The sequence below is a fragment of the Glycine max genome, chromosome 9 (assembly GCF_000004515.6).
Source record: "Glycine max cultivar Williams 82 chromosome 9, Glycine_max_v4.0, whole genome shotgun sequence".
In the NCBI taxonomy this organism is placed as follows: Eukaryota; Viridiplantae; Streptophyta; class Magnoliopsida; order Fabales; family Fabaceae; genus Glycine; species Glycine max.
The window spans coordinates 49,765,698-49,833,070 of NC_038245.2; the positions used below are offsets into that span (position 1 = coordinate 49,765,698).

General features: G+C 32.0%; 7 protein-coding genes and 1 long non-coding RNA gene across 11 annotated transcripts; 3 read left to right on the forward strand and 5 right to left on the reverse strand.

The window, feature by feature from the left end:
• The first annotated feature begins 4,659 nt into the window (after positions 1–4,659).
• On the forward strand, positions 4,660–17,725 carry LOC100777178 (regulatory-associated protein of TOR 1). 2 transcript variants are annotated; one of them, XM_003533623.5, is made up of 23 exons: positions 4,661–5,346; positions 6,642–6,744; positions 8,006–8,088; positions 8,171–8,329; positions 9,040–9,156; positions 9,276–9,433; positions 9,962–10,116; positions 10,246–10,390; positions 10,478–10,556; positions 10,727–10,828; positions 11,494–11,577; positions 11,682–11,792; positions 12,677–13,030; positions 13,131–13,317; positions 13,767–14,357; positions 14,511–14,840; positions 14,929–15,043; positions 15,469–15,593; positions 15,678–15,823; positions 15,971–16,072; positions 16,303–16,388; positions 16,670–16,754; positions 16,873–17,725. In XM_003533623.5, exons 1-23 carry the CDS (start codon positions 4,981–4,983, stop codon positions 17,209–17,211), a joined length of 4,122 nt encoding a protein of 1,373 aa, XP_003533671.1. In that variant the 5' UTR covers positions 4,661–4,980; the 3' UTR covers positions 17,212–17,725. The 2 variants fall into 2 exon arrangements, with proteins under 2 accessions (XP_025979669.1, XP_003533671.1); XM_026123884.2 differs by having other exon boundaries at positions 4,660–5,346; positions 15,469–15,823.
• A 1,194-nt stretch (positions 17,726–18,919) lies between these two features.
• Positions 18,920–24,453, reverse strand: LOC100777702 (TOM1-like protein 6). Of its 2 annotated transcripts, none has more exons than XM_041005214.1 (10): positions 24,182–24,453; positions 23,929–24,080; positions 23,291–23,369; positions 23,052–23,150; positions 22,128–22,241; positions 21,499–21,662; positions 21,298–21,379; positions 21,126–21,211; positions 20,726–21,013; positions 18,920–20,277 (listed from the first exon to the last, which is right to left on the reverse strand). In XM_041005214.1, the coding sequence occupies exons 2-10, from the start codon at positions 24,048–24,050 to the stop codon at positions 19,101–19,103; spliced, it is 2,211 nt and encodes a 736-aa protein (XP_040861148.1). In that variant the 5' UTR covers positions 24,051–24,080; positions 24,182–24,453; the 3' UTR covers positions 18,920–19,100. The 2 variants fall into 2 exon arrangements, with proteins under 2 accessions (XP_040861148.1, XP_040861147.1); XM_041005213.1 differs by having other exon boundaries at positions 23,929–24,083.
• A 7,213-nt stretch (positions 24,454–31,666) lies between these two features.
• Positions 31,667–32,990, forward strand: LOC102660509 (uncharacterized). Its single transcript, XR_416158.4, has 3 exons — positions 31,667–31,947; positions 32,164–32,246; positions 32,391–32,990. It is a non-coding gene; the product is annotated as an uncharacterized lncRNA (long non-coding RNA).
• On the reverse strand, positions 31,835–32,474 carry LOC121172791 (uncharacterized). The gene is made up of 2 exons (XM_041005215.1): positions 32,393–32,474; positions 31,835–32,248 (listed from the first exon to the last, which is right to left on the reverse strand). The coding sequence occupies exons 1-2, from the start codon at positions 32,472–32,474 to the stop codon at positions 32,160–32,162; spliced, it is 171 nt and encodes a 56-aa protein (XP_040861149.1). The 3' UTR covers positions 31,835–32,159.
• A 2,755-nt stretch (positions 32,991–35,745) lies between the features above and the next one.
• Positions 35,746–36,944, reverse strand: LOC100778236 (protein LURP-one-related 15). Of its 2 annotated transcripts, none has more exons than XM_006587874.3 (3): positions 36,608–36,944; positions 36,205–36,435; positions 35,746–36,067 (listed from the first exon to the last, which is right to left on the reverse strand). In XM_006587874.3, exons 1-3 carry the CDS (start codon positions 36,806–36,808, stop codon positions 35,906–35,908), a joined length of 594 nt encoding a protein of 197 aa, XP_006587937.1. In that variant the 5' UTR covers positions 36,809–36,944; the 3' UTR covers positions 35,746–35,905. The 2 variants fall into 2 exon arrangements, with proteins under 2 accessions (XP_006587937.1, XP_040861150.1); XM_041005216.1 differs by having other exon boundaries at positions 35,753–36,061.
• A 1,441-nt stretch (positions 36,945–38,385) lies between these two features.
• On the reverse strand, positions 38,386–47,363 carry LOC100778777 (DNA-directed RNA polymerase II subunit RPB1). Its single transcript, XM_041005217.1, has 15 exons — positions 47,265–47,363; positions 46,920–47,183; positions 46,350–46,649; positions 46,086–46,244; positions 45,745–45,906; positions 45,394–45,614; positions 45,162–45,303; positions 44,743–45,078; positions 44,372–44,658; positions 43,674–43,932; positions 40,651–43,577; positions 40,308–40,379; positions 40,123–40,176; positions 39,904–40,011; positions 38,386–38,765 (listed from the first exon to the last, which is right to left on the reverse strand). Exons 1-14 carry the CDS (start codon positions 47,361–47,363, stop codon positions 39,921–39,923), a joined length of 5,373 nt encoding a protein of 1,790 aa, XP_040861151.1. The 3' UTR covers positions 38,386–38,765; positions 39,904–39,920.
• Positions 47,364–52,755: 5,392 nt separating this feature from the next.
• Positions 52,756–54,725, reverse strand: LOC100817983 (protein LURP-one-related 10). Its single transcript, XM_003534612.5, has 3 exons — positions 54,262–54,725; positions 53,216–53,443; positions 52,756–52,993 (listed from the first exon to the last, which is right to left on the reverse strand). The coding sequence occupies exons 1-3, from the start codon at positions 54,535–54,537 to the stop codon at positions 52,850–52,852; spliced, it is 648 nt and encodes a 215-aa protein (XP_003534660.1). The 5' UTR covers positions 54,538–54,725; the 3' UTR covers positions 52,756–52,849.
• A 6,207-nt stretch (positions 54,726–60,932) lies between these two features.
• On the forward strand, positions 60,933–63,331 carry LOC100818520 (cytochrome P450 71D11-like). Its single transcript, NM_001253178.3, has 2 exons — positions 60,933–61,772; positions 62,627–63,331. The coding sequence occupies exons 1-2, from the start codon at positions 60,942–60,944 to the stop codon at positions 63,260–63,262; spliced, it is 1,467 nt and encodes a 488-aa protein (NP_001240107.1). The 5' UTR covers positions 60,933–60,941; the 3' UTR covers positions 63,263–63,331.
• The last annotated feature ends 4,042 nt before the right edge of the window (positions 63,332–67,373 follow it).

The following is a 67,373-nucleotide window of genomic DNA, read 5'->3' on the forward strand; positions in this document are numbered from 1 at the left end:
AGAATATTATTATTACTGAGGTAAAAAAACACATATCAAACGTATAAAAATAAAATAAACAAATAAGCAAATTAAATGAGTAATAATAATTGTCAAGGAAATGACAAAGGAAGATGATGATGCAAAAAAGAGATCTTGTATTCGATAATTTCAAGCTATAACTTGGTGAGGTCATTTCAAATAGCATTGATGATATGTTTTTCATGATTATTTGTGTGTTTCACAAGAGCGTTGAAGTGTAACGTTCTCCACTTGTAATTGCATTTCATGATGGTAATTTCAAACAATAACTTGGATTGAGACTAAAAGCAACTCTTCCCTTTTTTTTCTCACCAACAAGAAAATCAACCAAATCCCAATAATTAAATTGCTTTTTTTGAGAAATATCATACATCTAAATCATCCAAGTAAAACAATCTATTCCTTGAGTCCAACGTTAAAGATTGACTTTCCAAAAAAAAAAAAAGAGTGGATAGTTGTGATGTGAAAGAAAAGTTAAATAGTTGGTTGTACGCTTAATGTTGATTTCTTGGCAAGTATATCAAGTCACGCAAATAGTATAAAATGAAAGTTCAAGTAGCGTATCCACAAGGACCTGTGTAATATTTGACTAACAATGTTCATTGACTATGTGCTAACTCTTTGACAAACGTACTCATTCATACAAGTAGTAATAAACAGTAAGATCGAATGTCCACATGAACTTTGTTTAGACTCATAATTTGTATAGACCAAATTTTAAGCAATGGAATGAAGGGAAACTAATATATTTTAAGATAAAAGTGCAAAAGTGTAAAGTTCAAGAGTAATAAAAGAGATGAAAAAACAGAGCAAGGTTCAAAGACACGAGGTGAACAAACACTTTGGGTGCAAAAATGACAACTTGTGGAGATTTTGGAGAAGTGTTGAGTGTTTGGCTTACCAAATGTACTCTTGATGTGATGTTAAAGATTTTTCACCATTTAAAGTTATTCTAACTATTATCATTAACTTTCACTCTTAATTCCTTAGAAAGCCAAACCAAGTAATTGCTTTAAGAATAAAGATGCATAAATAAGACTAACAAACACATTACATCCATAGATATGGGTTACTTAAAAGTTCCTTCAAGTTCTTAGTTAAAAATATTTCTCAATGATTAAAACACTATAACATACATGTATATAGGTGATCAAACCATAAACAAAGCAATAAACATAGAAAGGAAGTGATAATATTGATTTAACATTAAATGGATAGTAGAGATCATTACATCACAAAGTTTGTGGTATCCAAGCCCTTAATGATGGGTAAATTAGCCTCTCATGATCATAAGAGACACAAAACAAGAATAAGAAACAAAGAAAATGGAGAACATTGAAAAAGAAGAGCTCCCAAAGTGATTTCAAGCTCCAAACAAATGCCATAGATGGTCTCTCTTTGTCCAATGGAACAATGTCCTTTTAAAACTCTTAAAAAAATGTTATACTATGACCTAGTGTGCTAAGCCTAAATGTGTGTCAAACGTCATGTACAACTCAATTAACTTAAGTGACAACGTGTTAATCACACATATAAAGCATATCTTACTTGAATAACCATTAGATGTTTAACATGGTCTCGCTTTGAAATTTGAATGTTATTAATGAGAAAATATCTCTTCTTTGCATGCTTCCTTATTTTTTTGAAATTTAAAAAGTGAAAGTAAAAATATAAACAAGTTATAATTATATGATAGTTGAAAGAGTGGTATATTATCATCTAATAATAATAATAATAATATCTGATTGATTCGCAATAAAACTGACAATTATTACTCATTTTTTCATTTTAAAAAAAATTATCCGTAAGCGACATTAGTCATTATTATTATGCAATAAAAATATTGCAATATATCCCAAACAAAACAGAATTTCGATTTGAATTTAATTTTATTCCCGTGCCTAAAGGGAAAAGTTTATTACTACATTGAATACATTTAATATTATTAATATTAATAATAATTAGTGGAAACACTTTTTTATTTCGCTATCACGTTTTATGTTATTAAAATTAATTTATTTGTACAATTTATCATATTATCAAAAAAGTAAAAAAATAAAAAAAGCATATAAATGACATGTATTTGAAAAAATAAATTATTAAACTCAAAATTATTATAAAAGTAAATTTTAATAAGAGAATAGTTACAATATATAAAATATATAAAATTTAATGTATTAAAAATGTGATAGAACAATATATATATATATATCCATATACACATTTTTATTTCGCTAACATGTTAATTCTAATGCGCTAAAATAATATATTGTGACAATTTTTCTTATTGTGCATTAATGTTTATGTTAGTTTTAGTTTAACATGCTTTCTGAATTACAAATTATTTTACTTCTTAAGCTTCTACTGATACTCTCTTTAATTTTCTTCTTTATTTTTTTAAGTTATAAAATTTAAAACAATATATAAAGGCAAAATAAAGTCTTTTAGTACGTGCATTTTTTTAGCATTTCACCCTTCAACTACCCTTTGATCACCTACTAAACCTTGAATTTGTATTTTGTAATCAAATTTTAGGTTTCATATTACAGTATAAAGTATTTTGTAAACATTTGATTTGTATTTATCATTTAGTAAAACCTGTTACTCCTTATAGTGTAATTATAAAATTTTATTTGATAAAGATATTATTTAGTGAAAATTATGTATACTTATTAAATATATTTAATCAACCATATTTTCAAAACAATAAAGTATTCCTGACAAAATTTAGTTTAAAATTATAAACTATAAAAGTAAAAGTTTCAACACAAAAAAACTCAATATATTTTGTTTAAAAACATTTCAATTATTTATCTCGGTCACAAAGTGGCAGACGAAAAATAAAAAATGCCTGAATTCAACTATTGTATTTTTATTTTAGAATAATCCAGCTATGGTATACCATATGTCTCATACCTTATTGTATTGTACCATCACACTATACTACACTACACTACAAACACAAATACCATACATCTAGTTCAAGCACCTTTAAACAATTAACAAAGTATTCGATCCTTTAGTTACGTATTAGTAATCCTTCAAAAATATTTTTTTTTTCAAGTGAAGAATGTGACCTCAAATTGTACATTGTAAGTGGATTGTTAATTGCAAAACACACACTATTGAAATATAAATATGAGGTGAAGTCCCATATCAAATAACAATAAAAAAGTTAAATATCATATAAGTGAAATTTTTTTTTACATCAAATACAAATGTGAGGTTAAATTCCTTATTCATGACTCATTGATATAAATGAATTTTAAATAAATTACAAAAGTGCATCATCATCATCTAGTTTTTCAATTTCAGTCCCACTTTCACAAATATCTTGAAGAAGATTAGTTTGGTCTGCCAATCCCTACAGACCAAACCCTTGATATATGCCATAGGAATTTCAAATATAATCATAACAACATAAAGCTTACCTTTTCTTACTTGGCTTTGTAAAATTCCTTTGATGCTATTTGCACATCCCTCACTAATTTTTCCAATGGGGAGAGAATGAGAAGAAGATTTTAATTTTTAAAATTTGATTTTAAAAAATAGACGAAGCAATGAAAAAATTAAAATTATAAAAGGCAAGAAAAGAAAAAGGTTTTCTAATAGAAAATCTAAAATATGAGAGTATTTTAATTTTCTTCTTGAATTGAGCATGACTGAATGGTAGGTTATTCTCTCTGCAACAAACAGGAAAATTGTGATAAGAGAAAGAATGAATTGTGGTTAGCTTTTAAACCTAAAAAGAGAACCAACGGAATGCAAAAACTTACTTAACCCAAAAAGCCATGTCTTTCATACATGCAGAAAATTTGATATGCATAGGTATGAGGCATCCCTACTTCATTCCATTTTCCTTTGTTAACCGAGTGTTCTCTTCTCTTTGTTTTGGAACTTTTGACTAAGAGAACAAAAAGAGAAAAGAAAAATACTAATTGTTAAACAGTGTAGAGGCCAAAATAAAATTAAGGGAATACCCAAAATAAGTATGAATTGAAGAAGATAGAAAGACGTTGCATGCCAAGAAAGACCAAAAAGAAAAGGAAGATATAATTTGCAACTCACATATGTCATCTCCAAGTATGCCTCCATGATTGTTGTTGTGAAAACCATACAAAAACCCCATCCCTCTCTTTGATGCTCAAGCAGTGTACAATTTGTAGATGCATGAACTTGAAACAAAGAATAATGACTCAACAACATTCGACCTTATGAAATTTGTTTTGTTATAAATTAGAAAGACATGCAATAATAAACAAATTAGCAAAGGATATATTGAAAGGAAGAGGACATGTACCAAAATCTAACTCGTGTAGCAAATCCATTTCATTGTGCACAAAACATACGTTGTCAGGTATTGAAGAACAATTATGCTAAAATGTGGCCCAAGCAACTCCGATGTGCTAAATACGAAAGATTGTACGGTTGCCATGATATGAAATTAACTTCTCACTGAAAAAAATCTTTTCACACACAACAATTGCTCCAATTTTTTTAATCCTTTAATTGATGCATACACAACTGCAGCAAGAGATTGCAAAATAATTAAAGGAAAAAAAGTTTCTAGGTAAACGTGGACACTGAAATATTCTTTTTTATATATTGTCATAGATTATTAATAAGTCCCATTATTTTTAATTTTTCTCGTTTGGCTTTACAAACTCGCTATTTCGTATCGTATCACTCGTTTCGGTTTTCCCTTCAAGGAGAGACAGTGCCTGCCGCCACTGTTCTATGCGCCCCCTTCATCATCATCATCATCACCATCCCCATCCCTACCATCATCAACGCCAACACCATAACCATCACCATCGCCATCATCATCACCTTCACCTTCACCTTAATCTTCATCTTCATATCCCTCACACTGCGAAAACCTAGGGTTCCTTCTTTCCTCAAAACCTTTCCTATTATTATTCCATGTACGATCGCCACTGAGGAGGGTTTCCGATTTGGATGGCATTGGGAGATTTGATGGCCTCTCGCTTTTCCCAATCCACAGTTCTCGTCGTTCCCACCTCTCACAACCACCTCGACGATTCCACCACCGCCTCCTCTTCCTCCTCTGCTGCCGCCGCCGTCGCCGCTCTTAACAACAACAGCAGCAGCAACGACGACGCCGATTTCGCGCACCGCCGCGACTCTGAAGCCGCCATCGCCATCATTAGCAGCGGCAACTACGCCGGGAATGCCGCCACCAGCATGGCCTACCTGCCCCACACCGTCGTCCTGTGCGAGCTCCGCCACGACGCCTTCGAGGCCGCCGTCCCCGCCGGCCCCTCCGACAGCGGCCTCGTCTCCAAGTGGCGACCTAAGGACAGAGTAAGAACTTCAATCCAATCACTCTGCTGAAAAGAAAAATTCGATTCAGTTGTTATATGTTAAACTTGTTTTTGTTATCTGCATTTTGTTGTCACGAATCGATGATTTGCGATTTGCGATTTGCGATTTGCGTTATCGTGTGCAAGGAAGATAGTGTAGGACTGTGAATCCACTGTGCCACGAGTTCTGCGTGATAGGAATTTAGAAAATGTAGAAAAAAGTGGGCGTAAAGGTCAATGCAGTGGCAGCAGTGGTGACTGGATGAATGACTTTCGGTGTGTTTGGAAATCCGTTGGAAGCATTGTAAACCCAAAAATCCTACTTTCCAAAGCACTCAATGTAGAAGGAAGAGAGGAGGTGGATTGTCTTTGCGTATGTTATGCTATTAAGGACTTGTTGAGGATGTAAAATGTTTGACCTGTTAAACATGAAGTTTTGTGAAGATGGGTTTGGATCCTCTGAAGTGTAACAAGTGAAATGCTAGTGGTAATGGTTGGTGAGAAGATCGGCGAGTCAGAGTGAGTTCTGGGATATCCTTGGGTTTTAACGCAGCTTCTCGCTTTACTATTTATTTAGAGTGCATTTTATGTTTTAGCGGGTCTCCAATTCAAATAATGATATGAAAATGGTCACGAACCTTGGGGATATTTCTTATATTAATCGTAACCTTTGTGTTTGTGGAATTCTTACTTGGCTAAAGAACCATCTGTATAAATGGATAAATTATCCTGGAATTTGCTTCATTGAATTAGTGATTTCTGAATGGAGGTGGGGGAAAAGATTGCTTACATTTGCTTCTTTAGGATAGTAGGACTTGTGTAAATCCTGGTAGCTTGCATTAGGAAGTGTGGCTTGTTTACATGAATTGGAGGTTGCTAACTTGTCAGATTGGCTGCATGGTGGAAATTGGTTGGCACGTGACAGAGGTAGAATTTGGTCTAGTAAAAATAAGTATATACGCTTTGTGTAAGAAGCATTGGTTTAAATTCTAACCATCAGTAAAAATGTGAAATAACCAAGCCACTCCCGCCTAGTCTGATTGTATCAACTGGAAATTGTGTGTTTGCAGTTTTGGCTTCTTCAACATAAGCAGCTGATTGACAGTTAATGGTCTGAAGGTGTTGATAGCATGAAAGTTCCAAACATGAACTTATATTGGCATTTCACATTTTTTTTTCTCATAAGTGTCTGTTTTTTCCTCTAAAATGTTCTAATGATTGTTTCTTTAAGATGCTTATATATTATATCTTTGGTAAGAAGTATGCTCTATTTTAACTCTTAACTTTGTGGTGCAGATGAAGACAGGATGTGTAGCTCTAGTATTATGTTTAAACATTAGTGTCGATCCACCAGATGTAATAAAGATATCCCCTTGTGCCAGAATGGAGTGCTGGATAGGTCTCTCGTTACCTTTAATCTCATTTATTTTAATTTTTTTATTTCTGCAGTTTGTACTCTCAAGAGCTTTGTGTTTCTTAATAGTATTAAATGCTTATATTTTGTTATTAACTTTTTACATGTTCATGCTTCATATTGCTCATCAATTCTAAGTGATTGTAAATGCGTTTCTGGGAGTAAAACGCATAGTGTGATGTTCTGCATTTTTTTCTTATGGTTGGACTCTTCAATTCATACTTGTCGTATCCAGATTTTTCTTCAGTCAGTAACTTTTTGATCCCCGGTGTAATTATTTAGAGTTAATTGCAGCTTTGTTAGTGAAAAATGTAGCTAAATTGGTTTAGTAGAATCTTTGTGATTGTACACTCTAGTTGCTTCCTGGATTTGAGATTTTTTGCACTTTTTGGCTATTAATGTTTGGAAAGAGCTTTGGGTTTCTTAATAATATTAAATGCTTATTTTTATTTACTAGTTTTTACACGTTCATATTGCTGATCAATCCTAAATGACTGTAAATGCATAGTGTGCTGTGTTGCATTTATTTCTTATGGTTGGACTCTTTGATTCATACTTGTCGTATTCACTTTTTCTTCAATCATTAACTTTTTGATCCCCGGTGTAGTTATTGAGAGTTAATTGTGGCTTTTTCAGTGAAAAATGTAGCTAAATTGATTAAGTAGAATCTTTGTGATTGTAGACTCAAGTTGCTTCCTGGATTTGAGATGTTTTGCGCTTTTTGGGTCTATTAATGTTTGGGAAGAGCTTTGGGTTTCTTAATGGTATTGAATGCTTACTTTTATTTAACTATTTGTTTTACACGTTCGTATTGTTGATCAATTCTAAGTGATTGTAAATGCGTCTTCTGGGAGTAAAACGCATAGTGTGCGTGTTGCATTTATTTTCTGAATAATATTAACTGCTTAATTTTTTGTTATTTACTATTTGTTTTCACAAGTTCATATTGCTGGTTGATTCTTAGTGATTCCAAATGCATTTTCTGGGAGTAAAACGCATAGTGTGCTGTGTTGCATTTATTTCTTATGGTTGGAGTCTTTGATTCATACTTGTATTCAACTTTTTGTTCAGTCATTATATTTTTGATCCCCGGCCTAATTATTTAGAGTTAATTGTGGTTTTGTTAATGAAAAATGTAGCTAAATTGATTAAGTAGAATTTTTGTGATGTATCAAAACTGTAGATGCTTGCAAACCATGGTAACAGTGCAAACAGTTTTTTATGCTTACCTTTTTCAATACCGCAGATCCTTTTTCTATGGCACCGCAAAAGGCATTGGAGTCAATTGGAAAAACTTTGAGCAGTCAGTATGAAAGATGGCAACCAAAGGTGGGAGTGTTTAGGCAGGTAGCATTATCCTCGTATTAACTTTGAAATTGATTTTTAGTTAACCTTGTTGGCATGTTTACAGGCCCGCTATAAATGTCAACTTGATCCGACAGTGGATGAGGTGAAGAAGCTTTGTACTACTTGTCGTAAATATGCAAAGTCGGAAAGAGTTTTATTCCATTACAATGGGCATGGTGTGCCAAAACCAACTGCTAATGGTGAAATTTGGGTCTTCAATAAGGTCAATGTTCATTCTTTTTAGTTCTTGATGTGAGGTAGTTATTTGATAAATCAATTGTTGTTCTCTTCATCCTGGAAATGTAGTACTAGTTGACAAAGAAGTGTGTGTGTATATAGATTCCGCCCTCTCTAAAAATGTGCTGTGTTCATTAGAAAACAAGTGTAAAAAATGAAAATGGGGAGAATGGAAAATGAGTGACTGTGAAAGTAGGTCAAATTCAAATCCAAGAATAGAAGGAAAATGGGGTGGCCAAAGTATGAGCAAAAATGGGTAAGAAAGCAATTTACTATTTAGTCCAAGCACAATGAATATAATGTATTTTACTTGTTATGCCTGGTATTTTGCTCAGATTTTCTTCAACAAGCGCAATAGAGATGGGGAGGGTGATATTAAATTAAATATTCATAAAAAGGAGGACCAGGAAATAACCCTAAAAAATAGGGGCAGATTGTTCTGTTAATGAGAAAGTTTACAACAATTATTATGCTGGAAAGGGCAAATTTTTGTGCTCCTCACTTTACTATGATAATAACTGATGAAAAGTTAAAACTAAACTAGAACTAAATCTTTATTTATCCGAGAAGCTTGATTAGTTTAAATCTGGCTACTAGATATGGGTTCCAATTGAGTATAATTCCCTCATTTACAATATTATGATGAAAAGAGCTTCATGACATTCTTATTCTCATTCTGCATCACATCTTGTTCAGAGTTATACACAGTATATTCCCTTACCTATCAATGAACTTGATTCCTGGCTGAAGACCCCATCAATTTATGTTTTTGATTGCTCTGCGGCTGGGATGATTGTGAATTCCTTCATTGAGGTATCCACTCAAAACCATGTTGTTAAATACGTATAATAAAACTGCAAATGTATTTGTACTGACTTTGTCTTTTTTGTAATTTGGATGCCAAATTTGTTACTGGACTTGTTATTGATAAGCTTCATGAGTGGAGTGCTTCCAACTCCTCTGTGTCCCAAAGGGATTGCATTCTGCTTGCAGCATGTGAAGCACATGAGACTTTGCCTCAGAGTGCAGAATTCCCAGCTGATGTATTTACATCTTGCCTTACAACACCTATAAAGATGGCATTGCGATGGTGAAGCTTCTCTCATTAATTCCTGCTTATTTTATCCTGTGCATGGATTTCTAAAGCATTGTGCATGGTCTTCTAAATAATGCACACTTTTGTAACATGAGTGGTTTTAGTTTACCCACCCAATATTTTACCTTATTATATGTTTCCCATATTGAAGCTTTAGTTAACTACTCCTATCTAATAGCATTTAATGATGGCTGATTGTATACATCATAATTCACAATCATTGGCATTTTTTATAATACAGTTTTCTCCTATGGGGTATTTTTGTTTGTTAAGTGATCATATTATTTTTGCTGTAACTTTTGCAGCTGGTCTTTACGTTAACTGCAGTAGTGATAGAAAAAGACCTGTGATTAATATGTTTTTTTACTATGAAGTTGATTTTATGCTCGATACTTACATTTGCATTACTAACTTAACTGTCTTCATTTTCTATAAAACCTGAACTTTTAAGTTGTGATAACTAATTAGTGCATATCTCATAGTAAAATGGCTATTAAGTTTTGTGATGTAATTTGTCTCTAGGTTTTGTACTCGTTCATTACTTCGTGAATCACTTGATTATTCACTTATAGACAAGATCCCTGGCCGTCCAAATGACCGAAAGACACTTCTGGGTGAATTGAATTGGATCTTTACAGCCGTAACTGATACGATTGCCTGGAATGTTCTTCCTCATGGTAGGTCTCAACCCTCCCCATCCTTCTGCCGACTTACTAAATTAACATGGTTTTTTTTTCCATCTCCAGTGATTTAGCATGCATTTTTGGTATCTTACATTGATCATTATTTTGTTCTGCACTCTGCAGATCTTTTTCAGAGACTGTTCAGACAGGATTTGCTTGTTGCAAGTCTGTTTCGAAATTTTCTACTTGCTGAGCGAATCATGCGATCTGCAAATTGTTCTCCTGTCTCTCACCCAATGTTACCTCCGACCCATCAGCATCATATGTGGTATTGTTGGTGATTATTTTTATGATATTTTTTTCTAAACGTGTTGTCAAATTTTGTCAACAGTTTATGTTTTTATCTGCACTGCAGGGATGCATGGGACATGGCTGCTGAGCTCTGCCTCTCTCAACTTCCGTCTTTAGTTGAGGATCCTAATGCTGAATTTCAGGTATCTGGATTTTTTTTTGTAATAACTCTGATGCAAGTTCTTTCTAAAATTGAATATTAAATAATAAAAATTGGCTAAGGTATTCTGGTTTGGCAAGGAATAATAGTAATACGATGGACTATTTTATAAGTTTTGAGCTTACCTGATGAAGTATGTGGTTGTTCTTTCAGCCTAGTACATTTTTCACTGAGCAGTTGACAGCATTTGAGGTATGGCTTGACCATGGTTCTGAACATAAGAAACCACCAGAACAGTTGCCTATAGTTCTTCAGGTGCGATCCTTGTCTTGGTTTTTGTAACCATTTGAGCCATTATGTTGGCTCATAATTCTCGTTAGGTTGTAGGTTTCGTGATTTTTGTGAAATCAGCTGTCAGGTGCTGTTCCTTAATTAGGTTTTTGGTTGGCAAGATTGAATTATGTTTTCTTAGCTGAAATTATTTCAATTTGGTTGGTGTTCATTATCATCCTTATGATGGAATTTGTCAAAATGATTTATTTGTTGTGAGCATCTACTCTCTTGGCAATGTGGCTAGCTATATCTAGTTGTGGCAAGGGCATTTCTGATTTGTTCACTCATCCTACAGTGCATGGATTGTACTACAATGCTTCTCTCAAAGTGTGTTGTGATCCATTATTGTCTCAATTATTTATGCATTTATTTCAGGGGCTTTCTTGCAATTTGTTTGACTTGCAATCATCTTGTTTTTTCTTGATTTTGTATAGGTTCAGAAATTGTACTCTTAGATGTATGGTGACCAATTGTGTTGTATAATCTCATTTGCAAAATGACCTTTCAACCTTTGTTTATGCAATTTTGACTCTTTAGTTTTTCCTATTTTCACAATATGCATATTTATATATTGGAAAATTGTTTGTCAGACATCAGTTGTTGATATTTTTTGCATGCATTGATAAGTAGCATTGTTCCTATTTTAGGTTTTACTTAGTCAATGCCATCGGTTTCGGGCTTTAGTACTCCTTGGAAGGTTCCTTGATATGGGGCCATGGGCAGTAGATCTGGTAATTTTTCTCTCAATTCATCAACTTTTGTTGCTATTGTTTTACCTATTTATTTATAAAAGGTTTATGGTGTGATAACTTGATACCTATTTTTTTATATGTAGGCATTATCTGTTGGAATATTTCCATATGTTCTAAAGCTGTTACAAACAACAACACCCGAACTACGCCAGATCCTTGTATTCATATGGACAAAGATTCTTGCACTTGACAAGGTACTTTTGGAGGAGAATAATTTGACTTAAGATAATGTAAATTAGACTATGTTTGCTTAAAACGTATGTGCATGTTGTTTAGCTTATTTTAGAGAAATAATTGTTTACTTTTGTTAGCTTCCTAAGATGATTTTTGAAAAGTATTTGGTTATTTCTCAAAAATTAATCTTGACCAAGCATGCATTAAATCATATTGAAATTGTCCTTGACAGTTAAGGTTGCTTTTACTATAGTTATTGCAGTATATAAACATGCTGAGTTGCATGGTGCTGGACATGCCAAGAAAAGTAGAAAAAATAGGGACAGAGTAGAAGATAAGAAAAATAGAGAAAGAAACATTTACCCTTTGTTTGGATCAGAGGAGAGGAAAGAAAATAAGGGAGGAGAGACAATTCTAAGTTGAGGGAAGACTTGGAAACATTTTGATTTTTGAAGTTCTTTTTCATGAATTTTCTTTCCTCCCTATTTTTCTCTTCAATCAAACAATACATTTCTTGAAATTTCTATACATATCTTTCTTTCCTGTTTTCTTTCTCTCCATCCAAACATAGGTAGGGCTAATATGCTATTCCTCAATTATTCAATATCCTACTAAAAGATCTTTATAATATGCAATCCCATTATACTTTTTTTGAATGAAACATTCAATTGGCCGTTGGTCATGCTATTTATGAAATTCCTAAGTTAATAAAAAACACGAACTATGTAATCATATCCAAAACTTAATTAACTGCTGAATAATTGTGAATATTACATAAGTTTCTATTGTTTGCTCTTAAATTCTTATGACCTTTATTATTTTCTACTAAAATTTGGTCTTGAAACTCTACATGTTGCATGTCTACTGTGTCTGGCAATGATGATGTTCCATTTCTGGGTTATAGTCATGTCAGGTTGATCTAGTGAAGGATGGCGGTCATATCTATTTTATTAAGTTTCTTGATAGCATGGAAGCATATCCAGAGCAACGTGCAATGGCTGCTTTTGTTTTGGCTGTGATTGTGGATGGTCATAGACGAGGCCAAGAAGCTTGTATTGAAGCTGGTTTAATTCATGTCTGCTTAAAGCACCTTCAGAGTTCATGTCCTAATGATTCACAAACTGAACCCCTTTTCCTTCAGTGGCTTTGCCTGTGTCTGGGGAAATTGTGGGAAGACTTTTCAGAGGCACAAACAATCGGTTTGCAGGAAGATGCCACTACTATATTTGCTCCTCTACTGTCTGAACCCCAGCCAGAGGTTTATGCCCTACTTATTGGCTCTATTTCCAGTTGCCAGATGATTATAATTTTGGTGTACTGATCAAATAAATTTAATCATGTAATTTATTGTTTCACAGGTTAGGGCATCTGCTGTTTTTGCACTAGGCACCCTTCTTGATGTGGGGTTTGATTCATGTAGAAGTGTTGGTGGAGATGAAGAATGTGATGATGATGATAAGTTTAGGGCTGAAGTTAGTATAGTTAAGAGTATGTTAGATGTTGCTTCAGATGGGAGTCCATTGGTGAGGGCAGAGGTAGCAGTGGGTAGGTTATTAAGCATCTAATTTATATTTTTTATTTTGAATGTTCTGTGAATAAATTTTTTGTTTTTATGATTATGACAAATGGGAAAGACTCAGATGCAGCTTATTTTTTTAATGAATATCATCCCTGCAAATTCTTAATCATCTGCAAACAAATTCCTAATGGCTGGTTGTTTCTGAACTTGGTACAACGGAAAAACCTTTGAATAAAATAATTGTTGCAAATGTAAGGAAGAAAATTTCAACAAGAAAAATGATTAAACTTGCTTCTAAAATCTTTATTTTTTTTATTTTATGTTTCTGTTTGTTATCTCTTAATTTGTTAATATTGACTGCTAATTAGTTTGTAGTCCATGACTACCTAATGTCTATATAGTATGAGGGTTGGTATACTTTAGGGTGAGATGGATCTGAGACATCTTTCTGACTCTCTTTTGTTCCAACTGTCAGCTCTAGCACGATTTGCTTTTGGCCACAACAAGCACCTGAAATCTATTGCTGCTGCATATTGGAAGCCTCAAGCTAATTCTTTGATTAATTCCTTACCTTCGTTGACTAATATAAAAGGTTCGGTTGGTGGATATGCTAAACAGAACCAACACATGCCTCATGGAAGTATTGTTTCTCCTCAAATTGGTCCTATCAGGGTTGGAAATGACAACTCTCCAGTGGTTCGAGATGGCCGCGTCTCTTCTAGCAGTCCTCTCGCTGGTTCAGGAATCATGCATGGGTCCCCATTGTCTGATGATTCATCTCATCATTCTGATTCAGGAATTCTGAATGATGGTTTCAGCAATGGAGTGGCTAACCACACTGGACCAAAGCCCTTTGACAATGCATTGTATTCACAATGTGTACTTGCTATGTGTACTTTGGCAAAGGATCCATCTCCACGCATTGCAAATCTTGGTCGCCGGGTACTGTCCATAATAGGTATTGAACAAGTGGTTGCAAAACCATTGAAGTCTAGTGGTGTTCGGACTGCTGAATCTACAGCTTCTCCACTGGCTCGTTCATCTTCTTGGTTTGACATGAATGGAGGTAGATCTCTCTTTCCATTTTACTTAATGGTTAATCTTTTGGGATAATTTCCAATGCAATTTGGTAAAGTGTATCTCTTAACATCAATTTAATTTGTGACAATTCCTGCTGCTTTGTTGTTGGCTTTTTGTTTATTGCTTGTTGCTCTGGCAGGACACTTGCCTCTGACCTTCAGAACTCCTCCAGTCAGTCCTCCTCGCCCAAGTTATATAACTCGAATGCGTCGAGTTTGTTCATTGGAGTTTAGGCCCCACCTGATGGATTCTCCAGACTCAGGATTAGCTGATCCACTCTTAGGTTCTGGTGGAGCTTCTGGGACTTCAGATCGAAGCTTTCTTCCACAATCAACTATATATAGTTGGAGTTGTGGGCACTTTTCCAAACCACTTTTAACTGCTGCAGATGATAGCGAAGAGGTATCAGCCAGAAGAGAAGAGAGGGAAAAATTTGCATTGGAGCACATAGCAAAATGCCAGCACTCTGGTTTGAATTTCTTTTTTTATTTTTTATATTTAGTTAAGCATGTTCTTTACAGATATCTGGTTGACAACATACTATTTTATTCTGTCAGCTGTTAGCAGGCTAACAAATCCAATTGCTAAATGGGACATAAAGGGTACACAAACAGCATTGCTGCAACCTTTCTCTCCTATAGTGATAGCTGCTGATGAGAATGAACGTATCAGGTATTTGAAGTTAATCAATACTATTTTAGTTAAATTGTGACTATCAAGAAGCTGGGCATGGCTTTAGACAAAGGTTGATGGTGCTTTTGTGTTCAGAGAATGTTAGGACAATTACTTTACAGGCCTTGAAGGCCATCTGTTGTGAATCATTAGAAGTTATAAATTTCCAATCATTTTTGTATTCAGGATTGGTAGTACTTGGCGTTGGCAATAATGAGTGACATTTGTTAGTTTTAGAGACTTTAGCAAATAATGGACCATCATTTTTAGCTTAAATTTATAGACAGTCATGTTTATATAGAATGAATTTTCTGTATTGACCAGGGCAGAATATCTTTCTGGTCTTGATGAATGTCATTGCTGTTAGTCTTTGTATTGCCCAATTTGGATTTTTGTTGGCTAATGTTCTTTGGAGTTTTCCACAGGATATGGAACCATGAGGAGGCAACACTACTGAACAGTTTTGATAATCATGATTTTCCTGACAAAGGAATTTCTAAGCTCTGCCTTGTAAATGAGCTTGATGAGAGCTTGCTTCTTGCTGCTTCATGTACTTCTCTCTACTGTTTAATATTTTTCATTTTATTCTCAAATTATTGTCAGAATATTAATGTTAGGGAATCTTTTGATGCAGCTGATGGAAACATTCGGATTTGGAAAGATTATACTCTGAGGGGTAAACAAAAACTTGTCACTGCATTCTCTTCAATTCATGGTCATAAACCTGGTGTGAGGAATCTGAATGCAGTTGTTGATTGGCAACAACAATGTGGTTATCTGGTATGTGGTTGTCTTTGATTATTCTTGGGAATGTGGGATATCTCCCTCTACCCCAATGTCCTAAAATAGAAACTGTAATTCTTTCCTCATATTGTGATGCCAATGCTTTTCTTATTGTGTTCCATGTTACATTTATACATTTACCAGTATGCATCGGGTGAGATATCATCTATTATGCTATGGGATGTTGATAAAGAGCAGCTTGTCAATTCTAAATCTTCATCATCAGATTGCAGTGTCTCAGCATTGGTAAGCCTCATCTTTGAGCCAAATATTGTCATGACAACTAACCAGAGGTTATACTTTTAAGTTGTTTTCCAAGACATTTGAGCCAAATACTGTTTGAGGTTTGCTAGCATATCTTTGAACAATTTTGGCGGGATTTTCTTTCAGTATTATTTTATTCAATCTGTAACCAGGTAACATTGAATAAACAAAATTGACCCCTTGGTTTATAAACAAGTTATCATATGTTTCAGGCTGCATCTCAAGTTCATGGGGGACAATTTACAGCTGGTTTCATAGATGGTTCTGTCCGACTTTATGATGTCAGAACACCTGATATGTAAGCGCCTCATTAATTTCTTCCATCGTGATGCAAATAAGAAATGGTTATTGGTTCACCTTTATTATGTGATTGAATCGAGCAAAATTGTTGTTTATTACCTATATGTTTTGACATGGTTTCTGCATGCATCTAATTTGTATTTAGATTTTCTTCCTCCAAGAATGCTAGTATCTTAAGTTTTATCTAAAGTATAAACCTTTCAAGGTTCATTTTAGAAGCCTATCTGTCTCTCAACTTTCAATATCTCTGTAATCACTAATGACAATGCTGCTTCTTAGGCTCGTTTGTGGATTAAGGCCTCATACACAAAGAGTAGAAAAGGTTGTGGGGATTGGCTTTCAGCCTGGATTAGACCAAGGAAAGGTAAAAAGAGCATCTTGCTAGGTTCATTTTTTTTTCTTCAGTGACTTGAAATTCTTAGATCTATGAGGTTTATTTAAAATGGATGATGCAATTATGTCTCATTGTTGGTTTCCTTCAGATTGTTAGCGCTTCTCAGGCTGGGGATATCCAATTTCTTGATATAAGAAATCATAGCAGTGCCTATCTTACTATTGAAGCTCATAGGGGTTCACTCACAGCTTTAGCAGTACATAGACATGCCCCAATTATTGCCAGTGGTTCAGCGAAACAACTCATTAAGGTCTTTAGCCTGGAGGGTGATCAACTAGGCACCATTCGATACTATCCTACCCTAATGGCCCAGAAAATTGGTTCTGTAAGCTGCCTCAATTTCCATCCATACCAAGTATTACTTGCTGCTGGTGCTGCAGATGCATGTGTTTGTATTTATGCTGATGACAACACTCAAGCTAGATGAATCCGCATTTTTTCCAATGATTTCATCGGTTGTCTCCAGCTTAGAAGAGTGCATCAAACATCTCTCAGGATTACCATGCATATTTTCTTGTAGTTGGATAATCCCGTGATGATGCTTTAATCCCTCTCCGCTGTGAATACATCTGAAAATATTGGTAGGGGTACATTCTGCTGATAGTGTATGCAAGATATTCATTAGCCTCCATGCTTAGAGGGTTGCACTCGACAGGAAGAAAGTCATGCTTATTGATTGGAGGCTTCGGCAAATAATGTCAATTCGTAAATGTGTAAATATCATTTTCTCCATAATTATTTTTCGTTCCTGTTTTGCGTGCTATTCCCATCCTTCCTTGATTTGTAAAATTTTTAGTCAGAATACATAAGCTAGTTTGCTGACAAATATGGGCGACTGGCTCCTGAAAATGAGCCATGTCATGATTGTAGTTTCTGTTGAATCGGGGGACCCTTGTTTTTAACCAACATGTAATTAAATTCAAGTTTGTCCAAGTGTGCAATTTCTGTCTCAAATCAATCTAAAGGTATAGCTTTATTGGACTTTTGACAGTCTGCGTTAGCCTTTTTTTTTTGTATAACAACGATAACAAGGCTTTGAATTTAGCTTTTACTTCCTGCACTCCTATTTTTTTGCTTCCTGCACCTCCAAAAGTACTCCAATGGACGAAAATACCCCTCATCCTTGGCACCCTATTCCAGAATGGCCTTTCTGGAGGATCCTATTCCGGAATAGGATAAGTAGTCCGGATTTTGATCTATGAAAACTTTTCCTAGCACAAGGGGTTGTCCTTTGTACGATGTTAAAGGCCTCCTGTGTATCTGGTATCCAAATACCTTTGGTGTACAGATATGGTCTTTCTTAATGGCGGTTTCAGTTCAGTACCTCGTGATATTTTCTCGAGATTGCCCAGGAATATGACCGAATGAGTTTGAAATTTATTCAACTTCTCTGCCCGTCTATGGTAAAAGTTATCCTGGTAAATTAAAATACGATTTTTGAAGTCAGTAGGATTTTAAGTTTGTAACAAAATACAATATGGCTTGATCCAAACAAGTACTGATTAATTATTTCAGTTAAAGGTGGTGTATGTTTAACTGATGAGTTTTAATTAATATTGAATTTTAAAGTGTTTAACATCACATGTAGCTGTATGCATTGTAATCAGTCTTGTTTTGGGCACTCCTTGTGTTCATCTCAAGCCTTCTTTATATCAATAAATTGTTTAGCTTGTAAGAAAAAGTGTTTGGCATGAATCATCTTTCCTCTCAATAGAAAAAAAAAATGCTTTGAAGGATTGACACTTCAGTCACGTAAGTCACAAGTTTCAAGTCATAAATAAAGCATGTTCATGATACCAAAAACAGTAGTATGAAAACAAATAAATGTTTCAACATCCGTAAATCAACAAATTGTTACAAAATCCAGAATCAAATTTACATGCAACCAACCATGCAATGAATCTAAATTTGTCCTTGTTAACAATTCGCATCAGACCTGTCAATGTGTATGGATTTGTTTATATATTAATTACATGTCGCTGGCTATCTTACTAGGTGTATGCCCTCAATAATTAATAACGTTTGCCACGTGTCAGCATTTTACGTGCCATTTATAGTGGTTAACGATCAATGAGCATCAGAAAGAGAATCACTACCACAAACTAAACTTGCATCAAAGAATGTTCAAAGTGTCGTTTGAGGTAACACTCAAACTAATGAGTAATGACTTTATGATCTACTCATAAAATAGGAAGGAGTCACTCGTATCAATCTAAAGAACTTACATAACCTGCAAATGAGAAGAAACTAACAATACTGCTGGTCCCATTTTATACAGTATATCAACACATCTTTTTTACACATGAATAAAAGCCTTCACTTTCGCCCACCAACCATACCAGGTCCCATTGACCCTGACAAGCTGGATGATGAGCCACTGTTGGTCATCTTTACCCTTGCATCCGTGTTTCCGAAAACATTCAAATCTTCAAATAACCTGTAAGATGGAACAAACAGCTTTTGTCCAGTTGCACTTGCAGGAGCTCCACCGCTACCTCTGGAGGGGAATGAGTTATTGTGTTGCACGGGCCTAACCCTTGGTGCAGATGAATAAGATGCCGCAGTGTTGGCTTGAGGAATCATATTTGTAGCAGGTGAGTTGTTTTGATAGTTGGCATATCCAGGTGTAGCGGCCCATGGTGGGGGAGGATATCTTGCAGGGTATTCAAAATGTTGATTCTGAAATTGTGACTGCGGTTGAGGTTGCTGAATGGGCCCGGGTTGGGGCTGATATTGTGGCTGGGGTTGGGGCTGAGGATGCAAGTGTGGTGGGGGTGGGGGCTGAGACAGTAAGTGTGGATGAGGCTGAGGCTGATACTGTAGTGGTTGGGGTTCATTATGAGATTGCAAATGTAGTTGAGGAGGGCTATACTGAGGTTGTAATTGTTGTTGTGGAGGGTTATATTGATGATGTTGAGGTTGGGATTGCAATTGTTCAGACTGGGGCTGGGACCTCACCTGTTGGGTTGGTTGATGATGAGGAGCTTGTGCGGATTCATAATGCGTATGTAATTGTTGAGGTGAGGTTGGGGTTGGGGGTTGGGATTGGGATTGATAAGTCTGTTGCTGAGGCTGGGTTTGAAATTCTGAATTCGACTGAGGTTGAGCCCAAGGGACAACATAACTGTTGTACGACAAATTTCCCGGATATGTTTGGGAAGCATAAGAAAAGCCTTCTGTTTGGGATGAAGCAGGTGTCTGATGCATGCCTTGGCTAGATGCTGAAGGTGCAAAAGTTATCTGTGGAGGTGGTGCATAACTTGTCTGTGGAGATGGGGACATTGACAAAGTAATACTCAGTAAGTCAATAATGTCCTGATCCTTTGCGGTACTAACTGGTTCGGGTGGGTTGGAAAGAACTAAAGCATTGGATGGGACTGAGGTTGAGGGGCTTGGCACATGTGGAGTTGTGCTGCTAGTGTTCATTGACCCTGAAGTTTCAGTGGATCCAGTTGTAGCCTCTTTTGAAGTCACTGATTGTGCCTTAGAATGCCTGCAATAGTCGTAAACAGTTCTTACTGAATAAAAAATAGACATAATAGAACAATTTCATTACGCATGACCTGCAATACATGTTGCAATACATGTTGATATACAAATTTACAAGAAATTCTATTATAAAAAAATTATGGGCTAATAGTTATGCTTGAAAATATAGGATAGAATGAAATAACAGAGTGCAAGTATAAAAATGAACAGATATGCTTAATGAAATGATTTCGACTTTATGAAACAAAGGGTAGATAATTCACTTGGCCATGATGCTTATCCAAGCATGTTTATACATACATAGATCTAAACAGATATTCTAAACTAGTTTAATTTTAGACAAGTTATGCTTACTAACATCATATGCAAAAATAGATTGAAAAGAAAAACGTGTTTCAATAACCATGAGCACCGAAATATCAATTTTAGATATAGTATCAGTTCTAAGTGACCTCCGAGCTAGCTGCGCAAATTCATCTTCTTCCTCTTCATCACTCTGGCTCCTGGTTTCAGAAAAGACTATGTCTGAAGGGCTAGCTTTAGGTGTTGAAGAAGACTCTCCAGGGCTGGAGCTCTTTACAGTGGATTGGTCGACACTAGAGGGAACTTCAGTTGACACAGTGCTGGAACTTGCTCCTTGAATTGGAAACGGAGTACCAGAAGCAATTGAATCATGCCTTGCAAGCAAACTTTGAATGCTATCATTTAATTCAAGGCCTTGTCCAAGAAGCTCCTCATCCCTACGACAAAACCAAGATGATAACAAAGATTACTCCACATATCTGTCGACAGAACAAAGTAACAAACAAGTATATTTGGGTGTGCCAGATGGAATAGCTTTGTGAAACTAACCCAGTAGTTGTTAGCATCTGCATTAATTTTTTCTGGTTTGTGCGACAGCGATCAACAAGATCAATGATTACTTCATCTTTTACAGCCTACAAAGCATAAAAACCAAACATTTAATCATTTTACTTAGTAGCAAGGAGGATTCAAGGAGGCCAAGCAATACAGTTTAACTTACTGCACGATCACCAGGATTCACAGCCTGTAACATGTCACTCAAAAGGTCCAAAACGTGTCGCATGGACTCCAAGCTTGTCAAACTAAGTATTTTAAGATAAATTAGATATAATACAAATTTGGTAACACACAGAAGTTCTGTGACACAAGGGACAGTGGAGGAAAAAAGGGTGAGCAGGAAAAAGAAAAGGAAGAGTATCACCTTAAACTTTCTATCTCTGTTGCCATGGTTTCATCAAGTGTTTTTGAGGAATTGCTTGGCATCCCATATCCAGCTTGGATATTTCTTAAATTTGGATGGGTAGGAGGAGGAGTAAATATTGGAGCTGCATCTGGTGAACGCTTAGGAAAAACTACTCCAGATCGCTGCCATTTATATAATCCAACACAAATTATTATGATACGATCTCATGGTCATTGAATATTAACTCACATGTGAATATGGATTACAGATATCGATGCAATCTTCTATCCTGTACTTAAAATGTAAATTTGCAACAAACTGGATGATGGTTGGATTTTGTTGGGACAATCCTCCACACTGAGGTTTTGATGGAAAAAAGTATGTGAATCTTAAAATTTATCATCCATTTGTTGCTAAGAGTTGCAACAATCAGATTTTTATGCAAAGCATTAATATGAATTATTTTGCAGCGCCGAATTTAGTTACAAAGTACAAATTTGAATAAATGCTATAATTTTGCCCTATCCATTTACAGAATATCCACAAATGTCGAGTATATAGTTTTGAAAATCCAGCATCCCACTTTGCACATGCAACTATCAATATAGAGATGGATAATCTTGTTGAGTAGACAGCTGTATACTTACCTTTAACTCCTCATATGCCCAATAGTAGTGAGAATGTTTACCACCTGGTCCCCCAAATGCCTCTTGCCATGAATCCAGCAATATTAAAATTTTATCCCTCACTTGCATATCTGCCTAAATCATTCAGCACATGTATTTCACGTTAGATGAGACAAATCACATAAGAAAAAAATAAATAGTTTGCTGAAAATAGTAGTAATTTAACAGGTATAGAACCATCTATATTTTGATTGGAAAATTTTAAGATTGTTTTAATAGGTAAAAGCCAGAAGACTTGTACCAATAAAAAAAAAAATTGTATTTACTTATCAATATATGGATGGGTTCTATAACTGTTGAACTCAACATTATAACGTTTTATCGACATAGAAATACCACCCATAGACATTTAAAATACAGATAGTTTGAGTTCATGATCCGGTAACCTATCTAACCTAGGATCATAGACTAAGGGAAATCTCCACTGGTCACTAGAACACACAGGTCAGTAATGCCGTACTGCAGTAGCCCCTCCAGACTTGATATGTATTTAAATTTAATCAGGCAAAGTGAAGTTAAAACAATTACACCATTTGATGTCATAATTAAAGTAGATTAAATCTTGATGTTTGCATTGAACTTAGATACTAACCGCTTTCCATTATAGTCCCTAGCATGCCAGTTCAGTAGAGAGAAACAACAATGATTTCCACACAATCAAAAGATTGCAAGTGCACATGACAGTCAACAGTATGAATCTTGAATTCTTGATTAACAACATCATCTTCTAAATATTTTCTTTATTTCTTACGAGGCCTGAATTTATAATTTTATTATTAATATAAACAACAAGTTTCCATGAAGAATGCAATAACAATTTCTTTCAAGCATTTAATACACAAATTAAATCAGAAACACATAAATTTCCAACTAACACCACCTTACCTTCTTCCTTACGATTTTGATCATCTCCTCCAGTATGTTCCTCTCAGCAATTTGAAAGTGCACATAATCACCACAGTTCTTTACCATTGTCTCCAGAAGCTGGGGATAGACAACCAGAAACCACAAATCAAGTTCCAAATAAATGAATTTGAAAGTTAAGCAATCCAGGAGGACACAGCCACAGACAATTTGAGCCGAATATAGAAAGTCAAGATCAAAAATCAGTGCCAACGAAGTACCGTGAGAGCTAGTAATTGAACTCTAGAGCTCCTATGTTGTAATCTCTTCTTCACAGCTTTTACCACATCTTTTGGCTGCCTGAGAAATTAAGCATGTGGTATTCGTCAAAGATTCATTAAAAAAATAAGAACGAAAAAAGAAGTGTCCAGAAAAACAAGAAAGAAGAAACTTGACAAACTAGTTTGTACAATCATCCAGGGACCCTGGTTTTTCTGAGAAGAATTTAGACTGAATTATTGTTCAATTTTGAGACCAACAATTATGCATGAGAAAAAAAAAAATCATCAGAATTTTAAAACATGGAAAGAAATTAACATAATCAGCTGAAAAGAACAACCAGTTTCCACTATTTTTCAGATAATACAATCACCTTATCCGTTTTATCACAAAAACAAAAACTTAAAAAAAAAACTATAATCAACAACTTTAGCGCCCAAATTTCATCCGATAACAGAACCAACAACCATTAAATGAAGCATCAATATTCAAAAGCACAAACACCATAACCATGTGGCGGTTGATCAAAGTCAACCCCTTAAAAATAAAATAAAACAAAACAAAACAGAACAGAACAAAACAGTATCGAAATTGATATGCTATCTAATATGTTTCTCATTTTCTTGCAGTTGAAGATTACCAATGATTAGAATTGATGGAATCACAAATTTCAATGTTCATGGTCCAATCAGGGCCCATAAGAAGGTCGCTGGTCGCCTTCTCCACTGCGACGGTAGCTGAAGAAGAAGAAGCAGCCATCATATTTTCCCCCTTCTCTCTTTCTTACTCAACCTTCTTCAAAGGAACACCCAAATTGATTCTCAATTCAACGACCCAAAACTCAGAAATCGAAAAAGAAGAAAACTTTGCAGGAAATTTGATCAAAATAGCACCTCAACGATTGTTTGGAAGGGTGCAAAATCACGAAACCCTAACGCAATTCGTAAATGGAAAATCAAAATAATCCCAAAAGTCGTCGCTGATTTTCACAAAGATTTTTTTTAATTTTTGATTATTTCTCTCTCCCTCTCTGAGCTAAAAAAAAAGGGGGAATTGGGGAATTTCTATCTTTTCCATTATTTTCTCGCTACAGAAAGATTTTCCTGGAAAGTGCGTAATTTTCCTTCTTTTTTTCTCTCTCTCTGTTTCCTTTTTTTTTTTTTTGAAAGGGGTGCGAGTTTTGTGCGGTGTGATAAGACGCACTTGCTGTTCTGTGTGTTTGTAACCCACGCGCTGCAACGTGGCACGTCATGATGGAAAGCAAATATGAATTTGGATTTCCTTTTCCGCTGCACATTGTTCATCATGGTGTCACCCATCCAAATTCTTTGACTTGTAATTAATGATTTCAAAATCTGAACCCGATATTGAATTCAATTATTTAGATTTTTCAAGCATGATTCCATGAATTAAATTTTCCATTAAATTTGTGGATAATAGTACTATTAGAATACGAAGTATGTTGAAATAATTGAGTACATAAATAAGTCGAGGTGAAATTATTTCATCTTAATCAATTTATTAAAGACAAATATTTGGATACTATTACAGAATTAAAAATAATTTTTTATTAAAATACATAAAATTATATATATATTTATAATTTTTAATGATTTGCACTAATGTGTCTTTAGTTAGCAATAAGATCTTTTATTAAATATTTGAAAGAAAAATTCTCCTGCTTATCATAGTTTGATTGTGTTTTATTTAGATTAAGAAACAAGTACTTTTAAAAAAATAACAAGCATTGTGTTTAGGTATGAAATTTTGTTTTATTTAACTATTTAAAAAATTTTAACAGCTTTTTTTTTAAGTATGTCATAAATATATAACTAATTTATGAAATAAGAATTTCAGTATGTTAGATTTTTATGGTAGATAGATATTATATTTTAAAACATCATTTTTAATATAAAAAGTATTATGCATTGAGCTTATAACCAATTCATACTATAAACTATATATCTCAGCTTAAAACATGTCATTCTGAGAACATAGCTTGTGATTGAAAATACAAGACACCAACTATACACTTGTGAATATAAATAACTCCTAGGCATGGAATAAAATTACGATGTCATTACATTTTGGGGAATATAATTACCCCATAGGAGGACTTTAGTCTTGAGCCCAATACCAAGGAATCTAAATCAAATTCCCTAACCTATTTAAATAACTAAAGTCATTGTCATAGGTCCACATATTTTATATACTTTCTTTCTATTAAGATTATTATTAACTTTGTCAGAGTATATTTTATAAGTGCCCACCCGTTTTTTTTATATTGTTACAAAGTTTGGAAATCAGTTTATTCTGCATGTAGAGTTACCATCCATCATTTTATCAAGATCAAATTCATTTAATTAAGGTAGTGTTTGATTGATTTATATTTAACATGAAAATTTCAAAAGTTAGTATGAATTTCACATCTTTACATTTTATTTTAATTTAAATATTTTACTTTTTCATTTCAATTTATTTTTATACCTCTTTTATTTTTTTTAAATTAAACCCACCCTAAGACTTATTAAGTCCATTTTGGACACATCAATAATTCACTTTAAACTCGTTAATTTTTAGATATTAGTTTAACATTTTAATTGATGTTTATTTTAAATTATAATTATAATAGAATTATTAGCCTGTAAAATTTATAAAAGAAAAAGAATTTCCTGTGTAAAACATTTTTTAAATATCTTATTTCTTAAATTTTGTATAAGATTACTTTTCTAGCGGAAAAGAAACAATTATTCCAATGACGGTAGCTTTTGGTACTAAGAGAAAGTTGCAATTTTATTCTCTATTTTTTATAATTTGACTAAAAACATTTAACTATGCAAATTGTTAGGTATGGAAAAAAAATTGCAACATTTTCCCTTGCTTTGTTTTGTCAAAGTAAAAATCAATAAATATTGTTGTAAATGTAGTTATTCGAAAAGACACTTTTTATTCTTTTGTGTGTGGATACATTGAACACTTATTATTTTGGTAGCAGCATTGTATAAGCAACTAGCAAAGTGAAAGTGATTGATTTTTTTTTTTTTTCATTTTCACTCATCATCATCATGATATGTGTTTAACTTCAAAATAAAAAAGAAGTGAAAATGACACACTGAAAGCAATCCAAAAAGAGAGGTTGGAGGAAGCTCATCGAGCTAATCGACTGCCATGCATTATTCTGTATGGAGTACGATGATAATAATCTTAATAAATTAAGCGTTTTTGAAATTTGTCTAAGGTTTGATTTATTTAAACTGAAGAAACGTGTACGGTGAAAAAAATAAAAACTTAACTACATTTTTTTTAACCAAGGTATCAAGGGCGGACCGATGTTTGACATTTTTTAATTTTTTTAATTTATAAATTTTAGATAATTATTTTTATTTAGGGGTTTAATCATATAAATAGTAGAGGTTTAATTATATAAATAATTTCATTTAAGTGCAACATAAAAAAAAAGTCATTTAATTGTTTTTTTTTTTACTTTTTAACAAAATATTATATTCTTTTTAGTATTTATTGTAAAGATAATTATATTTTTCTTTCTAATAGTTAAAATGTTATCATTATTTTAAAAGTTATAAATAATTAGTTAGTAATCAAATGTCTTTATTAGCATTTCCTTAATATTGATTTGAGGATTTTGAATGTTATTTATTAATCTTTGTTAATGAGTCAAATTTACAAACATTATATAAGAGATTGATAGGTCATTCCATCAATTAAGTGATGGTGTAGCTGTTAAGTTTTTGAAAATGTAATTTTTGGTGGTTTATAAAATCGTCACTATCTTTTTCGAATTGTAAATTACAACTTTAGTTAAAAATCACCATAAGTAATTAAAAAAAGGATTTTAAAGAGGGAAGTGAAACGAAAAAAAAAAAAAACTTGGATCTTTTAAAGAAATTTTCTATAGATTTGTTCTCCAATGACAACCACCACCACCTGACCCAACCCCATCATCGTGCCACTGTCATAGCCACCAATGTTTAAAATCTACCATCTAACACCAAACCACTATCCCTTAAAGTTAAGGTTTCTCTCACTGAGATGATCAGGTGGAGAAACCTGATTTTCCATCCTCCCATGTAAGGTTTGAGTGACTATTGTGGTAATGAGTTAGTTGTTACTAATAATTTGTGTTTTTTCTAATTGAAGCATCAATCTTAATGAAAAGATTGATCATTGATGATACCAATTGTTTGTCAATTTTAGAATTAATATCTTGTATTGTTTTAGAACAAATGTTGTTCATGTGGATGGAAGTGATGTTCTTATAGCAAAAACACCATAGCTTCCAAATTAGTATGGATTTTGGTAGAGTGACAATAAGAAAAGATGTAGCACACTTAGACTTAGAGGGAGTTTAACTTTTCTATTTATTGGTACCATTGAATGTGAGGCTTGATAAGAGTCTATTTTGTTGATATCATTTTTTTTTAACCAACATAATTAGGGTCTTTGACTCTTTAATAAGACTCCGAGATATTCTTTGAAATTTTGAATCTTTAAATAATTGTGGGATTAATCTTTGATTTGAAATTTAGTTACACTTAAAATTTCTCACAAGATATATTCTGTGGGAATTAAAATCAGATCATCCCCACAAATTCAATGTGTGATGTCTACTTGAATTACACCTATTGGTTTTGATATCACTTTTTTAACCACCATTGATAATTACCATGTTGTCCATGTAATTATGCTTGATTATTTATAGGGGTGGATATACATATCAGTATGATTCATTCAAGGCCCGCCTTGCAAAACACACATTTTATATAGGCGTGATAAGTCCAATATGTGAGATAGATGATATTTTCTTCGCGCCCATTTCTTCCCCACAAAAGTTCATAGATAAACAAATCGGTTTAGGACCTAGATAGTAATCTAAAAAAACATTTTTTTATAAAAAATTTATCAAACTAAAATATACTAACTTGTAACTAAAATATATAGAGATTTATAATAACATCAAACATTCTAAATTAAATATTAGAGTCTTAACATGTTTTATGCAGGTTTGGTGGACTAACTTGCTAATTTAGCCTACAAAATCCGTGAATTTCACAAACCAGATCCAAATTTGTCTATAGTTATGCTCATTAATAAAAAAAGAGGTTTATTATTCACATGATTCGTGAACTCAAGGGATCGGTTTGGAACCTTGGTTCATTGGTTGAATACTAAATACTAGTAATTGGTATCCTATTAATTTGATAAAAAAAAAAAGATCACATTGAGGAACTCAAGAGATCGGTTTGAAACCTTGGTTCATTGGTTGAATACTAAATATTAATAATTAGTATGGTATTAATTTGATAAAAAAGATGATTGAGAACAATGTCATGACTCATTGTTTAGAATTTTTTAATTTCTTTTACACAGGTAATATATACCTATTTCAGGAATTATTCCTCTCGCAACTATGACAAGATTAAAGGAACGGATTTAAAAAATGGGGGATAATATTGATCTTTTTTGTCAAAAGTCCTCGTGACATTGTTCTAAATAATTGCAGTTAAGATGCGGTCCAAAATGATGCCCTTAGATTAAGATGAATGTATCATATTTACAACATAATAGAATCATCTTTACAATATTGCAATTTAAGAATTTGTTTTAGACCAAACTTATTAGGACATTTAAGCCATAGTAGGCCATCCTGCTGGGTTAGGATTAATTCAAATCAACTTTAAAACACTATTATAACTATGAATTTAAAATATAATTGTACTTGTAAAGTAAGACATTGATATAGAAGAACTTTTTATATAAAAAAAAATTAAAATGATATTTATAATAAGTTTTCACTAAAGATTATATATTCAATAATATTCCCTATAAGCTATAATTAGCAAATTCGCTCCACGACTAATGACGTATTTTTTTTGGAAGTCACCACTCTCCACTAATGACTAGAACAACTTTAACGTCCAGCACTAAGTACCAAAAACCACCAATTTCGTGCGGATGACTTGAAAAAAGAAAAAATAAAAATAATAAGACTATATAAAAGGAATGAAAATAAAATAATACAATTTGTTTCAACTAATATTTATTTGGTATTAATTAAGAAAAAATCAATTTAAAAAATTCAGAAATAGTTACACAAAATAATAAAGTATCTTTTAACTTTTTCAAGTATTATGTCAGCGCCTTGTAAACCCTGAATAACTTCACAAATATAAATTCACAAATGAATATAAAAAAATACAAATTCAAATAAGTATGATGACTTTATCATTAAAATACTTTGCTTAAAAAGAAAGTGGATACTCAGAAAGTCATAAAGTCACCAAGAGTGGAGTTATATACAAAAAAAAAAAAACTATAGTGGTATAGGGGCAAGCTATATATAGGTGAAATTTGTTTGATCTGCAAATTAAATATTTGTGACTTATGAGTCAGAGTTTAAATGGAAGTTATCTTCTTTTTTTTTTTTCCAGTAATTTTCGAATATATCGCCAAATTTGGATTTCGATGACAAATAGGTTCTGCCTTTTGGGTTGTTCTATAAGCAGCCACGCGCAACTAGCCATGCTTTATTCTTCAATTTCATAGTCATTCGTTATATTCACTAGCTATTATTGTATAATTATTATTATATAACCAAAGGAGAAAGGCCAAAACTCGTGAAAAAAAAAGTCATTATCGTGATTGCAAAGGAAAAAAGTATGCACTAACTCTTTATAATGCATGATAATTTTTGTCAAGAAAAAAAATACATGATAATCATATTATATTATATTACTGGTTAAAAAATATTATATTATAATACAGAATGAAATTTGCTGAACTTTGCATTTTTTATAATAATTATGTTGATATATTTATTTTAAAGATCACTGGTTGTTCAAATCTCAATCTCGCCGATTAATGTCGGTTTCATTTTCATTGTCTTCAGAATTTTTTAATTTCTTTTACAGTTAACGTGAGATAATTATATGGAAAATAAAATATCAAATATATCAAATTAATAGATACCAATTACTAGTATTTAGTATTCAAGTAATGGAACTGTTGTCCTGAAGTGACTGCTTTTTCAATGAATTTCAAATACTTGTAAGTAAAGTCATATATATAAAATTCAATAAATATAGAAAATATTTAAGTCGAACACCCTAATTTGAAGCTATAATTACAAATTTATTTTATAAGATCAGTCATATATGATGTGTATAATTAAAAAAAAAAAATTCGCTACCCATATTTTGAAAAGTATCCACTACAAAAAAAAATTTAAAAAAGAAAACTAAATTTAATGATGAATTTTTTCCCCTCATTAATATAGGGTAACCTTTAGTGATAATTTTTAAAAATTATACACATCATTTCGTGACTAATCTTAGTTTGTTTTAGTAAAGTATAATTTTGATTATTAATATTTTTTTTCTAGACAACATGTATCTTCCATGGATCATTATACAAGATCAGATAGATAAAATAACTAAAACCTATGTTTTAGGTCCACCAATAAAAAAAGTATTTATAATTAATTTTTATAAAATAAAAAAACCATATATATTAACAAAAATGCCATACATAGCTCTTTCCTTTGAATAAATTTATTTTTTAGACGTTTCTTATAATTGGACCTCATGCCATTATAAATTGGACGACAAAATTCTTTCCTCTAAATATTTAAGACAACTATATATCTAAAATTACTTCTTAAGCTGGAATATATAATTCCAACTACGTGATTCATGCACTCTGCTTTCTTGTAGGACGGTAGAATGAAAGGATTTTGTAATTTTGTGTGCTGAAAAGAAAATTCCTAGGTTGCGTTGTGTTGCCACTCTATGAATTAAGAGTGCCAAGTAAACCTTAGTCCTAGTCAAGTAGCACCCACATATAGACCAAAACAATAAAAGCAGCTATAGCACAAAGCACAAAGTCATGCACGCCGTCTTGGTAGAGATCAGATTCTCCAATATCAAAAAGCACCATTGCTGACTGTGTCAAATAATTAACAAGAAAATAATGACCCAAAAAAATAAAGGAAAGAGACTAAGGTAATATTTTCAGCCAAGAAAAAGAATATTAACTAAATAAATACTCACGCATTCGCCAATATACTTTTTTCTATTATATTACCATTATTAACTTAATTTATAACATGTAAGTTTTTTTTGGCATATATAGACCATATATATTTTTTAATGAAAGTAATTTTATTCAAGTTAGGTAAGATTATGAGTGGTAAATCTCTTAATTCAAACAATATTAATACAATTATATATTTAAGATTTTTTGGTGTTGGCATTTAAGCCTCAAACTTGAAACTACATGATAAGGTATAATAATCATGTGCTAGTTGATTCATGCAAATACTGATATTTAGCATGTAAGTTATAACTCTATTTTATTAACAAATAATATGATTTATAAAAAAAAAACAAATAATATAAACTTAGAGTGTGTGCGTGCTGTAAATTTCTTGATATTAGGGATAAAAAAATTCTCTCTCTATGTATATATGAAACTGAAGTGATCTGAAGTCAAGTATAGCAAAATTTGAGCTCTAGTGCGGCGATGATATGTTCTCCGATGCTGTGATTCGAGGTGAAAGTCAGAATTGTCATCGGACATGTTGGTTATTTGGTAGTGAGTGAGAGTGTAAAAGCATATACCATAAAAGTTACTCCTAGGTCAGGTAATGCTAGCTTAAGTTAATAGAATTGAGATATTCTCTATAAGAGTTTATAGTTTCCTCTATCCTAAATTAAGTCTTTTGAGCCTTGTCTTGCGGTCTTTCTTTGTAGTGGACCAGCCCATATCCTAGGCATATACCATAATAGAAACCTTATTCTGAAAATATATACACTTTGCACTTGTCTCTGTAATTACTAATGACAATGATGCTTCTTAGGCTCGTCTGTGAATCAAGGCGATACACAAGGAGTTAAAAAAGTTGTGGGGATTGGCTTTCAACCAGGACCAGATCAAGGAAAGGTAAAAAGAGAATCTTGCTAGTTTCATATTTTTTTCTTCAATGACTTGCAATTCCTAGATCTTGGTAGAAATTCAGTGACTATGATATATGAATTTGATTCGAAATGGAAGACGCAATTATGCCACATTGTTATTTTCCTTCAGATTGTGAGTGCTGCTCAGACTAGAGATATCCAATTTCTTGATATAAGAAACCATAGCAGTGCCTATCTTACTATTTATGGTCATAGGGGCTCACTAACAGCTTTAGCTGTGCATAGACACGCTCCAATTATTGCCAGTGGTTCAGCAAAACAAATCATCAAAGTGTTTAGTCTTGAGGGTGATCTACTGGGCACCGTTCGATACTATCCTACCCTAATGCCCCAGAAAATTGGTTCTGTAAGCTGCCTCAATTTCCATCCATACCAAGCATTGCTTGCTGCTGGTGCTGCAGATGCATCAGTTATCTATGCTGGAAAACAGTTTCTGATAATAATTATGTCATCTTTGTAAATGTGTGTAAATATCAGTTTCCACATAATGGTTTTTCATTCCTGTAATCCTGTTTTGTGTGCTATTCCCACCCTTTCTGGATTTGTAAATATTTAGTCAGAATACATAAGCTAGTTTGTTGACAAATGTGGGTGATTCACTCCTGGAAAATGGGGTATGTATGTAACTTATGATTATAGTTTCTGTTGGACTGAGAAACCCTTGTTTCTTAACTAACATTTAATAGTAATTAAATTCAAGTTTGTCCAATGCCTGCCCGTGGATTCAGCAGCAGTTCGAAACTTGAAAAGCTGATTCTCCAAACATCAATCGGTTCGGACCTTCAGATTGTTTAATGACAGTTCCATCACTTCATTGTGAAAGACTGACTAGATTGACCCGTTCTGCCATATGTACCTCCATTTTTCACTCGGTGGATTCCATTCAACAATGGGTTTAAATCAATGATTGTAAAACTGTCTTTTCTTTATCTTGATTTTCATAGGAATTGTCTCAATCTAATGTCCTCTTTGATAGAGAGGAGAAAAATAGGATGAATGAAAATAAAAATGGTGAGAAATAAAATAGAGATTAAAGGTGTGGTTGAAATAAAATAGAGATAAGGAGAAGGATACAGAAATGAGTGAAAATAGGTGAAAAATAGTTCAGTAAATTTCACCATTTTTAAAATAGTTCTGTATTGTCTCCGGATTACTCAATTTGGATTATCTATCTATGTGATTTTGAATTTTCCTGTTGCTTCCGAATTCCGGAAGTATATTTTGTATGCTGCAGAGGTATTCCAGAATGCATCAATTAATCTAGAACGCATATTCTGGATTTTCAGTTCAAAAATACATCTTTTTGGTTTAATTCCATATTAGATAATGAGGAATGTAAAACCTTCATTCCAGATTATTTAATCCGTAACCCATGTGCTATAAGACTTTGTTAGTGTTCACATGTGGAACAACAATCTATTCACAATCTATTCAGTGGGAATTTATATTTTCATTAAGGAAATTCACAATTGTGATAGGTTGAAATCATGGCTCAAAAAGTCATTCAAGGATGGTTAAGTTGCCTTTAGATAACATTGCACAAACCCGACCAAAATCAACACCAAGAAATTAATTTTGCCTCCACATTTAGGATTTGGAATAATTGATTAGCTGAAGATTAAACCTATAAAAATATTACAGCTTTTAAACTTTTTCATACAGTGAAGTGGAAATAAACATTTTTTCTCTGAAAATGAAACCAAATCATATCTATTTTAACTAAAAACAAGCCGAAGATTTAATTTTAATTTGGTCCACAATCTGAGAAAAATTATTTGAGAGCCCCTTTTATTCATGTTACTCACTACAAATGTTGTAATTTCTTTGGCCAAAATCACCACTTCAAAAAAAATAATGTTTCATCTCGTTAATAATCATAAGTAGTGTGTCACTATGAATGCGTAGTCCACGTTGGGATAGACCAAGATATTGAAGCCGCCATTGTTTTGCATCTACTAGAGAGAGAGAGAGAAAGAAGCAGATACACTGTAGTGATTATGTTCATTCAGATGTATTTAAAAGACAGTTAAGCTGATGTGCATATTGTGTGCGTGTGTATTCATTTATAGAAACACGTAACACAGTACATATATACCGTGGCAACAATTGTAGGAGATTGACCACCATAAAGTGCAATAACTTTTATCTCTAGAAATGTTGACTCTAAAGTCACAATGACTTTCGTTTTTGTTGTTAGCAAGGAAGACATCAAATTTAATCATCCCACGCGGTATTATTGACGATCTCTTCACTGTAAAGAGCAATTGATGATGATGATGAGAAGAATAATTGCTTTTACCCTTGTAAACTTGCATCCCATGCAACGTCATAACCTACATAAATAAACTAACAACTAATATTTATTGATTAAAAAAAATACTTAAAGATAATTAATTAGTTAAAAAATGAAAATGGATGACTATGAGATGCCACCTTTGTTTGTATTGATTTGTAGATTGAGAGAGTCAGGAACACAATAGAAAGGGCTGATAACTGAGAATTGTTGTGCCATTGCAAAGAAATTAGGTGTGTGTTGGAACGAGAGAGTCTTCTGTGGTGTAGTATATGCTAATATATAGCTAGAACATGTACTTCTCTACATATATATACGAATAAACCAATGAATGTATAATTATATTGCATTTTAAAATCATCTTTTGCACTCATTTTATTTATTTTATTATTTTTACCTTTTTAAAATTCAATTTTTTTTATTTCTATTCTACTCCCTCTTCTCTTCTCACAAATTGAGTATTTATCAACGCAAGTATAAATAAGTTTCTGTGAATTCGATACTCGATTTTTCGTTTTGATTTTTACTATTTGTGATAAAATTGGTATACTTGCCCATCAGTTAACACATGATAAAAAATTATCTTTATGTAACTTATGTCTTTATTATGTGTTGTTCTTGTCCTGTGTATTTTAGCATGTATCAAACACAATCTTAAGTGTAGGTAAAGTTGTTAACATACTCATTCCGTAAAGAAGTGGAAATATACTAGCAAATTCTGCATATATAAAGTTTGCTAATATATTTTTACCTTTTTTTAGGTCGGAGTAAGTTAGTCGTGTACACCAATTTTTTCGAGAAAAAAAACCGATAATTGTTTATTAGTATTTTATTTTAAGGGTTTAGGGACATAATACTAACGTGAAAAACCCAATAATTATGTAAAAAAAGTATTTTATTTTAATGAAATAATAGTAATTTAATTTTAATTAACGAAATAAAATGCATTTATCTCTCCTGTCTCCTTTGTCTTGTGTCACCACCTTTAATTTCATGAACATGTTATTTAATTCCAGATTAAATAGCATGCGATTAATCACAAAAGTAATTATTGTTAGATTAATAAAAGTTATTATATATCATGATATCGTGAACGATGTTAACATGTCAATTCTGTAATGTGGATTTTTTGCAGAATAAAAAGTTAAATCTATAAAAAATATTACTAACTTTTCAACTTTATTTCATACATTGAAGTCGAAATACACATTTTTTTTTTCTTTCTGAAAATGAAAACCAAACCCTATCTATTCTAACTGAAATCAAGCCCAAGACTTAATATTAATCTGGTCCATAATCTGAGTAAACTTATTTGGGAGCTCCTAATTAATTTAATTTATATTACCCAATGCGGCAAATGTCACTCCTAAGGCCACATCCATCAGTTCATCATAATAATCTTTCATCTCGTTAACAATCATAAGTAGTGCCACAATGAATGCATAGTCCACGTAGGGATAGACCAAAACATTGAGGCCGCCATTAATCTGCATCTACAAGAGAGAGAGAGAGAGACAGATACACTTTATCAATTATGTTCATTTAGATGTATTAATTAAAAAGACAGTTAAATTGATGTGTGTTGTGTTCGTATGTCAATATAAGAACACATTAATACAATACTACATACCGTGGCAACAATTGTAGGAGATTCAGAAGCATAAACAATGCATGAGCTTTTATCTCTACAAAAGTTGACTCTAAAATCACAAACATTTTCATTTCTGTTGTTAGCGAGGAAGACATCTAATTTCATCACACTATACTGGATCATTGACGATCTCTTCACCGAAAAGAGCAATTCAGAGGAATCGTTGCTTTTACCCTTGAAAACTTGGCATCGCCCATGCAACGTCATATTCTACATAAATAAAAAAATAAGATCGAATAATGAGAATATATAAGGATAATTTAGTTGCTAAAATCAAAATTTTTAACGAAAGATTTTGCTAGGAATATTGAATTAATAAAGATAATTAACAAATTAAACGAGGGAAATCAATGAATAAAATATGAAGCCCGAATAGCCAAACCTTCTTGTATAGAGTTACGATGGAGTTTCCTTGATTATCATACAAGACACGACGATCGTGAAGAGTGAATAAAGCATCTTTTACATAAAAGACAGGGTTACCGTTTATGTCGTAAGTGACACCTTTCTCTGTATTAATTTGTAGATTGAGAGCATAAGGAGCACAATAGGAAGGGCTGATAACTGAGAATTGGTTTGCCATTGCAAAGGAAGGTGAGTGTTGGAACGAGGCAGAGTCTTTTGTTACTTTTGAATAGTACTACTAACTAAGCTGAAATAACATTTACATTTTTTGTGTGTGTGTGCTATGTGATTTTCTTAAATTTCCTTCCTTGACAAGTTGTATTGTGAGAATAATTGATATCAATGTGGTCAACTGAAACTGATTGCAACAGTTAGAATCTTGGAGATAATATATTGTAAATAGTGTTATATATCCTATATAAAATCATTTTTATGACTTTGATATGATAGTTGTCATATATATGAAAAATAATTTTTCTATTGTACTCCAAATTAAATGTTAGTATCAAAATTACAATTCAGTTGACAATTAAAATAAAATTATTGTTAATATTTCATTAATATATACATATATAAAAGTTACTTTTGGCTTAATTATTTCAATAAATTAAACTCTAAGAAGAACTCTCTAAAATGGTGTCACACCTGAAGATATCTTTATCTCAAAATGATGACCTGATGAGAGAAAGATTAATTGAATGATAAATAAAAAGTCTCATATACTTAATACCTCAATTGTTAGACAATGTTTTTTTAGGAAAAGATCTTAATTACAACCTAAATGAAAATAATTTAATTTGATTTCTCCTTGATTGTAAAAGCTACACGAAATTAGCATCTATATACGCATTAAATATTCATGCCTAGGGTATAATTTGCGTAAATTGTTTTAAATAAACACAGCAACTTCCATAGATATTCGGACGTCCTTGATGGTTGTGAGATTTACATTACAAGTGATTGCATCGTGACAACCAAGTTAGCTTCCTCCTCACTTACATGTTCCATACAAGCAAACAGAAAGCATTTTGTCTATTCATATAGCCTTTTTTAACTGATCATTTAGCTTTATAAAACTATTTTTTTTAAAATTGATTTCCAAACCATTCAGTATAAGGACATTTAATGATTAAAACTTAGGGATATTTTTCATAGAAGGACTAATTCTAAAATGAGTATCATTTACAAGAATCAAATGGTTATTTTGACCGCAGCAAAATAGGTACTATTTTCTTTGATAAACTATCCAGTGCTATTAAGGGTAAATCGCATCGTATCATCTAGAACTAACTTTTCTTTTATGGTGAAAATTTATCATCTTTTCCTTTTTATTGTTTAGTTTAATTTCTATAAATGGTTTTACACGGTTGATTAACTAGAAATTCTAAAGGGTGACATTTAATGTAATTATTAAAAAAATCAATAGTTTTACTATAAATGTCAGTTAATATAAATAGTTTTAATTAATTAGAAAATTTAAATGTGACACCCTTATTATAGAAATATGATTTCTCTTTTTCAATTTTTCTCTGCTTTTATGGTACGAGCATGTATGCCAAGACTCTTCACATCAATAAATTGAGAAGAAATATTGTTAGGATTTTTTTTGTGACAAGCAAAGGATTTTATTAATAATTAAGAGAAAGTATACTTGTACAACAAATCTTACCACAAAGAGAGAAAGTGAGAAAAGTAAAAAAAAAAAAAATTGAAATGTAGTAAATGATATGATAATAAAGACAAATAAACACATAAAATAAAATAATACTGTATAAATTATTGAAAGAATTGTTGTCTATATACAGTATCTCAATAATTAATAAGAAAACACTTAAATTGAGCAAAACTATGTCCAACTTAAGACTCTGAACACGAGTAATACAACAAGAGAGATTCAAGCACATAGCCTAATATATACCACATTTCAATTAAAAGCACAACGAAGAAACCCAGTTATAAGCCAACAAAGCCACATGGCAATTAGCCCCCAACAAGCAGTAACCCCGTAGAAGATTCCAATGGTCAAAAAGAGATGCATGCTTATGTTTCAAAGATAGCATACATTTGCTTTTTCAAAGTTGCTCCTCAATCATGCTTCATAATAAACTCATGTGCTTGTAACCAAATAAGCATACCTGGAGCAAAATATTGTTAGGAATTGATTAATGTTAAACTCCTTTCCCCCAATTGAGTTATTGAAGTGGAAAAAAAAGATCATAGGAAATGACAAAAATAATAGGATGGTTTACATGCTTCTTGTTTTCATTCTCTTTCAATTGTCACACTAAACTTTCATTTTTCTCATGACTTTTCCTCTTTTTCTATTTTTTTTTTCTGTAAGATTGTAGACTCTGCCTACATGGATATTGAATGGTTATTAGATTAAGAATTGTAATTGTTGATAAGGACATTGCATGCTGCTTGCAGAGGGTTCATATTCCCTTTCCAACGGTTTCAATTCTTAATTTGACCATTTCAGGATTCATGTTGGCAATGTCCATACTTTTACAGAGGAAAAAACCAGAAAGAGATGAAGAGTCACTGAGAGAAAAATTGATGTGTACATGTCTTCTTCTTACATCTGTGCTGCAGCCTTATCCTCTGATTACTAAATTGAGGGTCCCCATATGTTTTCATTATTTTCTTCCCATATCTTCAGTTAGTTTAAATAGAACAAACATGATGTTGTAGGGATATTTTGTCACTTGATACTGTTGCTTTGATGGACAGTGTTTCTACTTATAAAAATGTTTTTTTATCATGTATGTAATGTTCCCCTAAACTTTAGAGTGCCTCTCTTCATTACAAAATTTAACTCTTGGATGACCATCCGGAATGGTGTCCGTAAGATGCGCTAATTGTGCAAAACTTACACTTAGTGGCTCTTTTGCAGACTTGATTTTACTGCCAAGTCCTGGACCAACGCAGTTCAGCAGCAAGGAAGAACTTTTTGAACTGACAAACCCTGGACAACTACATTTGTATAATAATGATTGTTTGAAACCACTACCAAAACTTTTTATTATTTACTTGAAAGTTTTTTTTAAAAAAAAACTTAGGTTCACTCTTCCAATTAACGTACATCAATTGCAAATCTTCCTAAAACACATGTTGGCTCAATTTTGAAACAATGGGAGTGGAAGATGGAGAATTAAGAACTTTTTATTGTCAACATATGTCTCTAGTGAAGAATTTCTGAACTATTTACATCTTAAATGTTCCATCCAATAAGATAAGCCATATATTAGCGCTTTAGAGAAGCTGTTAGTTTACCTCATCTAGTGGCTCTATCATTCATCCTTGTCACTAGTTTGTGGAGTGTCCTGGCTGGTTGACGACGGTGAGTAACCGGGTTGACTTGGTGAGTAACCCGCACTGGGACTGCAAATGATCAAACAGAAAAAATAACAAGAACAGACCGTGCTCAGCAATATGCCTTCCATACAATTTCAGCTGTTAAAAGAACCATCTGTACATAAATAATATGCATACCTAAATTGGGGGGAAGTTGGGCTATAGTCCGGGCTCACACCAGAATTATATGGACTAGAAGGAAAAAAAGGAACAAGTCACATATGAATAACCTCAGTTTAACACAAGAAAAAAGAAGAAAAGAAAAATCTCCAATTCTGTTACTGTTTAAAGGCTTGGCAGGAGCACAAATGAAGTTAACTTACCTGCTGGGACTGTATGTTGGGCTTGATGGAGAATAAGAAGGAGATGTTGGTGAATACGAGGGAGACGTCGGGCTGAAAATAATAAATTATACATATGCTTGGAGTAAAGAATTAACTCAAAATAAATATGCAATTGAGAAACCGAAAACACAGGACCATAGACTTTATTCAACCACCCTACAAGAACAATATGGAATTTACTAAAAAGTAAAATGACTCCTCAAACCAAAGTTCTAGACTGAAAAAATGAGATTCGAATTTTTGGCATATCAATTTCTGAAGGTTCTGTATATCACACTCAGTACCAGAAATGAATATTAAAAGAATCAAGAGAAGTAATCACCTATAGTTTGGAGATGTGGGAGACAATCTTGGACTGCTTGGAGAATAAGCTAACGAAGGACTATATTTTGCTGATTGTGGATTGTAACTGGGGGAAGTAGGACTATAAGATGGAGATGTTGGGCTATATGAGGGAGATGTGGGGCTGTATGCAGGAGAGGTAGGACTATATGAGGGAGACGTGGGGCTGTAAGAGGGTGAAGTTGGACTGTAGGAAGGAGATGTCAGGCTATATGATGGAGAAGTAGGACTATATGCAGGTGAAGTGGGGCTGTATGATGGAGAAGTAGGACTGTATGCAGGTGAAGTGGAGCTGTATGCAGGAGAAGTTGGGCTGTATGCAGGTGAGGTGGGGCTGTAGCTGGGAGATGTAGGCGAATAAGCTGGACTTGTTGGACTATATCCGGGAGAGCTAGGGCTATAAGTTGGAGAGGTGGGACTGTAACCGGGGGAAGTGGGACTGTAACCGGGCGACGTGGGGCTGTACCCGGGCGAAGATGGACTATAGCCGGGGGATGATGGACTATAACCAGGAGATGAAGAAGGAGAAAACGCCATGCCGCCAACATAAGGCGAAAACTGTGCATCCGAACTAGGAGACAGGCGTAAATTGGGGCTCAACAGATAACTGGGAGACATCATGGTGCCTTCATGATATGGAGTTGCTCCAGACATGATACCGAAATCAAGACCATCTGTATAACTAGGCAGTTGTAGCTCAATGGCATTCTTCAGCATGCCATCATTAAGATACAAGGCACATTGGCCTGTCCCAATGGGGGCGAGCTGCCCTAAGATTATGTTTTCTGTGACTCCCCTCAAGCTATCAGTCTCTGCATATGCTGCAGCATCAAGCAGAATATCAACTGTCTCTTCAAATGAGCATCTCATCATTGGCCCTGTATCATTCCTGTTGATGCCGTGACGTGTTATTGCCATTAAATGCCCCCTATACGTCATTGTTTCACATAGAATAGCCAAATGCCTGTAATTTACATAAGAACCGTCAAACGAAATTACAATTCTCAATTCATCCAGTAGAGATCGCCTAACTGCCTCAATACCAAGAACTTCAATAACCTCAATCAAGTGGTTGCTTGTTGTCCTTGTCGCGTCAACATCTTCATGGCACATCACAGCTAGCAGGTTCACACCTTCGGTATCAAGCATCCATTCCCCATTAGACTTAAAACCTTCGTTCTCATCAAACTTCTGAACTTTCGCATTTTTTATAAAAACCTTGTTTATGTCTGGGATTCCTCGTAGAGTCATTTCAGTCAGCATGTTGGTTTCTATTTTCTTCAAGAAAACATCATCTTCAGCGGATTCATCCTGAACCTCACCCTTTGGTGCATCATCATTCATTATACGGATACGAAGTATAAGTTTTTCAGCATTGTCATCGTTAAATATACAACTCAAATCATCATCAAATTCAAGGTTAATCTTCTGTGCAATGTCAGCCATACTCAACTTCTTATCCACCATCATTTCACGATTCAGCTCCACGCGAAGCAACCAAGGTGAGATTTTTTCAAGAGCAACTTCTTCATCGGGCATTTCATAGTAGGACATGACAAAATCCACATCCTCTTCAATTATTGTACTCATCGGGTCTGGATCATACCACACCTCTGTAGCTTGAGTGACACTCCTGAGAGTGGTATATTCTAAAGCACACTGCACAGTCTTGGCTCTCTCTTTAGTCTTACCAGCATCAGGTTTCAAGTACACAGAGAGAGAAGGCGTTTTAATACTCTTGGCGACATTAATGAGTTCCCTTAACCTAGGAACACCAAGAGTAACGTTCTTTGCGCTGACACCGGCAAAGTGGAAAGTGTTGAGAGTCATCTGAGTAGCAGGTTCACCAATTGATTGTGCAGCCACGACACCAATCATTTCTCCGGGGACCACAAGCGACTGCAAGAACCTTGATTCTATTTCTCCGACTACCCACTCAAATGACTCGCGAGAAAGCCTGTATTCCTCCAAGACCCTTTTACTGGCGAAAGTGCTGCGGAGCAGAATATTGAAGAGGAGAGTAGCATTCTTTTGAGCTTCTTGACTCAAGGCGTCCTCGCCGGGAACAACCTTAAGCCGCTCCTGGAGCTTATCGATGGCTTCCACAATTTCCATTGGATGCATATCAGAAGGCCTTCGGAAGTCAACCTTAAATGTCTTCTGAGCATTCCAGATAAGCCTCTTGAGGTTAACAGGCAGTGGCAGAGAATTGTCACCATTAGAGGCTATCTCTATTGCGAGTTGATGTCTATCAGCTTCAAGCTTTTGAACTTCTGCCTCAAACACATTACGAAACTCTCTGATGGTTTTCAAGTCTTCTACAGGCTCTTGAAGCATGTAATTAGGCTTCCAGTTTTCCTCGTCAAATTCATACCTAAACACCCTATCAAATTCTGTTTTCTTCATTTTAAGGGTATCCAGCTTCTGTGTTTCAATCCAAATAGCGTCCATACCATCTTCTCCGTAGAGAAATTGTATGACGTCTCCCAAAGAGTTTCTAACTGTCCCATCATATTTAAGCATGATGTCCTCCATAGCCTTCACGAGTCGCCTCTGAATGTACCCGGTTTCGGAGGTCTTCACGGCAGTATCAATAAGACCTTCCCTACCACCCATGGCATGGAAAAAGAACTCTTGAGGGGTCAGTCCACGTAGATATGAGTTCTCCACAAAGCCACGACTTTCAGGCCCATGATCATCTTTTGTGAAGTGAGGCAATGTCCGGTCTACGAATCCGTATGGAATTCGCTTCCCCTCAACGTTCTGTTGCCCCACACAAGCAGTCATTTGAGATATGTTGATGTTACTTCCTTTCGAACCAGCTGTCACCATTGCTTTCAGATTGTTGCTCTCAGATAAACTATTTCCAGCACTGTTTCCAGCATCATCACGAGCTTTATTTAGAGTCTAAAATTATTATCAAATATGAAATTCATCATATTTTTACCCCAAAAAGATAATATAACACAACAATGTGAAAAGCAATCCAAATTAAGTACGTACCTGGTTCACTCTATTTTCAAATGAATCCATCATTGTCCGACCAGGTTCGGCCTCCAACTTCTTCTCTTGAGCATCCCTGATAAGTTGTTTCACTTTCTCCTTAGCTAATGAAATAGTCTGATTTATGGCTTCCATAGTGGAAGCATCAGCTATTGTATCACCAATTCCCATGCTAAAAGCATTCTGCAAAAGCCAGTAGTTTACAAGCCACTGAGTATGACCAAGAAATTTCCGAGCTGCATCAGGGCCAACCTCTTCCCTGTATTCAAGTAAACAAACTGATTGAAGCAGTTTCCAGAGCCACAAAGTTTCACCACTATTATTAGAAAGCACCCCGTGGCATTATAATAATAAAATTATTTAACAAAGTCACTTGAGAGTTGGAGTTTGAAAGAATAGAAAACAATCCCTCTCCTTTGGAAGAGGCTGTAAAGGTAGATTCATCTAGTAATTTCTAGTAGAAATATTTGTGTAATTATTATATTATACACCGATGCTGAAGGAGAGAGAGCCTCGGTGCAACAATTAGAGTTGCTGCCATGTGATGTGACTAAGATTTCACATGTTCTAATTGCGGAATCAACCTCTTGCAAATGCAAGGTAAGGCTGCCGACAGTAGACCCGTAAAGGGTCCAAACCTTCCCTAAAGCGTCATAATTATAGCACCAAGTAGTCCATTATATACTGAAGCTGCATACCAAATCACATGAATGAGACTTCCGGCGGATGCTCCAAGAGTCTTTTTGCAAAGTGTTCCGGTAAGTAGTTCCCCTTTTTCAATTCTAACCATGGTATCCCCAGGGGTTATGGGTCCCCGTTCATCATCACTATGCCAGCTCGAAAATCTAATTAGATTTATTTGTTTAGGAATGATGAGATTGAAAACTTGTTTCCCTGTCCACAATGGTTCTGGCTTCAATATTGTAGGAGCAGGAACTTTCCCATCAAAATCTTCCCACCACATCAATATGTTCATAAAAACATCCTGGTTAAAAGGAGAAAAGAAAATGTTTTTTTTTATCAGACATCTATATAGCCTGCATAAGAGCCATGAGGCTGAACTAAATACCTTTGTGATGAAAGTGTCTCTCTTGGTGATTTTCCTGCATCCTAGAAGTGTATCTTGGACAATTCCCATCACTGGCTTGTTTGACTGTGGTGACACAATGCATTTAGGCACCATCATCAGCTCTAACACCTCAGCTCTGGTTTCTAAACTCTGAGGAACATGCATATTCATTTCGTCCCCGTCAAAATCAGCATTATATGGTGAAGTTACGGACAAGTTAAGCCGGAAAGTAGAATAAGGCATGATTTTGATTCTGTGTCCCATGATAGACATTTTATGAAGACTAGGCTGACGATTGAAGAGAACAAAGTCTCCATCATTCAAATGACGCTCGACCTAAAACCACAACATTAACAACTATTATAAGGCATTAAGAGAAAACCAAATAAAACAATATTATCATTGTTAAGAAACAGTGCCTTGTAGCCAAGCTCCAAATGGTGATCACTGCTTTTCTTTAAATATCTGAGATCAAGTCTTTGTCCGTCATCACGAATGATATACTTGGCACCAGTTTTTCCAGGTGGAGGATGGGGTCCATACTCAACAAGTTCCTTCAACCTGTTTTTTAATTTTCCATTTCAAATACTTTCTGTTAAAAATTGTAGAGAATGCACCAATAGCAACAGGAAAAGCATATTGAAATACAACCTTTCAATGTTATATGGAGTCACAGTCTCAGGGTATGTTAGATTCAACGCAATACTCCATGGTACTCCCAATTGATCAATGTTGATAGTTGGATCAGGTGTAATGACTGTTCGAGCAGAAAAATCAACTCTTTTACCCATCAAGTTACCTCTAATCCGGCCTTCTTTTGCCTTGAGCCTGCTACATATTGATTTGATTGGCCTTCCAGATCTCTGAGTAGCCTGAGAAATAAATAAACAAATATAAAAAGCAATTACTCTAAGCATTATGAAAAATTCAAGATTCAATGAAGGTTACAGGAAGCATGGTATATATCAGTATAGATTGCTAAAGTCTAAATATAATTGGTACCCTTGGCAATCCAGGTAACTCATTATCAAAATATGTTGCTACGTGGAACTGCAATAACTGCACAAACTCGGAAATAATATGTGCAGGAGATCCATTCTTCTCCTGTCTCTTCAGATTCTCATTGTGCCTGATGATCATGGCCAGTTGGTGAGTTAAATCATCCTACAAGCAACAGAGACAAAAAAAAAAAAAAAGTCACAGCATATAACACAAAAATTAAAAGTGTTCCAGCAAATGATAGTATGCATTATGATCAGTAGAAAATTATAAAATAAATAAAAAAGACTTGCAAAACTTGTAAAAAACGAGAACACACAAAAACAGTGTCATAAAACACTTGCCTCACTCCTGGAGGATGTGTCCATCATTACAGAAGGCCTAACAGGTTGAGGAGGAATTGGAAGAACTTGTAAAATCATCCAGTCAGGACGAGCGTACTGAGGATTCAAGCCCAACAACTGACAGTCCTCGTCGCTTATCCTTTTCAGAACACTAAGAACCTTCAACAGATATAACAAGTCACCAACTACATCAGTTCCTGTATGTAGCAGTGGACGTAAAATAAAAAGTGCTCGTCATATAAATTCGGAATTTAGATCAATCACCCTTTCTGCAGAAAGAGTCTGTTTCCTTTCCACGGGTTCGGGAAGCTGTTCTTGGTCATCACTTTTCTTCCTCTGAGCTTTATACTCTGCATTTATTTTCATCCCCTCAATAGTAATCTTCGGCTGCTGAGCACCGCAGCCACCGCGACTCTTTTTAACCGGCTCCCCGGTATCTTTACCATGAATGTCAATATCATCTCCCCCTTCGCACTTGCTTTTGTTTTTGCAGGCATCCAGAATCTTTCTCAGCCTATTTTTGGGATTCCTGATTCTTAAAGCTAGCTTGAACTTGTGATCATCCTGCATAAAACGCAATCAATTTTAAGAAAACACATTACATTTCAGTTTTCATTCTCCTAAACTTACAATTTTAAACAAGAATTCAGATAACAAATTTCACTCTAGCTCCTTCCTTCTATCTATTTAACAGACTCAATTAAACAGTTCAAAATCCAATTGAGTAATTGACCACCAATGACGAGCAATGGAACTCAGATTAGATTCTGAGTGTTCTCATTTCTCACAATCACATAAACAGCTAGCAAATTCGATCAGTATTATGCAAAGTACCTCATTAGCTAGAATTTTGGAGCAGTTGAAGCAAACACAACGCATTATAGCTAATACAGTCTTCAAAAACCCAATATGGAACATTGGCTTGGCAAGCTCCAAGTGGCCAAAATGGCCAGGGCACTCAGCCATACTGCCCGTACAAGTGTCACACTTGAGCTTTCTGTCAATAGTTCCGAGCCGAGGGTCGCTCAATCCTCCGATCTTCGGCTTCCCTCTCTCGGTTGTCTCACCGTGCTCGATTTGCACCACAGACATTTGCCTCTGAAACACAAAACAAACAAATTCACGAATCAATCAACAACCATAAAAGTGGAAAGAAAGAGTCGATTGCATTTCCGAAACAAAAGAGATAATTACGATCTCGTCGGGACTGATAATTCCAAACTGAACCGTGGCAACTTTGGCGACCTCAGCTGGGGAGAAAGGGAATCGAACATCCATGGTTTCAGAGGGAACGATATATTTAACACGAGAGGTAGCAGTTGTGTTTGTGGGGGTACATTTTCACTTTTCAGTGTTATTAGAAGACCGATCTAGGATCAGAGAATTTCTCCTTCGCGAAACAAGAACGTAAAAACATCCCTAGGGTTCGCAGCTATGCTATCGTGCATGTGCAATTCTGCATGCACCGCGTGCTTACTATAATGGGACGCAACTTATTTTAACCTAATATTGCTAATAATTCTTTCAAAATAATGTTTATTTTTATTTCCTCTATGTTAATAATTGTGGTCTTAGATTCTTTTATTACAAACTAAGAAAAATTAATGAATAAAATAGAGTAATAATTCCATATAATTAACTTTATAATTAACATTAATTCATTTTTAATTTTATTTTTTGCACATCCTTAATAATATTATAAAGAATATAATTAAAAAATCATAAATGTTACGTTAAAAAATTAAAATATAATTTATTTTGAAATTTTTTTCTTATATATAATGAAATATCTTATCCTTATTTAGACTAATGGATTGAACCCAATCAAAATACTTTGGTTCATTCTTTTTATAAAAAATAAATAACTAATTAATCAAGATAAAAAAAATTAAATAAATAAGTTAATTTCAATAGATAGTTATTTAAATTTGACTAAATTAAAATTTTGGTCTCTCTATTTTTAAATACGTTTATGTGAAAAACATTAAATAAAAAAAAAATATTTTAATAGGAATTCAATTCATGACTCTTTATTTATGAAGAATACAATAAATCGATAATACATTTGTTTTATTTAGTTAATCATATTAATATTATTTTCAATATATCATTAGTCAAGATTTTTTTTTTCAAATAATCAAAATTTATAAATTAAAAAAATTTAACATATAATTTTTTTTAATTACTTATTTTAAATAGTTTACATATTTTATTTTACTCATTTATAATTAAATTTCATAAATTAGTGTGTAAATTATTTATAATTTTTTTTAAATTGATTTTAATATACAAATTATTTTTACACTAATTATTTACGTAAAATTAAAAAATATTTATATATTAAATATTTTTAATTTATAAATTTTGATAATTTCAAAAATAATAACTCTTGACTAATGATACATAGAAAATAATATTAATATAATTATCTAAACAAAGCAAGTATTTTATTGTCTTGTCTATGAATAATTTTATGTAAATAATTAGAGTAAAAAAATATGTATATTAAAATCAATTTACAAAACAAATTATGTAAATAATTTACATATTAATTTATGAAATTTAATTATTAATTGGTTAAAAAAATATGTAAGCTATTCAAAGTAAAAACATATAAAATGATATAAAATAAAACTAACAAGATTTATATATTAAATATTTTTTAATTTGTAAATTTTGATAATTTGAAAAAAATAATAACTCATAATTAATGATACATAAAAAAATAATATTAATGTAATTAACTAAACAAAACAAGTGTCTTAGTGATTTATTACTTTGTCTATAAATAATAAATGTTTATGAGTTCAATTCCTATTAAGATACTTTTTACTTTTCATTTCATTTAATTATTTTTTACATAAATGTCATGTCAACAAATGTAGGGGATCAAAATTATAATTTAGTCTTCAAATTTTAATCTAAAAATACTCACAAGATTAAATGATTAAAGTAATAGTATTAAATTTAATAACCCTACATAATTTAAGGGGTGAATTTTATTCACCAATGGTTGTGACTTATATTGTTAATAGGTTGATAAATATATTTACTTGCATAAAGAATGAATTGGCATCTCTTTAATGAAATTCACAAGGAAATACAGGTATGAAAAAAAAATTATCATCAATTATTACATTTGAAAGTGAGTCTATGTTTTTTTTATAATTAGAGCAACTAAGAAAATACATTCATTTATTTTTTATATAAAGGACTAGAGGGATTAATAATTTCTCTTTCATATTTATTAAATATATTCATTTCTTACCTTATCTCATCTTCCAAACCAAAAAAATATATATACTTCTTCTATTTCTATTCTAGGTTCCTCGCTCTTGTTGCCTTGCAGTTCAAAGTGTCATAAATAGTCTTTCATAAAAGACATAAGCTCGACATGTTGAGTATGAGGTTGTGGATTAAAAACAATAAAAATAATTAGCTGAATAGCTAAGGGTGTGTTTGGTTTGCATTTTTATTTTCTGTTTTCATTTCTTGTTTTCAATTTCTAAAAACTGTTTTCATTTTTAAAAGATTAAAATTCTGAAAACATGTTTGGTTTGACTTCTTAAAAATTGGTTTAGGCATTTCATCTATTCAATAAGAATGTATGCTCTGGAAAATTGGTTTAGGCATTTCAACAAACACCTTATTAGCAACAAAATCCTTATTAACCCTAGCACACAAGACTGTGCCGTCGCCACCCTCCACTGTGCTATCGAACCACCCCTGTTCGTCGGCGTTGCACCTCACCACCAACAAGTAGTTGAGGACGCCACGAAACCTACCCAGAAGGGAACAAAATCGTTGAAGCCCCAACATAACCACTAACTAGACTAATTTAGGTTGCAATAGGGTTTTGGTGTGATAAGTGGCGGAGCACGGCGTTTTGATAGTGGAGGTTGGGTCGTCGATGTTTAGGCTGATGATTGTGGAGGATAGGGCGATGCAATCGGTTTGGATTATGGTTTGGTGTTTGGAGGTGTGGGTGGTGGCTGTTTGAGGCATTGATGATGGAGTTTGGAAGTAGGTGGTGGTGCATTGTGGACTGGTGATGATTTCGGGAGATAAATGTTAAAGGAGAATAAGGTAGGTGATGGGTGGGTCCAGAGTATCAGAGACGAGACTGCTAACGAAGTTGGTAATAATTACAACTCATGTCACCACGTTTTCCTTTTATAGAAAACATTGAAAACGAAAAATCCTTGTTTTCAGTTTTTAGTCTTTTCTTGAGAATGTTTTCACTGAAAATGTTTTCAAAGTTTAAAACAAGTACATTTTCAAATGCATTTTTTTTGTTTTTACTGAAAATGAAAATAGAAAATGGACAAACCAAACATCCCCTAAGGGTTCCCATGGGATGATTTTTAATTGAGTTTTAAAATTTTAAGAAATACTCAATACTCAATGCTAATGCTAATGTCATTCCTACCGCCAATTTCACCATTTCATCAAAATAATGTTTAATCTCATCAACAATCATAAGGTCTAAAACAAATTTAAGAATGAGACATTTTATTTACTCATAAAATAGTTTATTAAAATTATCATTGTTTTATTTAAAATTAATTTTTTGGACTTTTTTGATGCAAAATTATCGATTAAATTGTCATAATTAATTTCATTTGACATTTCTTTTTCAATAGACAATAATGTCAATCCGTTCAATCTTTGTTGAGACAGTGTTGATCATAAGTAAGTTTTTATTATTTTTAACTTTGACAAACTCCTTTCAACTGAAGCAATTGATAATGGTATTGTTAACATTATTCTATAAGCTATATACGCATTTGGAAAAGAATTTATTCTTTTTATATAATTAAGAATGTCAATTGGTTTATCATTTTCCAATTCTATAATTTCCTTTAAGATATTTAATTCTAAATATAAATCTAATCCATCAACATCCAACAAATTATCATGTTTCAAAGATTTTTTTAAGGTATATTAGTACTAAAAAACTTTTTTGGTAAAGTCTTTGTTTGGACTGCTTGGGCCTTAAGCCGACCCTGCATTCAGATGTATTAAAGACACAGTTGGTGGAAAATTTCCTATATATGGTGAAAGGTGTTTGACAAAATACAAAATGATTTGGGTGGACCATTGAAGTGAATGGAGGATTCTCTAATCAACAAATGGGCATTGATGAGGATGAAAATCTAGAGGAGGATCTCAATAGGGACTTTTGACTATTTTGAGGATGACACGAAAGGGTCTATTAACCCCCTTTGTCCTAGCTAGGGTTCAAAAGGCTCGTCAGCCTTGAAAGAGATCTTTGATAGTTAAGCTTACGGGAAACAAAATAGGGCAAAAACACCTTAACACGAGACTATAAAGACTATAGAGACTGGAGTTCTATGACGCATAAATTTTGAAGAAGATAGGGAATGCCTTAGGGTGTACTATAAGGATTGATCCTAATACACTGAATAGGAGGAGGAGTGAGGGGAAAGGAAAATCTTAATTACTGAAAAATCAAGTTTGCGAGAATTTCTATAGAAGTTGACCTCGCTAAAACTTTTATTATTATTATTATTATTATTATTATTATTATTATTATTATAGTTTAGTTGATTTGTTAATTTTTTAAAAAAACTTACTTTCTATTATTATCATATTATATCATTATATTATTATCGTAAATTAACATTGAATTAATTTAATTTATTAAAATATTTCTAAAAATATTTTTTATTATACTTAATTATTATTATTAAATATTTTAATGTGTCACATTTAAGATTAAAAATGACTTAAGTTAATTATTTCATAATTTTCTTAAAATTTTCATAATTCAATATTTTAATTTTAAAAACAATTAAATAATTTTAAAATGATGCAATTAATTAAAATTTTAAAAGGTAACTTTAAACTAAATTTAAAATTTTAATCTCATATATAAAAATTTGATCCTTTTATTCAATTTTTAAATCTTAGTTGGCACACATATAAATCTAAAAGTATATAATCTTTATTTATTTTATAATTTATTATATCAATGTAAAAAGTTTATGCTTATATAATAAATTTTACACTTCAATTTTAACTCTTAAGAAATTACGTTATAGTTTTTATTCTTATGAATTCATGTTGTTATTCATAGCGTAACATATATCTCATAAATTTATATCTTTTAAATTTTAATAATCAATATCCGAGGACGGGTCTAGACGATAGAGGGTTTGATTGGACGGATTCGTGAGCGGGTACAAACCGGCTTATACCCTCGGACCAGTAAAAAAAGTTATACACTCTTTTGTGTGCAGTAAAAATGTAATTTCACGTTGACAATTTGTATGTTATTTTCTCTTGTTTTTTTTTATGATTTATACTTGTAATAAATAGAAAAAGAAAAGGAAAACTTATTGACAAAACCCCCCATTTTAAGTATCTTATAAAGCAACTTGATTATTACTTTATGGCCAATAAAACTTGCCTTAGTTATTCCTACGCCAGGCAATAATAAATCTCACCGCTCCGTGGTTGAAAATTGAAACTGAAACCCAATAACTTTTGGGAAGAGAAAAATAATTTAAGTTTGATTAAATTCTGATCGAAAATTAATTAGGCGGTTAAAAAAAAAAATCAAAATTTGTGAGAATATCTTCACACACTACAGAATAACCTAGGATCTTAATTAAGATGGTACCAAACATAAAAAATTAAAAATGAATGCAGCTCGAATTTAAATATTTTTATTCACTCATAAATTAGAAAGACGAAACACCTAAACAAACAAAAAGATTCGCTGAATGTATAGCTTTCCTCTAATCTTCCTTCTCATCGTCGTTAATCTCGTCAAGAATCACGATTAGCGCCACTATGAACGCATAATCAATGTTGGGATAAACCGTGACCATGAAATGGTCTTTCCCAATCAAAATACTCTGAACCGTGTGCTTTTTATGCATCTGCAATATCATTCCCACAAAATATATTGAGTTTAATTTATATAAAAGTTAGCAACCTTACTAATAATCTAAGATCAAATGGCATTGTAAAGTACATTCTAATTAAATTGTTTGAATAAATACTGAAAGTAGTTGATTAAAACCGATTATATTTTTGGTAAAAGAAGGAAAAAAGAGAGAGAGAGATTGTTATGGTTATTTAAACAGAGGAGATCGTTTTACCTGGGCAACGATGTTGTTAGATTCACCAGCATAAACAACGCAGGATCGTTCCAACCAACTACCTTTGACCTTAAAGTCACAAACATCTTCTTTGGTGTTATTGGCCAAAAACACATGTAATTTGGTCTTAAACTGGATAAGGGACGACCGCTTCAGAGTAAAGATTAGATCTTTGGCATCTGTGCTTTCACCCCTAAAAGCTTGCCATCGATCATGTGCCGTCATTATCTGCATCAATAAGACAATTTACATCTAATATCAGACTCAATAACTATAGATTGTGAATTATGGGGCCATAAAAGCAATTTACACTTCAAAAGTTACAAGAACAGTTATAGTAGTCCGTCATAAAAAGCTTAGCAGGGTTTCTAGAAAGAGTAGCGTTAGTCATAAAATTTTACCAATTAAAGCAGGTGACTTTTTTTATTAGTTCAGAAATAAGTTAAACTATAAAAGAATAAAGATCATAATTATGAAATAAAGTAGAAAACAATTATAGGATAGTGTAAAAGAATACAAAAATCTCAATAAAAAAATTCTAATATTAGTTTCTTAATTAGTGTCCTACAATTTGTCCCTAAAAGGAAGGCTTTAAAAGTTAAGTTTAAAAAAACGGATAAATAATTATTTTCACCCGCAAAAAGTTAACAAATTTGTCCTTATTCCTCTAAAATTCAAATTTTAGTTTTAAAGATGTGACAAATTTATCTATTGTTAACTTCTGTTGGTTATTACTATAAAAAAATAGTTATTTACTTAAAATATAATTTAATTTTGATCTTCTATGATAGCATGCGTGCCTAAATGTATAGATAGGCCGACAAATAACCATTTTTGGGACTAAAATGTATATATTTTGAAGACGAATTTGTAGACACTTTCTACGTTTAGCGAAAAAATAACTATTTATCTTTAAAAAATAACAAATTTATATTTTTCATACTTATTCATCTAGCTACACGTGTATGCAGCGTGGATCATGCAATTTAACTATACCCAAAATTAACTAACACGTGTGAGAGAGAAATAGAACGCAGATAACAAACCTTCCGGCGAAGGGTGACGAGGGGGTTGCCGGCGGCGTCGAGGAGGACGCGGCGGTCACGGAGGGTCGCGAGCGATCCCTTAACTTTGAATACGATGTTGCCGTTGACGTCGGTGACAACGAAGTTGTCAGAGATGGTCATCACCTTCTTCACCACCGCCAGATCCACCGGGTACGGCGCGCAGAACTGGGGGCCGATCACGGCGGAGGGAACCGCCGGCATCGGCGCGGAGGCGGAGGGATAGGGCTGAGCCGGATAAGGGTTTGGGTATGCCATCGATCACACTCAAATATTAAAGTATTATTGTCTGGAAAAAATAAAAAACGTAGTTTAGTTTCCGTTTGTGAGAGTGATGTTGTTTTGTGATATGTAAGAAGAATAGATGGGTGAAGCTTTCTTATATCAAACCTGAATAAAAGAAAGAAGAAAAAACCTGAATGGCGTGTAGGGTTGCCACGCGCTTTTGTTTTTCTTTATTTTCTTGTTGACGCGCATTACACTTGGTTGCTTAATTGGTTTTTTTTAATTAAGCATTAAGCCAACGTAAAAAAAACATTAAGCAATATGTCTTTAAAAAAGTGAGTATATATTATATGCGTGGAAATAACAAATATACCTACATCCATCCCAATCTTGACACAAGCCCAAAAGACAGACCCTCCTGACTCCTTTGTCCTTGTATGAAAGGAATTAGTTATCCAGTTTTAATTTTGGTTATTTCTGATGCTTATAAGAATTGTGATTTCAGGTTTGTCATGTCTCGAATATGAGACTATTAATATGGTGTTGCGATTTCATGGTTCACTTGGCTATACAATTAATCGCATCACTCAAGGCATTGAGAGGTACATGTGTATGAATTTTTGCTTAGTGAAACTTGTATCAACTAGGTCATGAATTAATTAACAAGGACATGCAATTGTTGTTATTGCTTTTTTTTTTTTTAATTGAGATAGAGAAATTAATTAATGTTGAAGGGAGTTTAGAACGAAAGCCGAACCCACCAGGTGAACACTACTTTTGCCAGAGCTTCTCTCGTCATCATGCATGACATGGATGATTTAATTACGAACCATCATGAATTCATGATTAATTTAAGTTGTTCAACTAAAATGTGTTGGATATTTTCAAGGGTGGAACCAGAAAATTTTTTCAAGGGGGCGAAATTTAACATATGATAAGCACAATTAATAATAATAAAATTTTATTAATTTTTATCTAAAATTAATTTAATAAAAAAATATTTATTGACTTCTTCTTTAATACAATCAATACAAGCTAGTGGTGAAAATTTTGAAATTTGTGACACAAGAATAGGATGAGATAGATAAAAAAAAAGTTACTTCTTTTTATAGAGGATGAAGAAATAATTTTTTGCATTATCATAATTGCAGTAGAAATTTTAATTTATTATAATTAAAATTAATTCATCTACCAAATTTAAAATATTGTAAATTCTTAGTTAAAAGTAAATAATGAATTAAATTATTCACAAAAGAAATTAAAGCAATGAAAATTATAATTATTGCCTAACTCATTCATTTTACATAAGGATTAAAAATATATTTCAGTATAAAATTTAGAATACATATATTATATATTCGTAACAAAATAATGTAACAGAAAAATCTTAAGATTACCTTAAAAATCTTATAACGTAAACTAAAATATCTACAAAACTATTTAAAAGTAATCTGAATAGAAACCTTTTGGGGAAGATGGAAATTTAGTAGATGGAGGAGAGAGAGAAAAAAAAGAAATGACACATAAATATGATATTTAATGTATATAATGATGACGCGTTGTGCATTAGGGAGCGGCTCCGTCCCTGGATATTTTAGGAGACATAGTGCAAAAAGCAAAAGCTAAAAAACATGAAACACATTATGAATGTATATATAGTACGTAAGCAAATGAATGCCTCTTGATAAAAATCAAGTCTATATTTAGATATGTTTCAATCGAACCCAATATAATATGGTGTTGCAAAACAGAGAAAGGGGAGAGTTAAGGAAAAATAAACATAAAAAGAGAAAAAAGAAAAGCAAAAATGAAAAATATTTGAGCCATTTAATGAAAATTAGGAGGAATCCACCGGTGAAGGTTTCTTTTGTACTCATGGTTCAAGCAAGAAAACTCATATTTCAATATATGTATTAATATTGCTAACGTCGAACATATTATTCTGTTTTGAACCCTGACTAACCACAAATATCTCTCGTAATACTTTTCAAGTTCCAGATACCAATGAGAAATAAATGCACAAGGGAGGAAGGATATAAGTAATATGTTTGAAGTGCACAAGGTAGAAGTATATAATTAATACTAATTAAGTTTGTAAATTTACAAACGCAAATGCACGTACGTATACGTACACGCTTAATTAAAGTCTTTTCATTGATGAAACTTAAATAGAGAAAGTACACTTCACGTAATTTTATGATTGTTAACATAAATTTTAAATAACAAAAATGTATATTATAAAGCGTGTTAAATTTCTTCCTAAAACGTACAGTAAAACTACAAGAAATTGTCCTATTTATGAAAACATACCCAATTAAAAGAATTTTACATCGGTAGTTCATATTTCAAGTAAGTGTGATTGGCTGTTATATAATGTTTCGAGACTTACATGCAGTAACTCTTTTTGAAACTTATAATTCTTTTTAAACTAATTAATTAATTAGGATAACTTAAATTTATTTGACCTAACTGATATCCTTTTCCTTTTATCTTGGATAAGCAAAAAAAGTATATTAAATGTGGATACAAAGGGTACCATGCACGTTTTGAGACTTAATTCTTTTAAAACTAATTGATTAATATTAGGATAAGCTAAATTTATTTGACCTAAATTATTTCCTTGTCCTTTTTTATTATCAGCAGTAAAACTATATTAAATCTTGGGGTACAAGTGTATAACCCATTTACATATATAGTATGATGTCATTGACCTTCAACCTTACACATCCAAATTCCTCATAGATAATTGTTTGACAAGCCCACCAGTTATAATGAGACCTGTACACTAATTGTGGCATAAGCCTGCATCTGCATAAAACTGCATTTTCACAGCAAATTAAAACATATTTTTGCAAGTATCCTGTGATCCTTTTAAGCACTCAAAAGGCAGAACAGACCATTCATAAAAAAATACATTCGAGTAAGATAAAAATAATATGACTTAATGAGTTCCAAAGGAAAAATATTATTTGCCCTTAATTAGTAAGATAACATTTTATATTGATATCATATTTTTGTTGGACAATACATTTGAGTTAAATTTATACTTAAATAAATGTTATGACTCAGTTACAGTTAATCTCTAAATTTGTATATTTGATTTATTCTTAAGTTTATACTTTATATCGAATTCTAAAAAAGATCGTAATGAATATAAGAAAATTTGGATGCACATGGTAGAAAAGGGTATTATTAGTATGTTGATTTCTTTACTCATATTTGTCAAATTAAAAATTTTGGATGCACAAGGTTGAAGTGTATAATTAATAAGTGTGAAATTTTACCCATGCAAACGTGCGCGCACACCCTTTTATGTTTTATAGTTAAAACTTATTTAAGAGAAAGTGCAATTGACGTAATTTTATGATTGTTAATATAGATGTTTAAAAATAACAAAATATATATTATAATGTGTGTTAGATTTCTATCTAAAAACCATTAGAAAATTATCTCAGTTGTGAAAACATATCATATTAAATGATGATTGATATTGATTATGTTTGAGAAAATTAATTAACTAAAAGTTAGTTGGTAATGGAAAACTGATACTAAAAGTTATTAAGTTAAATATTTTGTTTGGTGGAAAAATTATGGATAAAATATATTTTGAGGTGTCATAATTTTTGTTTTTTAATTAATTTTAAAGTCTTGTAATTTTTAATTACAGATAATTTTTTTCATTACATTTTTATTTTCAATTATAATTTTTATTATTTTATGCATACACTTAGATAAAATAAAATATATTTAATCAAGTTTAAAATAAAATAAAAAAACATACACTTAGATATTTTACTTTTATTATAATTAGCATAATATTTGGAATAAATTATCTAATATCTAATTATCCAAAAAATAGTAGAAACAAAATTCTAATATTTATCATTATTAATTTGGTGAAGTATAATGTTAAAATAATAAATTAAATATTATAAATAGTATAATAATTAAAATAAGAAGTGTAATATAAAAATGTAAAATATAATAACAAAAATAAAATAAATTTATCATCTATCATTATCAATATCTTAACGTATAATACTAAAATAATAAAACAAATAGCCTAATTATTAAATTAAACAAGTAAATAAAAAAATTTAATAAATAGGATAAAAAAGAACAAATATTTTAAAGATAAAATGAAATAAAACATAAAAAAGTTAAAAGTTAAAAACTAACGTTTAAAAAAATATTACTTAAGGTTGTATTTTTAGAAAACACTAAAAATTATTAACCAATGAGTGAAATAAATTTTTTAGCTAATTAAAAAAAGTAAAAAATGACTTGTCCGAACATAACTGAAATAATGATATCATTTGAAAGTAGCTGATATCAAAGAATACACTTCAAAAATTGCAACACTTACTAAGATACAAATTGTTGATTCACAGAAGAATCAGTAACCTAATCGTGCGCAATATTCTGACCCTTATGATCTCCTCCAATTTGAACGTTCAAATTCTACTTTAATTTTTTGCCAACACCCATGCATGCCCTCAAGTATGGCGCATCATCCATCTTTTGCGGGATTATAAGAACCACTGGCTAGAAGCGACAATATCATTTACTAGGTCAACCATTAATTCTGCTTCTGATTCACAAATACTACAAATTTTATACATAATAAGAATTAAATATATACTTTTATATATGTATATAAATACAAGAAATCTTATACGTTATGTCAACCATTTAAATCAAATATTTTTTAGATTAGTTCTGTGTTTTGGATCATTCATACGCGGGGCATACATGTGCAAGTTGGGTTGTCTATATTGGATGGATGTACAGCTGTATCTTTCTATTTTATTTTTTGCTGAATAAAAAAAAATACAAAGATGCAGACACTTCTGGTGCCATGTTGAATGAAATTTTCTTCTTTCTTAAAAGAAACACTAGGATTTAAAAAAAAGTCTGGATATTATGCATTAAATTAGGTTTAATTCTCCTTATCACGTAATTGTATACAAGGAAAAAAATTGTTTTGCGTGTTTTCAGGAGAGATCTTTGAGGCATCATCATTATTGTTTAATTGATTACTATTTTTTTTCCACATTTTTTTAATGCATATCTGACAGAAAAAATTTGAATTTGATTTACATTTATGCCATTCCCCATTCTAACAATGTCTTTTTGCCATTCTCCTCATTCTCGTGAAGAAAGTTCAACATCGATCAATATGGTATTAAATCACATGTATATTTTATCGTATTAACGAATAAAAAATTGAATTAGTATAAATATTTTTTATATTATCAATTAATCTGTTATATCATGTCCAAATTGAATAGACATCTAAACTACTCAATTAATGTATTATCGTGTCTTGTTACCATTTTTGTTGAATAAATGCATTATAAATTGTAAGGATGTTTCTTGTACTTCACTTTCAAACAAATATAGTAATATCTAAAAAAAGCATCTAAATGAATTAATAGCTACTCAAATGATTGGCTAATGTCTAATAAATATTCCCACTAGTATATATAGTATCTATTATTGGTTGATAGCATAGATTTTACGTTTGCATCTTAAATATTTTTCTGGTGAACCCACCTAAGATTAAAGATCTTTTAAATTTTTAAATTTTTTTATTTTTTTTAATAATAAATCTTATTTATCTTAGATAATTAAATTTAATAAAATATGTACAAAAGAAATTTATAAATATTAAGAAATAAAAAAAAGAAGATAAATTTAATTTTTATTTATAACTAAATGAAGAATGAGAATGAAAATTATATGTATAAATTATTCTTAAATCAATTTATAAAATATTATCTAGCACTCTCTCATTTATTTGCCCAAAATACACCTGATTATATATTAGTATCCAAAATATATCACTTTTTGCTCACCATTGAGAAGTGGGACTTCCACCTCGACTTCTATACCATTTTAATTTAATTTTTATTTTATTTTTAAATTTATGTTTAAATCATTAAAATAATATAAATATTATATTATATAAATATATTTTTAATAAAGGAGGTTCTTCTTTCTTTCTTGTACTCCTTTGCTCTCTCTCCTCGTACTATTTCCTCTTTCTTCTCAGTGACGTTCCTCTCTCTCCCCTTTCCTCTTTCCTCTTGCTTAAGATCTATCCCAAGATGCAACATTCAAAATGCTGTCATTATCACTTTTTCTCTCATCTTGATTGTGTCACTAAAAATTGTGAGAAATCATAAACTAATCAATTAGTATATTACCGCGCGTGTCTTGTTATTGAATACATGGTTTATAATATAAAGGGTTTCACTTCCATCTGAAAACAATATATAAATGAATTATTAGTTACCTAAATGATTGACTATTAAATATTCCCACTAGTATATATTTGGTATCTATATTATTGGTTGATTTCATCTCCACGGCTTCAGAAAATGACCAATATAGTAGCCATTATCAGTTTTTCTCTCATCTTGATTGTGGTACTGATGAAAATAGTGAGGAATCATAAGAAAACAAAACCAACTCCAAATGTACCTCCAGGGCCATGGAAGCTACCTGTTATAGGAAATGTACACCAAATTATTACATCCGCACCACATAGAAAATTGAGAGACCTAGCCAAAATCTATGGACCTTTGATGCATCTCCAACTTGGAGAAGTCACCACAATTATTGTTTCCTCACCCGAGTGTGCTAAAGAGATAATGAAAACTCATGATGTGATCTTTGCATCAAGGCCTCGTGGTGTAGTTACAAACATATTGTCTTATGAATCCACAGGTGTTGCTTCTGCACCTTTTGGAAATTATTGGAGAGTGCTACGAAAGATGTGCACCATAGAGCTTTTGTCCCAAAAACGTGTCGATTCATTCCAGCCAATAAGAGAAGAAGAACTCACTACTCTCATCAAAATGTTTGATTCTCAAAAAGGGTCACCCATCAACCTCACTCAAGTAGTACTTTCATCAATATATTCTATCATTTCAAGAGCTGCTTTTGGCAAGAAATGCAAAGGCCAAGAAGAATTCATATCATTGGTGAAAGAAGGACTCACAATATTGGGTGATTTTTTTCCTTCTAGTAGATGGCTTCTACTTGTCACCGATTTGAGGCCTCAGCTTGATAGATTGCATGCACAAGTTGATCAGATTCTAGAAAACATCATCATTGAACATAAAGAGGCAAAGTCAAAAGTAAGAGAAGGCCAAGATGAAGAAAAGGAAGATTTGGTAGACATTCTCCTAAAACTTCAGGATGGTGACGATAGTAACAAGGATTTTTTCTTAACTAATGACAATATCAAGGCTACAATCTTGGTAAGGATATTAATTAACATCTTACAAATCCTTTTACAAAGATAGTCTTGCTCATAGTGGTATAGAGTTTTAGATGAATGGTTAAGCTTAATACTTATCCTTATAATAACAGAGAGTTTAAATATATTTTTAGTTGAGGTAAGTTTGTGTTTTTTTAGTTTTGGTTCTAATAAATTTTTTTGTTTTTTGTTTTTGTCTCTCTAAATTTGTGTTTTTCAATTTTGTTACTTATATGATTTTTTATTCATTTTTTTTATTTTTGTAAATTTGTGCCTTTTTAATTTTAATCTTCTAAAGATTTTTTTTACGACTAAAATTGGAGAGTTCACACACTAGCTAACAAGACTAAAAATAAATAAATAAATTTTAGGGAGTCAAAATTAAAAAAACACAAACTTATCAAGACTAAAAATAAAATAAAAAGTTTACAAGACTAAAATTAAAAAATTGTAAACTTACCGTAAACAAAATTAATAAAATGTAAACTTATATAGACAAAAAGCATATTTAAATTTATCATACATGTATAAGAGATCTTTGAGTGCAGTACTAAATACCATTTGCTTATTTCTTTTGGATTTGACTCTTTTCAAGTACGCAATTTAAAACCATTGATTAAAAAAAAATTAAGAGTTTCCAAAAAGTCAAAAGGAAGTTTCCACATCAAAATTCCTTATATACAAGTATATGCATTTTATTTTTATCACAATGTCAGGTTGATATGTTTCCAATCAATATTTTTAACTTTGCAATTTATCCTCTAAAGTGAACATCTGAAATTAGAGCAAATGTCTCTTTGAGTTTGGATATATATCTCCTTGAATTAGCTTAACATAAAGATAATTACTTTTCAGGAAATCTTTAGTGCTGGGGGTGAGCCATCAGCAATTACCATAGATTGGGCAATGTCTGAGATGGCAAGGGATCCAAGAGTGATGAAGAAAGCACAAGATGAAGTGAGAATGGTATTCAATATGAAGGGAAGGGTTGATGAAACATGCATCAATGAACTCAAATATTTGAAATCAGTTGTGAAAGAAACCCTAAGATTACACCCTCCAGGTCCTCTTTTACTTCCAAGAGAATCAACACAAGAATGTAAGATTCATGGGTATGACATACCCATCAAAAGCAAGGTAATAGTTAATGCCTGGGCAATTGGAAGAGATCCAAACTATTGGAATGAACCAGAGAGGTTTTATCCAGAAAGATTCATTGATAGCTCTATTGACTATAAAGGGAATAATTTTGAGTACATTCCATTTGGTGCTGGAAGAAGAATATGCCCTGGCAGCACATTTGGTTTGGTAAATGTTGAGATGGCACTTGCATTGTTCTTGTATCACTTTGATTGGAAGCTCCCCAATGGAATACAAAATGAAGACTTGGACATGACTGAGGAATTTAAAGTGACTATTAGAAGAAAAAATGACCTGTGCTTGATTCCTGTATCTCCTCCTTGTTCTGTGGTTGCAATGTATAGCTCATAAGCTAAAATTATAACCTTTGAATATGTTATTTCCCATTTGTTCTTGCAATAAAAAGCTTTTAGTTTGTCCAAAGGTAGATACTACTGATTTTTATTTTATTTTTTATTATAGGTAGATACTAATGATAATGGGAAATAATTATCTTGCAGTTCGAATTAATGATGCAAATTGGGTTTATAGTATACCTAACATGCGTCAACTTTCACTTTAATTTAATCATAGCAATAATTTTTTGGCAGGGTATGCATTAATGAATCTCATGGACCATGTCTGATAAAATTAAGTTGATAACTGAAACTTTAATCATAGCCTTAATTTGTGGCAGAGTATACATCTAATGAATCCCCTGAACCATGTGCGATAAAATTAAGTTGATAATGAAACTTTAATCACAGCATAAGTTTGTGGCAGGGAATGCATTAATGAATCTCATGGAACATGCATGTCTTATAAAAGTTGATATCTGAAACACTTTTTTCTTTTCTTATCGGTAAGAATCGAATGAGGTTTACAACAATTCAGATATATGTTTAATCAATTAAACTAAATACCTGAAACTTTAATGTGTTATTAGAAGAAGACAAATAAATTAACGAGTAAAATATATTTTTAGACTTAAATATTGAAGATTTTTGTTTTTAATCCTTCAACTAAAATTTCACTAGTCTTAATTCCCCAACTATTTCTCCGTTGAGATTTTAGTACCTACGGTAGTTAAGTTATTTTGTTAAATAATGATGTGCCCCTTGATTTGTGATAGCTTTTTTTCTGACTATCTTTTAATCGTCACAAATTAAGGTTAGTGTAATCTATAATAATGAATTCGTGAATCCATTCAAAGCTTTGAAGTACATATGTCGAATCTATAGTAACTTTTAAAGTTTGAGTTACATGTGTCATTTGGAAAGAGAGGTTCAAATAGTGCATGTATTTATGTATATAATGCTTTGGACAAATTTGGTTCAACACCAAACTATAATTATATTTATTATATAGATCATAGACTTTAAGATATATGAAAAAAAATATTATGATGATTGACAGTGATCTTGTGAAAAAAATATTATGATGATTTAGACAGTAGAATAAAATAAATATGGGATAGACATGAGATATATTAAATAAGTGAATACTTTTTTTATAAATAAATAAGTGAATGTTTGAATTAAAGTCTGTAAACTTAAATTTATAAATTGAATTTGCAAAAGCAACTAGTGTAGTCCTTTTATAAAATTGAATTTTCAAATAAAATTTTAATATATGAAACATACTTTTCAAAATAACTAAACATGTTAAAAATTTGAGTTTACTTTTCAAACTAAGTTTAGAACATTTCAAAAAGAAATTAAAATCAAACATAGACTAAGTTGAAGTTTGAACGTGCTTCTTCTTCCTCTTCCTTATTGGCTTCATTTTATCATTTAGATTTGAAATCGTCCTACCTTTTTCTCTAACTCATATATGATGCCACTACGTAATTGTCAATTATTGTGGATATGATAATTAGTGTGCAGATAAAATTTTAAAATAAAACTTTCAAATAATAAAAGAATTCACTAAAAATAGAATTCACAACATATAAAAACGATTACTAAAAAAGAAAACGAAAAGGAAAAATATGAAAACTATCATCAGTATCCATTACATTAGATGCAGGAAAAATAAATCAAAGAATCGAATTATACACACACAATAAAATAAAATTCTAATACACATGCTGAAGAAATTGAGATATTAACTACCATTGTATCCACCAGAAAGTAATTAAGCTTAAAGCTTAATTTTCCTGGTGTCGTGGTTGATCAAGTTGCAAGAGTCACAATTAGCGCCACAATGAATGCATAATCGATGTTCGGACACACAGTGACCAAGTACTTCTCTCTGCTAAACATAGTGCCAAGCTTTGTATTTATCTAATAACAATCATTTCCATAAATTTTGTTTTCAACTTATTAGTTCTTCTTTATTTAAAGATAACAGGTTGACCTAATGATAAAAGAAAAAAGAAACATAAACTCATCAGAGATTTAAATTTTCCGTTAACAAATATTAATGGCTAATAATTAACATTTATTAATAAAAAATAAATAAATAAACTCTTTGAATTATTTATTTTCTTTTAAAATTACTCTTTAATTTTTCAATTGAGCCCCAAAACTATACATGATTTTTTATATATTAGATTTCAGTGTTAAGATTCCGTTAAAGTTAGATAAAATATTCTCGATTCCTGATAAAGTATATAAAATTATTTGAAAACTAGTATTTTATTTATGTTTATTTCATATATTAAATTTATAATAAATAAATAATTTGAGTAAATAAATTATATTATAATTAAAATTTGTAAGAAATTATTTTTGAACACATAAATTATATTTTAAATTTATGATAAATAATTTATATTGTGATACAATGTTATTTTTAATTATTAATAATTTATCTTAAAAATATTGAAATTGAATTAAAAATAAATAATTTGAAATAATAGTTTGAAAGAAATAATGTCAAAAAAATCCTAAAAAATATTCCTCATTAAAAAATGTATAGCTAGTCTAATTTATATATGGATTTTTTTTTCAAATAAGCATTTATACTTTAAGAAAGATGAATAATAGTCCGTCCAAATTATTATTATTTTTTACTGAGTTCAATTAATTTTATGGAAATACCAATCCGGAGATTAAATTAGAATAATTTATAAATTCTGAGATCTAGTTATTATAATTTTTTTAATATATATATATATATATATATATATATATATATATATATATATATTAATTTATTTACAAACTTCCAAATAATTTAAAGACTAACATATCAACTGAACCTAAAAATATTACTCAAAATCATTGAGTTACTGGGGGGAATCCAAAACTATCCATAAACTATAGCAATCACACTGTCATGGCGTTTATAAAAAACAAAAACTTAATGACATTATTATTTAGTTTGTAGGTTTTGTCAATTTATATGATATTTTTAGAATTTAAAAAAAATAAATTATCGGTGTAAGCGTTTTATGTTGTCATAGGATAATGTTATACATAGTAAAATTGATAACTTTTGCATTTAAATCATATTTAAGATGTTTTTTTAGTTAATTGATAATGCATCAAAGTTAAATTATTGCTATCATTTTGATCAATGAGAGATTTAGTGGAAATTATCCTAATTAGTCATGAAATTTTATGGAGTTATATAAACTCTTCTTGTTTTTTTAATCATGACACTAACTTCCCTTATATGAGAGGTTGATGTAACGTTTTCAAATAATTAGTAAAATTATTAATTGTATAAGAAGATGTCCATGTATATTTTTTAAAAAATTAGGGGGAGGGGGGATTAGTGTAATTTATTGACTTTTTTACTCAAAATTACATTAATGAAAAAAATGGATTGCCAAGAACACATTCCATTTCTCCCTTAGCTGAAATAATGAGGATTGCTTCCGAATAAATATCAGATCCTTGGATTCAGCACTTCTTCCTCTAAATGCTTTTCGACTATCATTTGCTGCCCGTAGCTGTATGATAAGTAAAAATGTTTCAAGTTAAATTTCAAGTAGTATCAAATCAAATAACACTTCAAAGTTCAAACATTTTGTGTTAAAATTCAGAGTAGAAAAAAGAGAGAAAGTATAACAGTTAAAAAGATAGTTTTCTATTGAAATGAGATAGTTAAAATATGTAACACATTTACATGACTTATACAGATGGGAAAGTAACTAATTTCTAAACATCTTTATGTTATATCTTGAGAGTTTAACTTAATTGGATAAATAAAGTGTATGAGTTATTATAAATTTCTGATATTATTTTCGATTTCTACAAATAAAAAAAATACATATATTTCCGATAATCTTCATAAGTTGGAAGGTGTTCACAATACTAAATAAAAACAGAAATTATCAAAGGCATAATGTAAAAGCTTAATCACCAAGCAGAAATTTTATCTCAAAATTTAACCACTTATTAAAAGCACAAATCAATGAGAATGTTTAACTACCATAAGACAAAAGCTGAAATAATGAGAAATGCTTAACCATTAAACAAAAGGCACAATTCTAAGGCTTAATCACTAAATAGAAGTAAACATGCTTAACCAC

Coding starts and splice junctions, on each gene's coding strand:
- LOC100777178 (XM_026123884.2), top strand. CDS start 4,981: ATGGCATTGGGAGATTTGATGGCCTCTCGCTTTTCCCAATCCACAGTT. Junction 6,745..8,005: donor CAGAATGGAGTGCTGGATAG/GTCTCTCGTTAC, acceptor TCAATACCGCAG/ATCCTTTTTCTATGGCACCG. Junction 10,391..10,477: donor ACCCATCAGCATCATATGTG/GTATTGTTGGTG, acceptor TCTGCACTGCAG/GGATGCATGGGACATGGCTG.
- LOC100777702 (XM_041005214.1), bottom strand. CDS start 24,050: ATGATGGCTGCTTCTTCTTCTTCAGCTACCGTCGCAGTGGAGAAGGCG. Junction 23,151..23,290: donor TTCAATTACTAGCTCTCACG/GTACTTCGTTGG, acceptor GTCTATCCCCAG/CTTCTGGAGACAATGGTAAA. Junction 21,212..21,297: donor TGAATCCTGGTGATCGTGCA/GTAAGTTAAACT, acceptor TATGCTTTGTAG/GCTGTAAAAGATGAAGTAAT.
- LOC121172791 (XM_041005215.1), bottom strand. CDS start 32,474: ATGACCATAAATAGTAAGATAGGCACTGCTATGGTTTCTTATATCAAG. Junction 32,249..32,392: donor TAGTCTGAGCAGCACTCACA/ATCTGAAGGAAA, acceptor GATTCTCTTTTT/ACCTTTCCTTGATCTGGTCC.
- LOC100778236 (XM_006587874.3), bottom strand. CDS start 36,808: ATGGCAAACCAATTCTCAGTTATCAGCCCTTCCTATTGTGCTCCTTAT. Junction 36,436..36,607: donor TCGTAACTCTATACAAGAAG/GTTTGGCTATTC, acceptor TTATTTATGTAG/AATATGACGTTGCATGGGCG. Junction 36,068..36,204: donor CTCCTACAATTGTTGCCACG/GTATGTAGTATT, acceptor TCTCTCTTGTAG/ATGCAGATTAATGGCGGCCT.
- LOC100778777 (XM_041005217.1), bottom strand. CDS start 47,363: ATGGATGTTCGATTCCCTTTCTCCCCAGCTGAGGTCGCCAAAGTTGCC. Junction 43,578..43,673: donor TTGAAAATAGAGTGAACCAG/GTACGTACTTAA, acceptor TAATAATTTTAG/ACTCTAAATAAAGCTCGTGA. Junction 40,012..40,122: donor CCAACTTCCCCCCAATTTAG/GTATGCATATTA, acceptor GATCATTTGCAG/TCCCAGTGCGGGTTACTCAC.
- LOC100817983 (XM_003534612.5), bottom strand. CDS start 54,537: ATGGCATACCCAAACCCTTATCCGGCTCAGCCCTATCCCTCCGCCTCC. Junction 53,444..54,261: donor TCGTCACCCTTCGCCGGAAG/GTTTGTTATCTG, acceptor TTATTGATGCAG/ATAATGACGGCACATGATCG. Junction 52,994..53,215: donor CTAACAACATCGTTGCCCAG/GTAAAACGATCT, acceptor ATGATATTGCAG/ATGCATAAAAAGCACACGGT.
- LOC100818520 (NM_001253178.3), top strand. CDS start 60,942: ATGAAAATAGTGAGGAATCATAAGAAAACAAAACCAACTCCAAATGTA. Junction 61,773..62,626: donor ATATCAAGGCTACAATCTTG/GTAAGGATATTA, acceptor ATTACTTTTCAG/GAAATCTTTAGTGCTGGGGG.